Source organism: Cervus canadensis, chromosome 5 (assembly GCF_019320065.1).
Source record: "Cervus canadensis isolate Bull #8, Minnesota chromosome 5, ASM1932006v1, whole genome shotgun sequence".
In the NCBI taxonomy this organism is placed as follows: Eukaryota; Metazoa; Chordata; class Mammalia; order Artiodactyla; family Cervidae; genus Cervus; species Cervus canadensis.
The window spans coordinates 92,649,881-92,721,969 of NC_057390.1; the positions used below are offsets into that span (position 1 = coordinate 92,649,881).

Below are 72,089 nucleotides of genomic sequence, written 5' to 3' on the forward strand. Positions count from 1 at the left end.
TGGCAGGGGCAGGGTTTATATGGGAAGCAGATGGTTTGGGGCAACTCCCTACACCTCTGGGAGCCCTGTTGCAAAATGGTCATTGGCAATATCTCAAGGGGAGGCTCTGAGGATAGAGCGAGATAACCGCATAACACACCGAGAACCAGCCTGGTGCCCAGCAAGAGCCCAGTGACCAATTCTGTTATAAGGTTGGATGAGAAGCTTGTTGAAGCTTCTCAGGTGGCTCAGTGGTGAAGAACCTGCCTACCAATGCAGAAGATGCAGGTTCGATCCCTGGGTCTGGAAGATCCCCTGGAGAAGGGAATGGCAACCCATTCCAGTATTCTTGCCTGGGAATCCCATGGACAGAGGAGCCTGGGCTACAGTCCAAAGGGCTGCAAAAGAGTTGGACACTACTGAGGGACTGAGCATGCACATATAACATGCTTGTTGGCCTCATTTGGAAAATCCCTAAACAACCAACAGTCTCTAGGTTTTATTTGAAAAAAAAAACAACAACACAGAAGTCCTTGACTCCTTTTTCTTTGATTCTTTGCTTTCTTTGCTTTGGACCACAAAGGCACAGCATTCAATTGCTCACAACTGTCAGTTCAACTCAGTGATTATCAGTCACACATGGGTCCTCTTGTATCTTTGTTTGCTTTGCTTTTGTCTCTTCCATCCTCTTTCTTGAACTCCCTGCCTTCCCTCGCTCCTCTCCCATGGGCAAATATTCTTATGTTGTCGATCTGTGAGCGTGTTAGCCTTGAGAATATATATTGCAGCATATATAAGCAGTACCTGTCAGACACGACCTGCCCATGTTAATACACGTCATTCTAATTCATTCCATTGAACCCTGCCTGGTGTTCGTCATTTGCATATGCCTCCTGTGATTTATCTACTTCTTTTTGAGTAGACATCTTAGGTGTTTCCAGCCCTTGGCTATTACCAGCAAATGCTTAGAGGAATATCGCTGGGGAAGCCTCTTTGTCTGCCTGTGTGAGAGATGTTCTGGAGGACGTGATCAGAAGTGGAATTGCTGGGATATATGCCCTTCACACCGGCCCCATCGCTCACTCTTCTCCCATCGCTCACTCTTCTGCTAGGACAAGGATTCCTAGGTCCCCACATCTCCACCAACACCTGCTCATCGGATGGTTATAAAGTGGAGCTCAGGACTTCCCTGGCTGTCCAGTGGTTGGGACTCTGTGCTTCCACTGCAGGGTGCTCACGTTCAATCCCTGATAGTGGAACTAGAATCCTGCACACCATGAAGATTGGCCAAAAAAAAATAAAATAAACTGGAGCTCATTGTGACCCACTTCTCTTTGTCCAACCTGTCTGTCCCTCCTGCATGTGCTGGAGAAGGAACGGATGAGGTCTCCTAGATGCCACGTATTCTGTTACCTTTGAAGATAAGTGGCTTCAGCTGCTAGATGTCCTCAAACCCCATCACTTTTTATCATCCACGCACAAGGAACCAGTCGAACAGGCAAACATGCATGAGCCTAAAGATGTACCAAGGTGTGTGGCCAGCCCCAAGATGGCCCTGAAAACTCCATCCATTCCAAGAGTGTCAGATCAGCCCATCAAATGTAGCTTGCCTGCCCACCTCCACTTTCTCAGAAGTAGACATTCGGGGCAAACAACAGTGGCGTGGGTTGTCCATGAGGTGTAAGGGACCATGCAACCTAGGATAAGCTAGGGTCTAGGACCAAGTAGCTGTGTTCCCTTCAAGCTCAAATTCCTCCAAGTCTCCGCAGTGTGTTTGCTTAGAGGATTTTGGAGTCAGCCTCTGGAGTCAGAATGTCCTGGGTTCCAGTCCCAACTTACCTCACAGGACTACTGCAGATGACAAAGGCACAGTACATGTGAAGTGCTGAGCTGGTTTCCAGGCATGTGCTAAGCCTCAGATGGCCATATGTTATCCAGAACAATCCACAATACAAGAAATACGTTCTCCACTTTACAAATTATAAAATTTGTAATTTTATATACCCAGAGAAGCTGAGCTACTTTTTTGGAGAGCAGAATTCAAACTCAGGTCTGTCTGTCCCTGTTTGTTTCCATCTTCGAAGGAAACTTCACTGATTCCCGTCCTCTGCCAGGACCTTGGGCTGAGGCTGGCATTAGATGCCTCCATGGGACTCCAGGTCCTGGATTCAGTGGGGACCAGGCCCCCTGGGCCATCTTGGCAGGAGTCCCGCAGGGAGTGGGAGGCTCAGGGCAGGCCTGGGCCCTGGCCGGGCGACAGGAGGCCTCCAGGTATTGGGGAAGGCAGCAGCCTGGCCGATCTCCAAGCACATTCAGAGCCAACCCAAGGGAAACCCCAATTCTGTCCGTGCCGGCACGCCTGGGGCAGAAGCATTGGAGACATTAAATATTAAACGTGTCGGCTGGCTTCCAAGCTTGGTAATTAAAACTCTTATTTCATATTTTACACAGGATGGACGCGGAGGTCATGGGGCTGCTCTGAGAAGGCTCATAGCTCCCTTGTTCACAGATGAAGTGGCTCTTCCAAGGAAAACCTCACTCTCATTCGGGACCCACATTGCCCTATTTATAAAGTGATTTCCTGGGAGGGCAGGCAGTGGAGGTCGGGAGGTCTTCCAGGGAGGGTAGGGCCCATTCAGGGCTCCCAGCTGGGTCTCAGGCTTTCTTTCTACTTCTCCGAAATGGGCCTGCATTCCCAGGAGTCTGCAGAGGGTCTAGCATCAAGCCCCTGAAGTTTGCTGCAAGGGCAGCCCAGGGAGCTGGGGTTGGCTCTGAAAATGGGGAAGGAGAAGGAGTAGCCAAGAGAGGGCTGGAGGGAGGGGCAGAGGGAGGGGGACCCGTCCCTTAGCCTCTAGTGCCATCTGCTGACCATGCGCTGAACTGCAGCACCCTGGATGCCACCTAGAGACCTTACCGGAGCTCTGGGCTGGGTTGAGAACAGGGGATCAATGAAAATCAGGGCTGATGCTTTAGGGAACAATTTTTAAGCACAATTTAGTTTTGTGAATTTTTCACTCAGTCATTCTCTGAGGTCAAGATCTAAATAAGACTCAGGCTTGGATCTCTGGGGACCCAACCCTGCTTGATAACCAGGATGTGCATGGAAATCAGCAGGTAGTGGGCACAGGCCCCCACGATTTACATTAGTTATCTCACTATGGGGGTTGCTCTCATGCTGCATGCCCATTTGACAGAGTAAAACACTCAGCTGGCAGAAGACCCCAAAGCCAGATTACTCCCCTGCGCCCACCCCCATCGTCAGTCTTTCTGCAAGGCCTTACCCTTTCCACCTCCAAAACATACCATGAGTTTTCTTCTTTTCCCCATCATCATTCTTACCTCCTCGGTCCAAGCCATTCTCACCTCTTCCCTGGACAAAAACTTTCCCCCAGGACCTTCGCAGGAGGATTTTAGCAGCTCCAGCCTCGCCCTCCACCAACTATGCTTCACAAACAGCCAGTGGGGTCTTAGAACACGAACTCACACCCATCCTTTGCTCAAAAACTTTGATGGCTCCCACTGCCTTTAATAGAAAATCTAGGACTTCCCTAGTGGTCCAGTGGTTAAGAATCTGCCTGCCAATGCAGGAGACATGAGTGCAGCCCCGCTCCAGGAAGATCCACACGCTGAGGGGGAACTAAGCCCGTGGACCACAACTACTGAGGCCCACGTGCTCTAGAACCCACAAGCCACAACAAGAGAAGCCCCCACGACGAGAAGCCTGAGTGGCGTAACTAGAGAGTAGACCCACTCACCACAACTAGAGAAAGCCTGCATGCAGCAACAGAGACCCAGCATGGCCAAAAATAATCAATTAATTTTAAAAAAAAACTCCCAGCTCCTTGCAGACTCAGAAATGATGTTCTCACTAGCCTCATTTCATGCCCCTCTCCACCTTCCACTCACTCCACTGCAGTCATGTGGGCCTCCTCAAACATGCCAAATTCTTCCTGGGCTCAGTTCTTTTGCAGATGCTGTTCACTCCACCTGGAATGCTGTTCCCTTCACTTCTTCTCTCCAAATTAAAAGCTCTCCATGTCAAGGAACACCCCAGGCCTTTCCTGACCACCCTCTCTAAAGAACACCTGCCAGATTGCCCAGTTATTTTCTAACCCAGTCTTTTGTTTTTTCTTTATAGAACTTCTTGGCACTGGCAACAACTTTTTTATTTGCTCATTAATTTTAAAAGTTGTTCCCCCAACTGGAATGAAAATTGTGAACAGGCAGGGAGCAGATGAACCTTGTTCATCATAGCACAAGGCCTCCCAAATAGTAGGAACCAAATAAATACCTGGCACTAAATGCAGGTGTAGAGCATCAGAGAAGGTTTCTTGAGGAAGGGACAGCTACACTGAGATCTGAAAAATGGATAGGAGTAGCTCAGGAGAAAGTCAAGTGGCAGAGGAGCCTGGAGGGCTACAGTCCACAAGGTCGCAAAGAGTCAGACACGACTGAAGCGACTTACCACGCACACGGCTAGGGAGGAAGGGGAGCAACAAGGAAGAGCTGGGAAATGGAATATTTCTTGCTACATCAATGGCTTCCCTGGTGACTCGGATGATTAAGAATCTCCTGCAACGCAGGAGACCCTGGTTTGATCCCTGGGTCAGAAAGATCATCCAGGGAAGAGACTGGCTACCCACTCCAGTATTCTTGCTTGAAAAATCATATGGACACAGGAGCCTGGTGGGTTACAGTCCATGGGGTCACAAACAGTTGGACATGATTGAGCAACTAACACTTTTCACCTTCAGTAAACAAAGATGTCACAGTCATCAGCAATTGCAGCCACCAGGATGGTGAGCTGGTGCACCCTGAGGGAATTCCAGAAGGAAAGAACACCTGCCATCTAACAATCACCAAACTGCAGCCACTCCCTATGGTGAGCCCTGAGGAAACGGGATGTGAAAACAGGATACTGGCCTCAGATAGCTGAAGTGCATATCAAAGGAATGAGTTCAGAGAGCCCAGACTCTTGCACCTTTCTGTACATAGAAAAAAAAAAACTAAGTTCCTTAACTTGAGATATCTAGTTTCCTTTCATTCACAATAATCTTTTGATTATTAATCCTTGGAAGAAAAGTTATGACCAGCCTTGACAGCATATTAAAAAGCAGAGACGTTACTTTGCCAACAAAGGTTTGTCTAGTCAAATCTATGGTTTTTCCAGTAGTAATATATAGATGTGATAGTTGGACTATAAAGAAAGCTGAACACTGAAGAACTGATGCTTTTGAACTGTGGCACTGGAGAAGACTCTTGAGAGTCCCTTGGACTGCAAGGAGATCCAACCAGTCAATCCTAAAGGAAATCAGTCCTGAATATTCATTGGAAAGACTGACACTGAAGCTGAAACTCCAATACTTTGGCCACCTGATGCAAAGAACTGACTCATTAGAAAAGACCCTGATGCTGGGAGGGATTGGGGGCAGGAGGAGAAGGGGATGACAGAGGATGAGATGGCTGGATGGCATCACCGACTCAATGGACATGAGTTTGTGCAAGCTCCAGGAGTTGGTGATGAACAGGGAGGCCTGTTTCTATGTGCTGCGATTCATGGGGTCGCAAAGAGTCAGACACAACTGAGCGACTGAACTGAACTGAACTGAATCTTTTGATGTCCAGGCCACCTGCCCTTTGTTTCAAAAATTCTATATAACTCCCTTGCCCCCAACCTCGTTTGAGCAGTTCTCTCAGAGTTACTTGAGATGCTGCCTCCTGGGCTTGAAGTTCTAAAAATTCCTGCTGAATAAAACTTTACTCTCAACTTTTAAGATGTGAATATTTTTTAAGTTTACAAGCACTCCAGGCAGAGGGGAGAACAGGTGGAAGTGTCATAAGGCAAGAAGATTCTTAGCACTTTTCAGAAATTAAAAATAGAAAGAGGGATTTCCCTGGGGGTCTAGTGGTTAAGACTCCATGATTCCACTGCAGGGAGCACAGGTTCAATCCCTGATTGGGGAACTAAGATCCCACGTGCCACACAGAGAGGCAAAAAAAAAAAAGGAAAAAGAAATGGAAAGAAAACTGGCATCACTGGAGAGGAGTGAGAATAAGGAGAGACTGAGAGTAAGTTATAGCAGAAGGATGAGTCTTCCTCCTCAGAGCCTGGAACACCATTGAGAAATGAGAGGCAAGAGGGGAAGTGAGAAGATTCATTCATTTTTACAAAGCTATGATAAACCTAGACAACATAGTAAAAAGCAGAGACATTACTTTGCCAAAAAAGGTCCATAGAGTCAAAGCTATGGTTTTTCCAGTAGTCACGTATGGATGTGAGAGTTGGACCATAAAGAAGACTGAGCCCCGAAGAATTGATGCTTTTGAACTGTGGTGTTGGAGAAGTCTTGAGAGTCCCTTGGACTGCAAGGAGACCCAACCAGTCAATCCTAAAGGAAATTAGTCCTGAATATTCATTGGATAGTCTGATGCTGAAGCTGAAGCTCCAATACTTTGGCCACCTGATGTGAAGAACTGACTCATTGGAAAAGACCCTGATGCTGGAAAGATTTGAAGACAGGAGGAGAAGAGGATGACAGAGAACGAAATGGTTGGATGACATCATTGACTCAATGGACATGAATTTGAGCAAGCTGTGGGAGATGGTGAAGTACAGAAAAGCCTGGCATGCTGCAGTCCATGGGGTCGCAAAGAGTCAGACATGACTCGGCGACTGAACAACAATCAGGTTGTACTGTGATGCATGCAGGGCAGATGCTGGAAGCAGGAAGATCAATTGGGAGGCCATTGCTCTAGTCAGGTGAGGCTGGAGGGAGATGTGTCATGGGGGATGGGGGAAGGTGTGTCCCAAACTAGGGCAGAGGAGACAGGATGGAGGTGAGTGGATAAGTCCAGAGGCCTTCAGAACATATCAGATAGGGAGTTGTAAAAAAAAAAAAGAAATGTTTACTGACCTACATGTTTCCACAAAACTGGACATAAGGAAGTAGCATTCACTGAGATAAGGCACAGGCTGATGTGTGGGGAGATAAACCAGCTGTGATTCTTTGTGTTGCAGGTCATAGAAAGCCCAACTTAAATTGACTTAAATTGCTGGAAAGTCCAGAGATAAAGTGAGCTTCAGGGTTTGTTTTGTTCAGAGACCAGTGATGTCATCGAGTACCCTATTTCTTTTTTTCTTCTGGTTTTGCCTTCCACAGTGTCAGTGTCTCCTGCAGACTGCTCGCCTCATGCTGACAGAATGGCTGCAGGAGCTCCGGTCTTCACATTTGCACCTACCCAGCTGAGAAGATGAGAAAGGACCAGCTGTGGTTCCCTTGGGGGAGTAGAAATACTCTTTTCCTAAAGTGCCAGTAACTTACCCTCATGTCTCACTGGTCTAAAGTGGGCTTTATGCCTGTTTCTGTACTAACGGCTGTGGCCTGGGGAAGCTTTATTGCTTTAGACGTGGCTACTTGAACTAATTATGGCCAAGGAGAAATGACTTCTTGAGTGGGTTAAACCAGGTTTTCAAACCCAGTTGCACATTTGAGTCCCTTGGGCTAAAGCCTAGGCCAGGGCATTTGAAGAGTTCCCCTAGGTGATTATAATGTGCAGACAAGGTTGAAATCCATCAGGGCCTATTCCTAGAGTTCGGAGTGGTGTCAACCCCATCTCCTCCAAATTTATGCAGTGAAAGAAGGCTGGAAGGAAGAATAAAAAGAAGCCCCCACAATCAGCCCATTTTGGCCATGTTGAATCTGAGTTGCCGTGGGTACCCATGGAAAATGTTATGTTGGGCACAGGATTCTGGGCTGAGATACTTAGCCCATGATTTGACACCTCGTAATCATAGCACAATCATTAGTTATTAATACTTTACCTCTTTTTCAATGGCTATAACCTCATTTTATACTTGAATCAATGCTGTGTTTGTATGTCCTCACCCACCTGCACTCATAGTGTAATATTTTGGTTCTGACAGTTGATGTGTGCATGTTTGCTAAATCACTTCAGTAGTGTCTGGCTCTTTGCGACCCTATGGAGTGTAACCTACCGGGCTCCTCTGTCCATAGGATTCTCCAGCAAGAATACTGAATTGGGTTGCCATGCCCTCCTCCAGGGGATCTTCCCAACCCAGAATGGAACCCATGTCTTTTATGTCTCCTGCATTGGCAAGCAGGTTCTTTACCACTAGTGCCACCTGGGAAACCCCTGATGGTTGATAGAAGGAGACAATTTTGATTTTGTTTGAATGGCTCTTTGGGGATCAAGGCATCACAGAGCCCGGAACATTAACTTCACTTGTGGCCCCAGGCTGGTGATGAACTTTCCCACGATGCAGATTGAACCTGCATCAGTCTGCATCAATCTGCATCAATCTCTGGTGACATCCTCCCATATCCAGTCCATCGAAAATACTGTACCAGTTTGTCACTACTCCTTAATAGACCATCCTAAAATCCTGTGGCTTTTAACAACAGTTGTTTGTAATCACACACACCTCCACAGGTTGGCTGGGTTTGGCTGAGCGAGTCTGGGGTCCCCTGGACTGCTCTGCTTGAGACTTTAGGGGCCTCTGTGGTCATTCCACATGTCTCTCATTCTCCTTGGGCCAGCAGGCTACGACCGCCAAGCACAAGAGGGTCAGGCAAAAACACAAGGCCTCTTTCACCCATGTATCACGTAGCAAAGACCAAGGAAGGATGGGGAGTAAGTATTGATGGGGAGTAAGTGGGAATGACCATGAGTTACACGGCAAAAGGTATGGATACAAGAGGAGTGCAGGCTTAGGGCCAATGAAGCATGGCTTGATTTATTCTAAGTAATGGACAATGTGCTGGGATAAAACATTGATGTTTAAGAAGCCAATCCCTCCCCCCAACCCCCCACCCCCCCGCCACACACACCCCTCTCAAGGAGGGAGTCGTCCTGCTTGTGGGGTTGGCTCCTGGCGGCCCTTTTCTTGTGGAGGTTCTAGATAATCAGCAAATCTCACAGAAAGTAGCCAGAGGGTGACGTTGATCTCTATAATAAAGACATGAAAGAGAGCCCAAGCTGCAGAGAGGCAAGCTGCTTGGGTCTGGAGAAAGAATGCTGTCTGGGTTCCAGCAGTGCCTCGGGCCCTGTTCCCATTCCTTCCTGACACCTGGCTCGATCCTCGGCGTCAGTTCCTTTTAAGAAGCCACTGAAGGAATCGAGACTGCAAAGTGACAAGATTTGACCTGCATCTTCTGAAAACCACTCTGACCAAGAAAAGCTAGGACACTCAAGAACAGCAGGCATCAGGAGTCAGGACTTACAAGAAAGCTTTTATTAATAGTTATTATTATTTGTTATATTATTATTACTATACTATTACTAATTTTATTTAATTATTTTATTAATTAATCAGGACGGCATGGTTTCAGCACAAGGACAGATACAAAGACCGGTGCAGAAGAAGGTAGGCTCAGAAACAGATCTTCCTACACATATAGCACGTGATAAATGACAAGGTAGCCCTGCAGAGCAGTGGGGAAAGGAGAGAGTTTTCAATAAGTGAGTTCTGAGATAATTGGATCTCCACAGGGAAAAAAATGAAACAGGACCTCTAATTCCACCATCTGCAACCATACAAAGGGTGTGCAGGCTTCAGGAGGAGCTGGATCCAGGAACTGGAAGACTTTGGGGAACCATGGAGGCTCCCCTACTTCAACTCCCTCCCCTCCTCCCCTGATGTTTCTTGAACATGTTTTCAGCATCAGGCACTGAGGGTTTTAGGGACACTCTCATTGTGTCCCTGTAACATTGCCCTGAGGCCAGTGTTAATATCCCCATTTTATAGCTAAGGAAACTGAGGCTGGGGAATCAAGACCTTTGTTCAAGTTTACATGATGCACACACGGCAGGACTGGGATTTGAACCCAGTAGGGCAGCTCCAGATCCCACTGTTCATTCTTCCTCCTAAATAGCCCTTGAACTGCCCCTTCCTCTGAAGCTCCACAGCCATCCCTTAAACCTCTCATGTGGACAACTGCAGTAAGTAGAGACCACATAGGTCTCTCCCTCTCAGTCTTAAAATATACAATAAGTGTGTAATTCCTTCAGTTACTGGCACACAAACAGACATATGGTTCAATGGAATGGAATTCAGAACCCAGAAATAAATGCATATACTTACGGTCAGTTAATTCTCAAAAAAAAGAAAGGGTGTCAAGATATTTTTTGACTGCACCAAATGGCGTACGGGATCTTGGTTCCCTCTCTGGGCTTGAAAGCAACAAGTCCTAACCAGTGGACCGCCAGAGAATTCCCTACCTCGATTTTTTAATAAAGCAAACACATCAATGACCCCAAGACTTTTCACCATCTAACTAATGCCTGCCTACCCTTCCAGCCCTATCTCTTACTAGTCCTTCCATTGATCACTTTGCTCAGAGAAGCAGAGCTTCTAGGAATGATTTTATTTTAAGGGTTTCAACTTAGCGATTTGACCTTGACTATAGGAGCTGGGCAAGCTTCCCTGGTGGTTCATAGGGTAAACAATCCAACCTCAACGCAGAAGGCCTGGGTTTGATCCCTGGGTTGGGAAGATTCCCTGGAGGAGGGCATGGCAAAACACTCCAGTATTCTTACCTGGAGAATCCCCATAGACAGAGGAACCTGGTGGTCTGTGTAGTCCACGGGGTTGCACAGAGTCAAACACGACGGAGCGGCTAAGCACAGCCCAGCCCAGAGGAGCCAGGCAATCAGCCCTTCTAAGTCTGTTGCCCCTGGTCTACGTGTGTGAGCTGCAACAGCTCCTGACTAACCAAGCTACTGCTTCATCTCTGTCTTCCTGCTGCTGTTGCTAAGTCACTTCAGTCGTGTCTGACTCTGTGTGACCCCGTGGACAGCAGCCCACCAGGCTCCTCTGTCCACGGGATTCTCTAGGCAAGAATATCTGTCTTCCCAAGCTCACCCAAAGTTCCCCTGAAGCCCAGCCCATCCCAGAGCTCGCGGGGAAAGGCATTCTGGGAAATGTAGTTCTAGCCTCGCTAGGTGGACACAGCACCAAGCCACCCGCGGCTCTTCTCACATGCCCTTCCCTCCGCCTGGAGTGTGGTCCCTGCTCTTCACCCCCTTATTCCTGCTCCACCTTTGAATCTCAGCCTCCAGCAGGAAGTCTCTCTGGCACTTCCCCCAGCCTCTGGCCCACCACCTGCAGCCATGAAGGTCGTGCACAACTCCAAGAGCACAGATCGCGTTCACAGTCATCCTAGATGCGTGTCTTTATTATTTATTTGTTTATTTGGCGGTGCTGGGTCTTACTTGCAGCATGCGGGAGCTTTAGTTGCAGCATGTGGGATATAGTTCCCCAACCAGGGATCGAACCCAGGCCCCCAGCTTTGGGAGAGCTGGCAGAGTCTTAGCCACCAGAGCACCAAGGAAGTCCCAGACGCTCATCTTTCTATGACTGTCCTCCCACAGGTGGCAGTAAAGTGACTAGAGCAAGGAGCATCATTTTCTAACAATGATGCTCACGGGCTATTGTGGGACGGGGTGCACTTCCTTTATCTCAAGGGATACGTGGCTGCCAGGCTGTGCCCCTTTTTACACTGTGAGCCCCACATGGCAGGGGCCATAAGGGGACAACTCATTGTGGGGTCCCCAACACTTAGTACAGAACCTGACACAAAGCAGACTCTCAGTATCCATAAAATAACATAATAGGAAGCAACCTAGATGTCCATCGACAGAAAGATGGATAAAGAAGCTGCAGTATATGTATACAATGGAATACTACTCAGCCACAGAAAGGAATGCATTTGAGTCAGTTCTAATGAGGCGGATGAACCCAGAGCCTATTATACAGAGTGAAGTAAGTCAGAAAGAGAAAAACAAGTATTGCATATTTACACATATGTATATGGAATCTAGAAAGATGGCACTGATGAACCTATTTGCAGGGCAGCAGTGGAGATGTAGACATAGAGAACAGACTTATGGACAAGGGGGTGGGGGAGGAAGGAGAGACTGAGATGAATGGAGAGAGTAGCATGAAAGCATATATACTACCTTATGTGAAAAAAGACAGCCAATGGAAGTTTGTTGTATGACTCAGGGACCTCAAATTGGGGCTCTGTGACAACCTAGAGGGGTGGGAAAGAGTGGGAGGTGGGAGGGAGATTCGAGAGGGAGGGGACATATGTACACCTACGGCTAATATATGTTGATGTATGGCAGAAACCAAACCAATATGGTAAAGCAATCATCCTTCCACTAAAAATAAATAAATTATAAAAGAATAACTGAATGTCTAGGCGATGAGAGAGGGGCAACAGGAGAAAGCAGAAAGATGAATGAGCTGGGGGCTTTGGGAGCAGGCTGGTCAGAAGAGGTAGCACAGAGCATGACTCAGGAGTCAGGCTCCACCTTCATCACTTACCAGCTGGGTGACCTCTCTCAGTTACTCCGCCTGTCTGTGCCTCAACTTGCTCATCTGTAAAAATCAAGATAACAACAGCACTTTCTTCAAGGAGTTGGTAGGAGAATGCATCAGACTGAGGTTTGCAAAGCACTAAAACAGCAATATATAACCGTTTGTTTAAAAAAATAAATTGATAGACAGATAGATGATAGATAAAATGAGGGAAGGATGAATCATTTTGTTTCTGTCTCAAAGCCAGGGTGAAAGGCAATCCCTATGGATAAGCTGCTGTCAGGGTTCCCCATCTGAGTGACTGGAAGGTGGTGGAATGCTTCTACTCTGAAAATATATAGGTTTAAGAGCATCGAGACAAATACCCTGGCTGGTAAGAACATCTAGACTAGAGGGTATTACATTATCATATGGTTAGTTAAGGAATTATAGCTCTTAGGGTACCAGCTTCTGCACAATAAAATGATTTTTAAAACAACATTTAAAAAAACCGATTAAAACATAATGCCCTGTTTAGTTACTGCCACAAAATGTTTCATTTGCAGATTACAGCCTAGCAGATTTAATTTACTTTCCGCTGACACCCATATTAGACGCGATGGGCCAGAGAGGCACTCAAGGCTGTAAGCTGCAGAACTCAGAAGCTCATGGGTGCCACCACTAAGCCTTTTTAGAGGACGTGACATGGCCAGGCTTCCTTCCCACCCCGGGGGCCCCGAGGGTTTCCTGATGGTCGGCACACAGAGCTCCTCCCTGCAGGCTCTTCTGATCAAGTAAGGTTTGGGACTCTGCAGGATGCTATATGCTGAGAGCACAGACTGAAAACTGGTGCTTCGAGGGCCAAGTTCGGCCTATTGATCATCTGCCTCACAGCATGATTTCTAAGTAGTCAAGCCAACATTTGAAAAATCAAGAGATCTCACTTTAAACCTGTACATTTTACTACTTTTGAAAAATGGGAAGAATTGACAACGCTGAACTGTCACTGTTATGGCGACGACAGACTGGACTGGGAGAGGTCATGTGCTTTCCAGTTGGTCACAATCCCCACCATTCCTTACCGTCTCCCTCACGGTCAAGAGTTTGAGAGTTAACTCAAATCCTGTTTGCTATTGCACGTGAGGCGCTCTTTTGTGTTGTTTTCAGTAGAGAAACATTCCATCTTTTGAGGTACCAGCAGGAAACAGACAACACGTTCAAAGCTGGGGAGGTGAGGAGAGTTTAGCAGTGGGATTATTTACAAAGGTATGGATAGAGTTTAAGAAAAGCAACAGAGGATGATACAGCCCCCAGTGCCACAAACACTGGGGAGTGTTACCATCCTGAGTCTGAAGGGATGCAGGGAGGGAGCCGGCCTAGAGAGAAAGCGCTGCTAATGGAGCTGAGGCTGAGTGAAGGGCGGCAGTCAGCCCACGGTGACTCCAAGTGGACAGAGCTTGGAAAAGACTCCTCCAAGTTCCCGTCCTCGTGCCTCCAGTCTCCTCCGTGACCCCCATGGGCCACACCAACTGGAAGCCAGAAGACAAAGGGATCCTCCCAGGCTCCCCATATAGCTTAGATTCCAGGACGCAGAGCTGGGGAGCATGGGGGACAAAGAGAGGACCTGGAGAAGGACCAAATAAAAGAGAGCCAGCACGCCATGCGTCCAGCAAAAGTGGCAAAACAGAAAGAGGGTGTATATATCTTGTACTTCCCTGGTGGTGCAGTGGATAAGAACCTGCCTGCCAATGCAAGGGACAAGGGTTCAATCTCTGGTCCAGGAAGATTCCACACGCCTTGGAGCAGATAAGCCTGTGCAACACAACTTCTAAAGCCCGCACACCTACAGCCTGTGCTCCACAACCAGAGAAGCCACTGCAATGAGAAGCACACGCACCACAGTGAAGAGTAGCCCCACTCACCACAACCAGCGAAAGCCCGTGTAAAGCAACTAAGACTCAGTGCATTCAAAACTAAAATAATTTTTTTTTAAAGAATATATATTCTTTATAAATATATATATATTTAATGTGCCAATGCTTGGTCCACTTCTCTCATCTGCATCGTCTTCCTGGTCCTCTAAGCATCTGACTATGCATCACTGGCCCTGGGAGAGTTATCTCCACCCCTGCCCCCCACCCCCATCCCACCACACTCTCTTTTGACTTTGTCTCCTCTTGGAGAAGAGATTCCCATCCATTCTCCAAAGAGGAAACAGCAGTAGAAACAAGAGCCTTCCCATCCTCCTCTGCACGCCCTCATCTGTGTGGCAAGGTGGGGCTCAGGTCAAGTTCAGATATGGCCCTCCCCCTGGACCTGCCCTCAAAAACAGCTCATCCTTGTTTCTGCTCCTGTTGCAGGCAGTAATTCAGCAAGACAAAGCATCCCTGCCCTCGGGAGAGGACTGCCTGGTCTAAAGGCTCCCCCACAACTGGGAGAGAAACTCAATCCCTTTAGGGAAGGAGGAGTCAGAAGCCCCAGGTTCCAGCTACATTCTCTAACTCAGATTTCCACTAACATTGCTAAAGCTATTGTCCCCATTTGATCTCCGTTCCTATGCCCTGTATTGAACATTTGCCCTATTTTTTTTTACTATCCAGCAAGGACTCCCGTCCTGTTTTCAAGGAATTCCTCATTTTACGAGGCTTGGAAGGAAACAGAATTCATTTCCACTCTGTGTGCTTTGTCGCTCAGTTGTGTCCAACTCTTTGATGCCCTTTGGACCCTTTGGACAGCCTCTGTTCGTAGGATTTTCCAGGAAGAATACTGGAGTGGGTTGCCATTTCCTCCTCCAGGGGATCTTCCTGACTGGGGGATTGAACCTGAATCTCCTGTGTCTCCTGCATTGCAGGCCGATTCTTTACCCACACACAGGAAGCCCTGAAGGCTGGGTGTCATTTTCCTGGCCTCCTTTGCAGCTAGGAAGCAGCCACAGGACCAGGCTCTGAGTTGGTCACGTGGCTCAGGGAGGCAGCAGCAGCAGTTGCAGTAAGACCAGATTCCAAGGCAGCGAGGGCAGCAACAGCACAGCTTGGGGCATCGGTCAGCAGTGGTCATGGCGGTGGCCTTGGGGGTGGCAGCAGCATTCTGGCCACTCCAGTTCTGTGACCTGATTGTGGGCACAGCTGTGTAGTCACCAAGCCTGCTTTTCCAGCCTCCTAGGGAATGTGTGAGCCACCCATACCTTTCTGGTGAATTCCTTTACTGCCGAAATCAGCCAGACTCCATTTCTGTTCCTTGAATCTTTTTTTTTTTATTATTATTAATTTGTCTGTGCCAGGTCTTCATTGTGGCACATGGGATCTTTAGTTGCAGCATGCAGGCTCTTAGTGGCAGCATGTGGGATCTAGTTCCCTGACCAGGGATCAAACCCGAGCCCCCTGCATTGGGAGCTCGGAGTCTCAGCCACTGGACCACCAGGGAAGTCCCTGTTCCTTGGGAATTGGAACTCCTACTGATACATGTGAACACAGAATCCTAGAGAGAAGAAAAGATGAATGGCACCCCTAGCTACACCCCCAGCAACTCCCTCCAGATTATGTGTCCATTAAGACTATCTCAATTATTTAAAAAATGCAAATCAAAATAAAAGCAAAGCCTCAAATTGACAAAGAATAAAGAGAAAGTGTTAGTTCACAGGAGCCTGGTGGGGCAAGGCTAGAAGTAGACTCTCACTGAGAAACTGATCCATCTCTGGCTCTCTTGTACGTCCTTCTGGCTGTCAAGTTCATCTTCAGCCCCACACAGGGGCCCCTGCAATTGCAAGTCTCCTCTCCTTGCAATAAAACAGCTACACTAGTTCTCGACCTCACCTCCTCCCACACCACCCCACAAAAGAGAGTCTCTTCTGGGAGCTCTCCCACAAGTCCAGGGGTGTCCAAATGAGGTCACAGGCTTGTCCTTGCACACATCACGGTGGCAGGAAAATGGGATAAGCTGATTGGCTTAATCAAATCAAGGCTCATCTGAAATTGAATTCTCTCAAACCATCAGGTGAGAATGGGGCAGGGTGGTGAAGTCCCCAAGGAAAGTCAGCTTCCTGTTGGTGGGAAGCGGGGGCATGGATGCTGGGGACCTCTGGGGGACTCAGACATCTGGGTCAAGTCTCAGCTCTGCTCCAGCCTACCAGTGTGAACCTGGCCAGCCTCTTTTCCTCTTCACATCTCAGTGGCCAGGTCTATACCACGGTGGAGAGTGGAGTACATTCTACAGGTCTATGGGGCTTGGAGGAAAGGCAGCACCACCTTGAGTCAGTGGCTAGATGACCTGAATTGTGTCCGTGACAAATTCACATGTTGAAGCCATAACCATCAGGACCTCAGGATGTGACTATATTTGCAGAACAGGGCTTTCGAGGGATGATAAAGCTAATTGAGACCCTGAGAGTAGGCTTTTCATATAATGTCCTTATAAGAAGAGGACATTAGGATATTCAGAAACACCAGTTCTCTTGCCCATGAGAACATAGCCAGAAGGTGGCCCTTGGCAAAGTCGAGGAGAGCGGCCTCAGGTAAAACCAAATCTGGTGACACCTTGATCTTGGACTTCCAGCCTCCAGACTGTGGGAAAATCAGTCTTTGTTGTTTCAGTCACCAGTCTGTGGTACTTTGTTATGACAGCCCAAGCTGACTAAAACAGAGCTCATGAATTTGAAAGAGGAGGTTCGTCTGGCCAAGTTTCCATACCCTACCCTGTCTCGTACCAGTTGTATACCTGGGCAAGGCACTTCACTTCTCTGAGCCTAGCAGCTTAGCTGGGGGAACACATTCTCCAAAAGTGCCTGCTGTTTCAATGTTTCTGTTGGACACCTGCAGACATGGTAACTGTTAAGAACATGATGAAAAGATATTAGAGGGAGCAGAGGGAGGGCTGGGGCCAGTCTGTTCATCAGGCAACTGAAGCATCAGTGATCAGAGCTTGAGCCTCACAAGGAGTCATCAAAGGAGAATGTGCCCCCAGCCAACCAGTGCCAGGGATCCCCTCTCAGCCCCCACATACCCCACCTCCAGGCCCTGACGTCAGCATCTAAGGGCAGAACTTTTGGGGGCTCCCACTCCCAGAAGAGAACATCTGGCTTGCACATCTGCCAGCGCTCCAGATTCCTCATGCATAGAGTGAGGACAATAGCATCACCTGCTGCGCGGAGTTGCAAATATTTAATAGGATAATGAATGTGAAGCGCTCAGCACAGCACCTCCTACAGAGTAAATGCCTGAAGGATGAGTGTGAAGAGTACTGCAGGTGCCCTTCAACTTCCCTTGAACCAGATACTGATCCTCCCCCAGTGATAACCCAGATTTCAGCAAGACTCCTGGGTCTAAAAGAAAAAGACGATCATGGGGCTTCTCTGGTCGTCCAGTGGTTAAGACTCCATGCTTCCACTGCAGGAGACATGGGTTCAATCCCTGGTCAGGGAACTAAGATCCTGCATTACATGCAGTGCACCCACCCCCCCCCAAAAAAAAAGGACAAGGATGATCAGCTAAAACCACCACATCTTCTCCTGTGGAGATCTCAGTGTGTTTCCAAGATGTCTGCAGGTACCCCAGGTGCACCTGTACTTGTTACTCCTGGATCTAAGTGCCAGTTTATGTTGAATTTGTTCTATTTCTGTCATTGTCTCCAAAGGAACTTGACCCTTCCTTCGATGTACACACACACACACACACACACACACACACACACACACCACTCCTGCAGGGCTTTTCGTGGGTCTAACAGCCTTTACTGAAAGTCTAGGATGACAGAGGGGAGGTTAACATCACGAGCACTCAAGCCAAAAGAAAAAAAAAAACACCTTAAATCCACATATGAAATATCTTTTATTGTAAATGAACGTTCATGCTTTCTGTGCCAGAGATTTCTCACTGGCCACACCATAAAGATCCCTGGACTCTTACCAACCTGCACACCTCTCTGTTCCTTTCATCCTTCCTCTTTACCTACACTTTCCTATTAATAGATGGCCCCTCTGAATTCTTCTCATTCCAGTATCAGAGTAATGATGATATATTGAGATATGGATCGGAATTCCTCACTGTCCCCTGTGTCCTTTTCCCATGGGACTTTGCACATTCCCCCTCGCTGGAAGTGGACTGCACTTTCTGACCCCTTGCCTGTGGGCTCAGCCATATGACTTGCTATGGCCAGTGTGATGTTAACAGAAATGACAAAAATATTCTTGCACAGTGAGGCTTCATCTCTTAACATCTCTGCATTCCATGAGAAGAGTTTCCCCTGGGTAGCTACCATTCCTTTAGCTGGATCCCAGAATGAAAACACATGGGCAGACCTGAGCCTAACCTGCCGTGAGGAGCCAGGCTCACGTGGACCCACAGCCTGAAGCACAGCTGCTCATTTGAGTCCAACTTCACTGACCTGCAGACACATAAGTGAAAAAATAAATCAGTGTTGTCTTAAGCCACCGAATTTGGGGGTGAATTGTTTTGTAGTAATGGCAGACTGAGGGACTTCCCTGGAAGTCCAGTAGTTAAGACTTTGCCTTCCACTGCAAGGGGTACAGGTTCCATCCCTGGTCAGAGAGCTAAGATTCCACATGCCCTGGCCACCAAAAAACCAAAACATACAGTCCCAACCCTGTGTTTTTATCTCTGGTCAGCTTAGGGATCTCCCACCTGCTATTTTCACTCTAGGACTCTTGATGGAGCAGGCACTTTCTGGAACATTGCTGGTCTCCATGGCAGAGAGAAAGTGAGGAGGGGGAATTACACACTGACTCTCAAAGCTTTCACCTGAAAGTGACACAGGTCATTTCAATTCCTTTTTCATGGGTCAAAGAAAGCCACAAGGCCACATCTATGTTCAGGCGCAGGCCTATCCTCTCCAGGAGAAAGAAAGAAAATATTTAGTGGCAATACTCATGAATGCCACAATCTCCACTCTGATGGTGAATCTGTGGATTTCTATCAATTTTTACTCTGTATCATCATTCGAGGCTATGATATCATATGGCTATAACTTAGAATTATCATGTACTTCTGGTGAGTTGAACCTTTCTCATTATAAAATAGCCTATATTTATTAGTCATCTTTTGCTAAGTCAGGCATGAATCATGCACTCATTCATAAAGTATCCACTTGGAACTGACATATTTCATATTACATTAGTCAAAGAAAGCCACATGACCACACCTAACTTCAAAATCTCAGTGGCCTATAAAGACGATGGTGAATTTCTCACTCATGTTATACATCCTTTGGGTCATTTGTGGGGCTTCCCAGGTGGTACCATGGTAAAGAATCTGCCTGCCAATGCAGGAGGTGCAAGAGATGTAGCTTCAACCCCTGGGTCAGGAAGATCCCCTGGAGAAGGAAATGGCAATCCACTCCAGTATTCTTGCCTAGAAAATTCCATGGACAGAGGAGCCTGGTGGGCTGCAATCCATGGGGTGGCAAAAGTTGGACATGACTGAGCATGCACACAGGGGTCACTGTGGCACTACCCACTCTTCATTCTAGCTTATTTTCATTCAAGGACCCAGTGGAAGGAGCAGCCCCATCTTGGATGTGACCTGCCTGTGGCAGAAGGAAAGAATAGATGGGTCATCATTTCTATTCATGTTTCAGTGACCAAGCCTGAAGTCCACAGGTTGGGAAGTACAGGCCTCTTACAGGAGTAGCAAATTATCAAGAACGATGACAAAATTCACCACACTACTTCTAGCAATGCTATTGCCTCAAATTCTACCTTGTCCAATGTTGATACAGTTAAAACAGACCCAGCATGGAATCTCTTACCATTCTTTGACTTTAAAATTTGTCTTTGTGCGTAGCTAAATTTTATCAAAAGTTGGTGTCACAATCTATCTTTTAACTAGACGGTTTAGGTTTTTAAATATATATGCTGTGCTGTGCTTAGTCACTTAGTTACATCCGATTCTTTGGACTGTTACCTGCTAGACTCCTCTGTCCATGGGATTTTCCAGGCAATACTGGAGTGGGTTGTCATTTCCTTCTCCAGGGGATCTTCCCAACTCAGGGATCAAACTAGCATCTCCTGTGTCTCCTGCATTACAAGTGGATTCTTTACCCACTAAGCCACCAGGGAAGCCTTATTGTGATTACTGAAATATTTAAATTTATTTTTCCGCTTTATTTTGTGCTTTGTATTTTTTCACTGTTTATGTTCTTTCATTCCTGCCTTTGTTTCCTTCATTTCTCCCCCTTTCCTTTTTTTTTTTTTTCTTTCTTTTTTCAACAGATTTTTTTAAAGTATGATTTATTTGGCTATGCCAGGTCTCAGCTGAGGCATGCAGGGTCTTCCATTGCAGCACACAGGGCATGTGGGATCTAGTTACCTGATCAGGGATCAAACCCAGACCCCCTGCACTGAGAGACACTGGGCCACTAGGGAAGTCCCCTTCTCCTTTTTACATTTTGTTGATTTATTTTTGGCTGCACTGAGTCTTCATTGCTGTGTGCTGACTTTCTCGAGTTGCAGTGAGCCAGGGCTTCCCATTGCGTGTGGAATCTTCCCCACGCACAACTGTGTCTCCTGTGTCTCCTGCATTGACATGTGGATTCTTAACCACTGGACCACCAGGAAAGTACTTTCCTTCTTTTAAAAATATTCTTCTTCTTCCTCTGGTTTGGTCTTTATTCTTTAAATAGTAAGCTTTGAAATTTTAACATTCGTATTTCATTAGAAGTCTAATGCTAACCAATACTTTTATAGACAGTGGAATCGGTTCAATCTAACTGGCTGATACAACTAATGACTCCAATTCTTTGCTTTCTTATGCATACTCTTTGCCATAATCCTTCATAGCTCCCTCCTACTATAGCCTTGGGCTTCCCTAATAGCTCGGTATTCAGAAAACTAAGATCATGGCATCCAGTCCCATCACTTCATGGCAAATAGATGGGGAAACAGTGGAAACAGTGGCTGACTTTATTTTTTGGGGCTCCAAAAACACTGCAGGTGGTGAGTGCAGCCATGAAATTAAAAGACGCTTACTCCTTGGAAGGAAGTTATGACCATGACCAACCTAGACAGCATATTAAAAAGCAGAGACATTATTTTGTCAACAAAGGTCTGTCTAGTCAAGGCTATGGTTTTTCAGGTAGTCATGTATGGATGTGAGAGTTGGACTATAAAGAAAGCTGAGCGCCGAAGAATTGATGCTTTTGAACTGTGGTGTTGGAGAAGAGTCTTGGGAGTCCCTTGGACTGCAAGGAGATCCAACCAGTCCATCCTAAAGGAGATCAGTCCTGAACATTCATTGGAAGGACTGATGTTGAAGCTGAAACTCCAATCCTTTGGCGACCTGATGTGAAGAGCTGACTCATTTGAAAAGACCCTGATGCTGGGAAAGATTGAAGGTGGGAGGAGAAGGGGATGACAGAGGATGAGATAGTTGGATGGCATCACCGACTCAATGGGCATGGGTTTGGGTAGACTCCGGCAGTTGGTAATGGACAAGGAGGCCTGGCGTGCTGCGGTTCATGGGGTTGCAAAGAGTCAGACATGACTGAGCGACTGAACTGAACTGAATAGCTCAGTTGGTAAAGAATCCACCTGCAATGCAGAAGATCCCAGTTCTATTCCTGGGTTGGGTAGATCCACTGGAGAAAGGATAGGCTACCCATTCCAGTATTTTTGGACTTCCCCGGTGGCTCAGCTGGTAAAGAATCTGCCTGCAATGCTGGAGACCTGGGTTCAATCCCTGGGTTGGGAAGATCCCCTGGAGAAGGGAAAGGCTACGCACTCCAGTATTCTAGCCTGGAGAATTCCATGGACTGTGTAGTCCATGGGGTCCCAAAGAGTTGGACACGACTGAGCAACTTTCACTACCACTACTACTACTACTACAACAGCCTTGAGCTCAGTCATGTGACCTGCTTTAGCCAATAGAATATTTTTTAAAGTCTTGGAAAATGTGCTTATACATTTCCATTGCTCTTTTGTGTACCTACCGTTGCCATGAGAATTTATCCCCATTGCCTGGCTGGTGAGTAAGAGACACATGGAACAGAGTCAGGGCTCCCAGCCAAAACCACCCTAGATCAGCTGACCCTAGACATGTAGACAAGCCAAGCAAAGCTGAGCAAAGCTTTCTAACCAACCCCAAGCAGACACTAGACATATGAGCCAGAAACAAATAAAGCTGTATCCCTCTGAGGTTTTGAGACTGTTTGTTACGCAATAGTTAACTAACACACAGTTTTATAATGCATTCGGTTCAGTAATCCTTTTATACTATCATTTCATTATTTTGGTTTTACATTTTTTGATCCTACAAATTATGTTGTTCTTTGTTTGTCCCTAATGTTTGTTTATATTTACCTATGTTTGCCATTTTATCTGCTCACTAATCCTACTGTTCCTCAGTTTTTCCTCTTGGGATCATTTTATTTCTTCCTGAAATAATCTTCTAAGAGATGCTTCAGTTAAGTTCTGTTGGAAGTAACTCTTAGTTTTTGTTGATCTGAAAAGTATTATGTTTTCATTTTTTGAAAGATTATTTGCTAAGTACACAATTTAGGTATAAGATTATTTTCTCTCATCTTGTTAAGGCTATTATTCCATTAATGATATTATTTCATGCTATTATTATTATCATTGCTCCCATTATTGCTGTTGAGTAGCCAGGAGTTGGTATCACCATCATTCTATGGTAGATAATCTGACTTTCTTCTCTCTCTACTTTTAATCTCATGCTTTGGTGTTCTGCAGTTTCACCAGATCTAGGTTTTCTTTTCCCCAGTCCTACTTGGGATTCCTGGTGTTTCCTGAGGCTGCTTCTCTTTCTTCAATTCTGGAAAATTCTCAGCCATCAACATTTGACAACTACTTTGTTCATATTCACTTTATTATCTTCTAACATAAAAGCGAGTCGGACATGACTGATGCAGCTTAGCAGCAGCAGCAGACCTCACTCTTTTTCATTTCCTTATCTCTCTGGGATGGCTTTTGGATTATTTTCTTCAAATCTATTTTTTAGCTCAGGAATTTCTCTTCAGTTGTACCTCATTAGTTTTTTTAACCCTTCCAATGAGCTAGACACTTAAAGTGTATCTGACACTGCTGATTGTCTTCTCTGCCCACGGGTTTTGTTTCTTGATTGTGAGTTCATATTTTCGATATCTCTCCTAGCAATTTTATCTATTTTGTTGCTGTTATACTTGGAGATATGTAGTCTATTAATGGGCTTCCCAGGTGGTGCAGTGGTAAAGAATCTGCCTGCCAATGCAGGAGATGCAAGAGACTTGGGTTTGATCCCTTGGTCAGGAAGATCACCTGGAGTAGGAAATGGCAACCCACTCCAGTATTCCTGCCTGAAAAATTCCATGGACTGAGGAGCCTGGCAGGCTACAGTCCATGGGGTTGCAGAGTCAGACACACCTGAGCAACTGAGCAGTCTGTAATATTGCCAAAGAAAGCCCAAGACCAAAGCAGTCCTACAGAGCTGAGAGCTTGGGTCTGGAGCCAGACTGTAGGGCTTAACTGAAGTTGTGCCACTTACTAGTAGCAAAGCTCATAGAACAAACATCCAGGGATACACGGTCCAAACCTGGGACTGTAGCTTAACCTCATCTGAGAACTAGGCTCTCTCAATCTTTCTGCTTCGTTGGCCTCAGCATTTGTCATATCACAGGCACATGCCAGTGACTGAATTTTCAACCTTTATGTCTGCTTAGAGACAGGAAGAAAGTAAAAGCTGCAAAACACTTGAGCATATTCAACTAGAAGTCTTGGTGGACTTTGAAAACAGAACAGAATAGACAAAAGCTTTTACAGAAGCCCCAATAGATGGCTTCTATAAGTATTATGGGCCAGAAATTGGTCACATGACTATTCCTAGTCCAACTATTGGCTAATAAGAATGAGTTTATCACGAATAGTCCGGACCAGTTATTAGTCATTCAATTGGGGTGAGGCTTTTCCTAGGGGAACCCGGCACAATGCTTGAGAGGGCATTGGTCCCTTCACTGAACTCTTACTGAGCATCCGCTACAAACTAAAGGCGCTATGGAGCCAGTAAAGGATTTGACATAATCTCTATTAGACAAGCTGAGATAGGCCAAAGTGTTTAGCACTCCTCTCCGCAAAAGTCGGCGGAGGTCCTAGAGTACCTACAGGAGACTAACCTGCTCCGGGCTGTACTGCGCAGCCGCGGGTTCTCTCGGAGCACGCTCCTGACGCCCCGCCCCTAACGCGAGTCCCGCATGCGCACATCGCTTTCTTTCAGCCGCACCCCCGGAAGCACTGGCAGTTTTAGGGGGCGGGACCGGAAAGCGTTTCCGGGGGCGTGAGGCGCAGGCTGAGGCGGTCGCGGCAGCGACGGCTTGAGCGGGCCCGGCGCCGGCGGCGGCGGAAAGTATCCCACCGGCGGGCTATGTGAGCGCCGAGCCCTTGGCAGGTATGGCAGAGTCAGGACAACGCGTAGCAAGGGGGCAGGAATGGAAACCGGAGAGGTTTAAGGGGTTCTCTGCAGGTTCCGGCGCGCTCACCGCTGACACGGCCAGGCCCATTACGCCGACCGGGATGCTGAAGCCGCGCGCGGAACCGTTGGAGTCCCGGCGCCCCTGGTCCGACTCTTGCGGTCTCTGGCCAGCCCGGAGTTCGTGCAGCGACACCGAGGCCCCCGAGGCAGCGTCTCGTCCAAGGTCAACCTCCGGTGACGGACCTCGGCGGACCAGAGCGCTTAGAGATCCCGCCACCCCGCTTCCCCCGATCAGACCGCCCCTCCGGCCTTTCGGGGGCGCGGAGTGGGCGCGGCTTTGCGACCTCTCGATTGAGTCGAAGAGAAAGACTGCGCTTAGGACTTCGCTGATACTGGTCTCTGTTTACCTCTGCGTTTCTCCTCTTTTGCTGTCTGTGTCACCTGTCATCACCTGCCCTTTATGCCTATTACCTCGGCCTCTGTCAGCTTTGTTTCTCTCGAACCCATCTCCGAGTATCTGGATCCTGTCTTCATTTCTGTTTCCACCTTCTGTGTCTCTTGACCCCGTGTTTCCCTCTTAGTCCTTACTCTTATTCAGGGCCTGCCTGTCGGTCCAGCTCTTTACTCATTCTGTGCTTCTCTGCCAGTCGTGTGTCTTTCTCTCTTGTTTCTGCCTCTCCTCACTGGGTTTCTCTGGGTGGGGCAGGCCTGCCCGGACCTCTGAGCCATGGAAGGTGACTCATGACCCTGTGAAGCTTCCTACACTGGTGACATGATCAGCGGCTGGACTGCAGTCTGACCTCAGCTCTGACAGGTGTCGCCCAAATGATCAGGGTGTAGGCGCTCCTGGAGGACAGAGAGAAGGCCATCTGCAGGCCAAAGTAGCTGATGAATCCTTGCTTTTTCTTAGACATGGTTTTTCAGGACTGCCGACTCTACTTCCCTTTACTCCTTTCCTGTGGCTTCCAGGGTTCTAAGGAGCCTGCTCTCTGAGTTACCACCGCTTAACCAGTCCTGTTTACCAGCTGAGGAAGGGTCTGTCAGAAATCCTCTGCCCGTTGGGGCTCGTGGGGCAGTAGCAGGATTTCTGCGAGAGCTGTATGCTTAATTCGAAGATCGTGTCACTATGTACTGTTAAATTGTGAGAAGTCTAGTCACTTGGGGTTCATTCTTTGCTCTACAAAAGTATTCGCTGGAGAAGTAAGCTGGACCCAAAAGAATAAATATTGAATGAGTCCACTTATGTGAGGTATTTAGAATAGGCAAATTCATGGAGACAGAAAGTGGAGTATAGTTTTGCCAGGGGCTGAGGGTGTTGGCACAATCTTGGCTCTCTGTGCACCAGTGCCCAACAGAAATACAGAGAGTCACGGAAGAGAAGGAAAGAGTGGCTTTACTGCTTTGCCAGGCAAATGGGGAACACAGCTGGACCTCAATAGCTGTGCCCCACTCCCAGGTGAATAGGGAGAGGTTAGATAGTCAGACTGGGATGTGTGATAGGATTAAGGCAGTAACAGTCTGGCGTTCTGCAAAGTTTCAAAAGGGTGGGATTGCTGACAAGATTAGGATGTGTGCAGGGTCTTAGGTGGGCTTCCCAAATGGCACAGTGGTAAAGAATCCACCTGCCAATGCAGGAGACCCAAGAGACTTGGGTTCAGTCCCTCGGTTGGGAAAATTCCCCTGGGCTATAAATAGCAACCCTCTTGAGTATTCTTGCCTGGAAAATCCCATGGACAGAGGAACCTGGTAGGCTGTATTCTGCGGGGTCACTGAGCACGCAGTTGCAAGCAGGGTCTTAGGTCCATTCTCCTAATCTTGATGAGCCTCTCTGGTCCCTTTAATCTTACCTCAGGTGATTTCTTGGCTGCTTCTCCCTTGATTAGCAACTGTTCTGCCCTTTGGAACTAAGAGAACGTTGTGGAGGCTGGAGTCTTGCCTATGAGAAATGGGGGACAAAAAGACCTCAGTGTCCTGGAGCCCCACAGGGCCCTGCTCAACATCAAGGGGGAGGAGAGGATGGAAAATTATTATTTAATGGATACAGGGTTTTAGTTTGGGATGATGAAAAAGTTCTCCAAACAGATAATGGTGATGGCTGCACAACTGCATAAATGTACTTAATGCCACTAACTGTAAACTTTAAATGGTTACGATGGTAAATTTTATGTTAAGTATATTTTACCACAGGACCAAAAAAGAAAGTTGTTGAATGTAGATTCTTGGAACTAACAAGCTCTTTGAAAATGTGATTTAAAAAATTCCATCCTATAGCTTTTAAGAACATTTAGTTGAACTGACATTTCTTGATGCCTGGTCTCAACAGCCAAGGTCCTTAGAAAAGGCGTTTGGTTAAAAGAATTTAGTTAAAATTTTCTACTTTTAGCACCCTGACTCTCCCTCTGTATTCATTGGATTCAGTGCAGAAACCTGCTACATAAGCAGGAAACTAGAGGATGGTTTTACTTTTCACATGAAGAAAAATAGTCCTTATATTATAATAATGAAAAAGTATGTGTTATTGTGTGTTTTCTGGTGGAAGAGGCCTTTGTTTTATGTGTTCTTATCTAAGCTGTCAGTTTGTAAGCTAGTTTATCAAGCTTTCTTATAAGATGTAGCAGCCAGATTACTGCCATATTGAATCCCTTGATATCATTGATTATTTTATGTACCACCAAAGGAAGAGAAAGCTCTGGCAATTAAGCTACTGCTGTGTGCATGCTAAGTCACTACAGTCATGTCTCACTGACCCCATGGACTGTAACCTGCCTGGCTTCTCAGTCCATGGGATTTCCCAGGCAAGAATACTGGAGTGGGTAGCCTTTTCCTCCTCCAGGGGATCTTCCCCACCCAGGAATTGAACCTCCGATTACTGAGTCTCCTGCGTTGGCAGGCATATTCTTTACCAACTACACCACCTGGGAAGCCCAATTAAGCTATTAAATATGCTTTTTTACATGTTTAAACTTATTTAGATATTTTAAAGTTATATTCTAGTACATTTGTAAAAAGAAGAAAAGTGAAACAAACTGATTAAAATGTTCATTAACCTTCTTACTATTCCTACTCTTTTGAATACTTTTCAGTTCAGAGTTGCACCTGTGCTTTTCCACAGTTTGTCCTGTGTGCTGTCAGAAACATCGGTGAGGCTCTCAGGAAAGCTCTAGTACAGTTTAAGGCAGAGACACCTATTATAACTTCCACCTGGCCATCACATCCTGATTTCAGAAATTTGAAAATGTACCTCTTATAATCAATTGACTATAGCTCTATATTATTTTCAGGAACTTTTCCATTTTACCTTATTTATGTTTGCAATAAAAATACAAAGAGATTTTTGTCTTATTTGTAACATATTGAAGGGAAAAAAAAACTTTTGTTATGTTGTAGAACATATAAAACAGCAAGTACTATTTCTTCCTATTTCTTCCTTCTGCTTTCTTGATTCAGCTTCTAATCCTGAATTCTAATGAATATGAGAATGCAGTTAAAACACATTTCCTTGGCATTATTGTAACGTTTATGGCAGGATGAGGTGGTGGATGGCATCACCAACTCAGTGGACATGAGTTTGAGCAAACTCCAGGAGATGGTGAAGGACAGGGAAGCCTGGTGTGCTGCAGTCCATGGGGTCGAAAGAGACACAACTGAGCTGAGCCACTGAACAACAACAATAGCAGGATGACTGATAAGTGGAGAGTTAATGGTTAGAACAATAACTTCTCTTTTGAATCGCACAGAGTTTTCCACAGTGGATCATTTGCCCTGAAGTTTTAAATAAAACATTCAGCTGTGGCGGGAATCAAACTTCATAAAGTACGTAGCTTGTTTTTTAAAAATCCTAGGATAGGTTTTACCAAATTCTCTGACTGTGTACGCTCAGTCGCTCAGTTGTGTCTGACTTTGTGACCCTTTGGACTGGAGCCTGCCAGGTTCCTGTCTGTGGGATTTTTCAGGCAGGAATACAGGAATGGGTTGCCGTTTACTTCTCCGGGGGATCTTCCTGACCCAAGGACTGAACCTGCGTCTCCTACGTTGCAGGCAGATTCTTTACGTACTGAGCCATTGGGTTGCGGTAGCTGGGTGGGGGAATGGGGAGTGTGTTTCAGTTAGAAAATATAGGTGTATTGATTGATAATGGTCTAGAGGCCAAAAAATACTTTTGCACAGGGTAGTTTAATTCTGCAGAATTACATAGGTATTGACTAGTGAGAGTTCCAGAAAAACATCTACTTCTGCTTTATTGACTATGCCAAAGCCTTTGACTATGTGGATCACAGAAAACTGGAAAATTCTTCAAGAGATGGGAATACCAGACCACCTGACCTGCCTCCTGAGAAATCTGTATGCAAGTCAAGAAGCAACAGTTAGAACTGGATGTGGAACAAGAGACTGGTTCCAAATAGGAAAAGGAATACATCAAGGCTGTATGTTGTCACCCTGCGTATTTAACTTATATGCAGAGTACATCATGAGAAATGCTGGACTGGGTGAAGCACAAGCTGGAATCAAGATTGCCGGGAGAAATATCAATAACCTCAGATAGGCAGATGACACCACCCTTATGGCAGAAAGCAAAGAATAACTAAAGAGGCTCTTGATGAAAGTGAAAGAGGAGAGTGAAAAAGTTGACTTAAAACTCAGCTTCCAGAAAACTAAGATCATGGCATCTGGTCCTTTTACTTCATGGCAAATAGATGGGGAACAGTAGAAACAGTGATAGACTTTACTTTGGGGGTCTCTCAAATCACTGCAGATGGTGACTGCAGCCATGAAATTAAAAGACACTTGCTCCTTGGAAGAAAAGTTATGACCAACCTAGACAGCTTATTAAAAAACAGAGATATTACTTTGCCAACAAAGGTCCATCTAGTCAAAGCTATGGTTTTTGCAGTAGTCATGGTATGGATGTGAGAGTTGGACTATAAAGAAAGCTGAGTGCCGAAGAATTGATGCTTTTGAACTGTGGTGTTGGAGAAAACTCTTGAGAGTCCCTTGGACTGCAAGGAGATCAAACCAGTCCATCCTAAAGGAAATTAGTCTTGGATATTCATTGGAAGGTCTGATGCTGAAGCTGAAACTCCAGTAGTTTGGCCACTTGATGCTCAGAGCTGACTCATTGGAAAAGACCCTGATGCTGGGAGGGATTGAAGGCGGGAAGAGAAGGGGATGACAGAGGATGAGATAGTTAGATGGCATCACAGGCTCAAGGGACATGAGTTTGAGTATACTACAGGAGTTGTTGATGGACAGGGAGGCTTGGCATGCTGCAGTCCATGGGGTTGCAAAGAGTCAGACACAACTGAGCGACTGAACTGAACTGAACCATGGTGATACAAGATGTTAACATTTAAAGAAAGCTGAGTGACAGTCATGCAGGACCTCAACACTTTTTGTAACTTTTCCGTAAATCTAAACTTACTCCAAAATTAAAACTTTATTTAAAAAATACAAAGGTAGCAGCTCAGAATGTAGAGAGAGAAGCTGAAAATATCAGTCATGATTACTTTTCTTTGCCAGTTACCCACAGATACAGTATTTATTAGCAAGACACTGGTACACAGTGAATGACACCAGCATCTCTCACATTTTCAATGTGATTTTTCTTTTCAGAAAGCACTATGATTTTAGTTTGAAACAAAACTAAGAAATGGGTTCCTCTTCTTCATTCATTCATACTGTCTTTTGATGGTCATGGCATAAAGAATTTTATCCCAGGAATACAACTTTGCATTAGGTAAGCTATAAACTTGCTAAAAATACAATTTTTAAAATTATTTACTAAAATGGTTTCTTTTTCAGTAAAAAAAATAATGTAATTGTATTTACTCTAGACCAGAAGGTTCTTTTACTTCTGAGGAGTAGATACTGCACATTTTAACGCCAATCATTGCCATACTTTGTATTGTTAGAGCATTTAACTTCCAAGAAACTTTTCTGTGACTTTTTTTTTTAACTTAGAAAAATATTCAATTTGGAATTGCATTTCTGTTTGAATCCTGACATACCACTTCTGAGATATGTGACCTTGGACAGATCTTTTAACCTTTCTGAGTTTCAGTTTAACTCATGAGTGTGATGGTATAACGGCTATTGCCAGCCCCAAGTTTACATAGTCTGCTTAGTGGACTGTAAAGCATTTGCCTGAAGTCTTTGAGTAGGCATGGGGTGTTGGTATTTTTGTACATTTGTGCCAGACTAGAGATTTACTAAAGTAACATTTACTGTGTTTAAATGTGCTCTCTACATTGAGCATGCAAATTACCACGCACTCTGATTAAGAAATCTCTGGAGGGCTTGAAGAAAAGTCACTAGTGGGTCACCTTCCCTATTATACTGTTGTCGTGTGTTTTTAGGATATGTGATTGGTGTTTAAACAATATATAAAGCTTGACATACAATTCCTCAGCTAAATAATAAATGTAGGCTACAATTAAACTCATCAGAGTTGGAAAAGATTTTGGAGGTCATCTAGTTTAATGATTCTTTAATATTTACCATTTGTCCTCTTCTCTTAATGAAAAAAAAGCCAGATTAGAGCTTCCCTAGTGGTCCAGTGGTTAAGACTCGGAGCCTCCACTGCAGAGGCCTCAGGTTTGATTCCTGGTCATACCTCTCGCATGCCACGGGGTATGGTCAAAAAAAAAGTTTTATTTTTAAAAAACCAGATTATCTTAGGGCACGATGGAGGGAGTTAGCTGGGATTGGTGTGTTTGTTTTAGAACTGTTGGATTAAAAAAAAAAGAACTATACAAGGTGACATAAAATTGCTAGTACTTCATTAAGTCTGAAGATGGTGAATAATTTGCTCTGATTGCATTGCACATTGTAGATGTTTCAGTTATTTGTGAAAATATTCATCTTTACCTTCCGTACTGCCTCATCTCTCAGGCTATTGGGTCTGAGCCAGTGTTTTGAATTTAAGTTCCAGCTTCATCACTTACTGGTTATATGACCTTAGGTACATAGTTTAGCCTCTTTTGTGTATTTTTTATTCTTTACAATAACAGTAAGAAATATCTTACCAAGTGGTTTTTTTATGAAGATTAATTTATGAGAATACATAACATGCTTTGCATAGAATCTGTTACAATACATTCATTAAATAAATGGTCCATGTGATTACCTCTCCTACTAATTATGACATTGTCCTAGTTACCCAATGTGATTGGTAACTAGTTTACCTTGCATGCATGCTAAGTCACTTCAGTTGTGTCCAACTCTTTTCAACCGTATGAACTGTAGCCCACCAGGCCCCTCTGTCCATTGGATTCTCCAGGCAAGAATACTGGAGTGGGTTGCCATGCCCTCCTCCAGGGAATCTTCCCAATAAAGGGATTGAACCCATACTCTATGTCTCCTGCTCTGGCAGGTGGGTTCTCTACAACTAGCACCACCTGGGAAGCCCAACTAGTTTATCTTGCATGACTCTGTTTTTAAAAACTGCTTTATCATGACATAATTCATATGCAATTAAGAGTTTTTTTAGTATATTCAATGAGTCAAATACCCATCAAAGATTGAGGGCAGTAGGAGAAGAGGGCAACAAAGGATGAGGTGGTCGGATGGCATCACCAACTCAATGGACATGAGTTTGAGCGAACTCAGGGAGATAGTGAAGGACAGGGAAGCCTGGCGTGCTGTAGTCCATGGGGTCTCAAAGAGTCGGATACAACTTAGTGACTGAACACCACCACCACAATTTAATTTTAGAATTTTTGTCTCCCCTTTTAAACAAACCAGTTCGCAGTCACTCCTCATTTCCTTGCCCTGTAGTTTTCTTGCAACTGCTGACTGACTTTTTGCCTCTGAAATTTCCTATTCTGGACATTTCATGTCAATGGGATCATACAAGATTTAGCCTTTTGTGTCTGACTTCTTTCACTTGGCATATTGTTTCAAGGTTTAGACTTCTGGTATATATCAATACTTCATTTTTATCGCCAAAAGGATGTTATAATACATGTAGTCTGTAATAAAATGGAATGATATTCCATTGTATAGATAGGCCATGTTCTATTCAGTCATCAGTTGAGGACATTTGGGTTATTTCCAGTTTTGGGCCATCATGAATAATGCTGTTATAGACATTCATGTATGTTTTCTGTGGACATCATGTTTTCATTTTGGGTAGATACCAAAGAGTGGAATTGTTGAGTTACATGATAACCCTGTTTAACTTTTTGCAGAGCTGCAAAACCATTTTCTAAAGTGGATGCACCATTTTACATTCCCACTAGCAGTGTTGTTGTTGTTCAGGTGCCCAGTCGTGTCTGACTCTCTGCGACCCCACGGACTGCAGCACGTCAGGCCACCCTGCCCTCACCGTCTCTCAGAGTTTGCTCAGGTTCATGTTCATTGCATTGGTAATGCCGTCCCGCCATCTCATCCCCTGACACCCTCTTTTGCTTCTGTCCTCCATCTTTCCCAGCATTAGGGACTTTTCCAGTGAGTCATCTGTTTGCATCAGATGACCAAAATACTGGAGCTTCAGCTTCAGCATCAGTCCTTCCAGTGAAAATTCAGGGTTGATCTCACTTAAGATTGACCCGTTTGATCTCCTTGCTTTCCAAGGGACTTTCAGGAGTTTTCTCCAGCACCACAGTTTGAAGCCATCAATTCTTTGGTGTTTTGCCTTTACGGTCCAGCTCTTACAACCATACTTGACCACTGGGAAGGCCATAGCCCTGACTGTACAGACCTTTGTCAGCAGAGTAATGTCTCTGCTTTTCAATACAGTGTCTAGGTTTGTCATCGCTTTCCTGCCAAGAAGCAATCATCTTCTGATTTCATGGCTGCAGTCACCATCTGCAGTGATCTTGGAGCCCAAGAAGAGGAAATCTGTCACTACTTTCACCTTTTCCCCTTCTATTTGCCATGCAGTAATTGGGTTGGATGCCATGGTCTTAGCTTTTTTTATGTTTAGTCTTAACTCGGCTCTTTCACTCTCCTCTTCCACCCTCATCAAGAGGCTCTTTAGTTCCTCTTTGCTTTCTGCCATTAGTGCGGTGTCATCCACATATCTGAGGTTGTTGATATTGATGTTTCTCCCGCCTGTCTTGATTCTATCTTGATTCTGTCTTGATTCTGGCTCATCCAGCCAGGCATTTCTCTTGGTGGACTCAGCATATAGGTTAAACAAACAGGGTGACAGCAGATAGCTGTACCAGCAGTGTATAAGGGTCCTAATCCTTCCATATCCTCTCCAACTCTTGTTAGTGTCTGTCTTATCATAGCCATCCAAGTGGGTAAGAAGTGATAGCTCATTATAGTTTCAATTTGCATTTCCCTAATGAATAATGATACTAGGCATCTTTTGTATGTCTTACTTGGAGAAATGGCTGTTCAAATCCTTGACCCATTTTTCGGTGTGTAGTCTTTTTATTATTGAATTTTAAGAATTCTTTATGTATTCTGGAGTAGGAAGTGGCAACCCAGTCCAGTATTCTTGCCTGGAAATTTTTGTGGACAGAAAAGCCTGGTGGGCTACAGTCTATGGGGTTGTGAAGAGTCAGATACCATACCACTTACCACCACTGTATGTATTCTGGATACAAGTTACTTATAAGTTACATGATTTGGGTATATTTTCTCCCATGTTGTAAGTTATGTTTTCACTTTCTTGATAGTATTATGTGTACTTTGGCCTACTCTTGTATCTTCCTGCCTACTGATTCAGTAGGTCCCATTGATTCTGTTTTCCATATTCATTGTTACTTTCATTGCCTCAAACCTAGACCATATTTACTGAAATCTTAGAGTTGGGCTTTACTTTAGGCTTGCTCCTGCTTTGAAAGTGAAAGTGAAATTGCTCAGTCGTGTCCGACTCTTTGTGACCCCGTGGACTGTAGAGTACTAGGCTTCTCAGTCCATGGGATTCTCTAGGCAAGAGTACTGGAGAGGGTTGCAATTTCCTTCTCCAGGGAATCTTCCCAACCCAGGGATCAAACCCTGGTCTCCTGCATTGCAGGCAGACACTTTAACCTCTGAGCCACCAGGAAAGCCCACTCCTGCTTTAAGTCCATCCATAAATTATCCTTTCCTAACATTTTTCACAGCATGTCACACAGAAGTTTTCAGTGCTGACCCCAGTGCCCCCATTTAAAGCTAAGACTCAGCCTTCAGCAGGGTAGTACCAGTCATTCTTTTCAGATTCATCTCTCACTACCCCTGTCACTTGTAGAAGGAAGCACAGGCAGTGATGCCCATGCCACCAGAGGTGGTCGTGAATGGAAGAAAGCTTTTGAGAGGGTCTTCTGGTGGTAATTTTACCATAAAATAGGACCTTGCCCTCAGGGTGATGGTACCAGTGACTCAGCTGCTTCAGGGTGCCGCACTCATAGTACACTCAGCCTACGGAAATTAAAGCAAAATGCTGTGTACTTTATAATTTTTCTTTTCTGTGTTGATACGTGAGTTATGTTTTTTCTTTGTCCATTTCTGATACTGTGGTTTTATAAAAAATAATTAGCAAGTTTTCTTTTATCTCTGTTCCCTTTCCCCTTTCTTCCTCCTCTGAAACAGTTTATATAACATAGGAATTAGTTTTAAAGAATTTTCCCATAAAACACACTGGGCCTGGTGAGCTGTGGGCGGTCATTTGCGTTTGCTTTGTCGTTTCTCCACAGTTACTTAGCTCTTCAGGTGTGTCTGTTCTTCTGTGAAGTTTTTTTTTTTTAGTCAATGTGACATTGAAATATATTAGTGGAAAAATGTCTTCTGTTTTAAAAAGTTTCTGTCATGTGATTATATTTTGTTTCATATTCCTAATTTTCTGAATTTGACATTGCTAATTTTACATTATTTGTTTGTTGTTCAGTCGCTTTTGTTGCTTAGTCGCTAATCTTTTCTTCTCCGTTGTTAATCCCATTGTTATTCCCAGCCAGTGTTTGTCTTTTAATTTATAGTCCAATTTTGGAGTTCCTGTGTGTTAGTTTTCCTGTGTACATACCATGCTTAATTTTTGTGAACATATGAAATGTAGATTTTTCTACCAATTATAGATGTCTGTCATTTCTGGGTCTGTTTCTGTTGATCAATTTTTTCTCTCTCTCTCTCTCCTTATTATGAATTTTATTTTCCTTCTTTGCATGCAAGGTGATTTTTTTTTTTTTTTTATTGGATGCCATACATGAACTTTACCTTAGTGGGTTCTGGATTTTTTGTGTTGTATAAATATCCTTAAGCTTTGTTCTGGAACACATTTAAGTTACTAGGAAATATTTTTATCCTTTTGAGACTTGTTTTTAAACTTTATTTAATGGAACCAGAATTACATTTTGTCTGAAGCTAATTTGTTCCCACTGTTGAGGCAAGACTCTCCTAAATACTCAAGGTTTTTACACTCAGGGAAGTTTTCTTCTATTAGATACTTTGATTATTCCTTCTGCTCCATTCATTTTGTTCTTTCAAGGACGCTAACTAGCCATATGTTGGATCTATATTCTCTGTCCTCCTGTTATCTTCTACCTTGCTGTTATCCTATTTTTATCCTCCTGCGTAAACATTCCTCAGAGTGCTTCCACATTATTGATTCCGTTTTCTACTCCTTAGCGCCTGTTTAAATTTCTGCTCTCTTTTAGTTTCCTTATGTCTTGTTCTTTTTGCATCATTCTACTGCTTTATCTTCCTTAAATTTCCATTCACAGAAATTGTGTTTTCATGCTTGTGGAAAACATCAGTTTAAAAAGACTATCTAAACTGTACTCTTTGTTTACACTTTACTATTTTCTTCTTTTTGGTTATTGTAGAATCTATTTACAGAATAAAACAGTGTTGGGAAACGTTTTGTTCAGGTCTGAAAGTTTCCCCCTTTTTGGGTAGATCATTTGAGGTTCTTTATGCCTGAATGCTGTTATAATCAACTGTTAGGTCTTTTGCTGGAGGATGGGCTGATGATATTGACATCAGTGTTATAACTTGAGTTAAAAAAAACACAACTGGGCCTGGAGGCTAGGTTGAGACATTGTTAGGTAAACTTGAGCATGCACTTTGTTCTGTGTTGGTAAAATTGTTTTACCAGGGGCCAACTTGTGTTTCTCTGGTCTAGCTGACAAAGGATGGGCTATGTCTTTGCTTCCTTCCTGGGACTGCTAATGAGCCCCCACCCTGTCATATCAAATCTTTAAAAATTTTCTGCTGAGGCAGTGTGCAACCTTTGGTACCCAGTGCAGCCATCTCTGAATGTTGCCAGTGTGCAGGACCTTTCCTGTGGTCTGCCCTCTTTAACTAAGGGCCTTCCTGATGACTGCTGCCAGAATTGCCTGGTGTAGCACGGGGAGTTGCCAGGGCCTGGTCTCCCTTTAGCCTGGCCCCATCTCCACTAGATCCTTAATTAAAATTTGTTGCATAAAGATAACTCTGATCCCTGCTTTTCAGGCTAATCTTTTTATTTCTTAGATTTTTTTTTGGTTTGGATGTAGTAGATGGAAAGAATTATATGCTGCTTTCAAGTCTTCCTCTTAGCCTGGTGACCACCAAAATTTATAGTGACACGATATATAACTTTAGAATACATCATGTTCCCTCCTCTGAATTCCTCATGATTTGTAATTCTCTTATGGTGCTTATATCAGGCTTTCCTTTGAATAACAGGGTTATATGCATGGGGTTTTTTTTTTATATTTTTTTTCATCCCCCTCAGTTCAGTTCAGTTGCTCGGTTATGTCCGACTCTATGACCCCATGAACTACAGCACACCAGGCCTCCCTGTCCATCACCAACTCCCGTAGTTCACCCAAACCCGTGCCCATTGAGTCGGTGATGCCATCCAACTATCTCATCTTCTGTTGTCCCCTTCTCTTCCTGCCTTCAATCTTTCCCAGCATCAGGATCTTTTCAAATGAGTTAGCTGTTTGCATCAGGTTGCCAAAGGATTGGAGTTTCAGCTTCAGCATCAGTCCTTCCAATGAATATTCAGGACTGATTTCCTTTAAGATGAACTGGTTGGATCTCCTTGCAGTCCAAGGGACTCTCAAGAGTCTTCTCCAACACCACGGTTCAAAAGCATCAATTCTTCAGTGCTCAACTTTCTTTGTAGTCCAACTCTCACATCCATACATGACCACTGGAAAAACCATAGTCTTGACCTTTGTTGACTAGTCTCTGCTTTTCAACATGCTATCTAGGTTGGTCATAACTTTCCTTCCAAGGAGTAAGCGTCTTTCAACTTCATGGCTGCACTCACCATCTGCAGTGATTTTCGAGCCCAGAAAAATAAACTTTAGAATAATCCCCCTACCGGATCATAAACTCTGGACAGTGACGTTCTTCATCGTCTTAGAAATCCCCCTAGTACTTTGCACATAGTATTTTATGTTGTGGGGCTTTTTAAAATGTTCTTTTGTGGTGAGTTAATTACTTCTGTGAAACTCTTAGCAATTGAAATAGCAACTACTATTATGTAGGCATCAGTTGCCTGTGAGTTTGTAAATATTGTTTTCTGCTTTGTTGTGCTGTCGTGTCAAACTCTTTGCGACCCCATGGACTGTAGCCTGCCAGGCTCCTCTGTCCATGAAATTTTCTAGGCAAGAATCCTGGAGCAGGTTGCTGTTTTGTACTCCAAGGGATCTTCCGTACCTGGTGATCAAACACCATATCTTTGGCGTCTCTTTCTTTAGTAGGTGGGTTCTTTACCACAGCGCTACCTGGAAAGCCTAATATTGCTTATATAACAGGGAAACCTGTAGGAGAGATTTAGACTTTACATGTTACAAGATAAGAGAATATGTCAAAGTGCCAAAATCATTCAAATTTAAGGGTAGAGGTCAAATGTTTATTAAATTACAAAGATTATTACCATCTTGACAGAATTAAAATAAAGTTACATGATCTTTTTCCAATTGTTTTTGTGAAAAATACATGTCATTCAATTTCTACTTTAACCATTTTCAGGTTACTTATATTCCAGTATTGTGCATGACATGACTTATATTCCAGTATATTACAGTCAGCACCACTTTCTAGTTCCAAAATATTTTCGTCACCCCAAATAGAAACTCTATCCATTAAGCAATAACTCCCCATTCCTTATTCACCCGAACCCGTGACAACCTCTAATCTACTTTCTCTGTATTTGTCTCTTCTAGATATTTCACAAAAGTAGAATTATACAACATTTGTACTTCGTTTCTGACTTACCTTAATGTTTAGCTTGTTTTAGTGTAGTGTTTTCAGTATTCACCCATATTGTAGTGCATATCAACTTCATTCCTTTCTGTTTATGTCCTCTGTGTGTCTTCTCAATATAATTGACTTATAATGTTGTTGAAGTCCTCTCTTTCCTTATAGAGCTTTTGTCCTGTTTTTCTAGAGGTGTTGAAGTCTCCACCTGTTAGTGTACATCTGTATGTTTCTCTCTTCAGTTCCTGTTCATTTCTGCTTCATATATATTTCTTTCGTTAGGTGCGTATATGTTTTTGTCATACATTCTTGTATCAGTATATAATATCCATCTTTGTTCTTGTAACCTTTTTGACTTAAAATCTATTTTGTCTGATAATAATATAGTCACCCCAACTCTCTTTTGGTTTCTCTTTGCATGAATCACCTTTTCCATTATTTTACTTTGAACATCCTTGTGCCTTTGTAATTAAAGTCTCTTATAAACAATGTATAGACTGTGTTTTTTAACCCATTTTCCAAGTCTCTTGCCTTTTAATTGGAGAGCTTAATCTACTTCATCACTGATAAAGAAGGATTTATTTCTACTGTTTATTTCTAGCTATTTTCTGTGTACCTTACATGTTTTTTGTTTCCCTTATTGCCTTTTAGGTTTTTGGTAAACATTTCTTTCATCGTCTCAGTCTTTGCCTCCTTTCTTTTTCCTAGATCCTGAATCATATTCACTGTCATTATTCTACATTCTTTTTCTGGAAGATTGCCTATCTCCACTTCTTTTACTTGTTTTTCTGGAATTTTATCTTGTCCCTTCATCTGGGACGTAACTTCCTGCTTTTTCATGCTGATTAACTTTCTGTAAAGTGGTTTTGTTTTAGTTGTGGGATTGTGGTTCTTGCTTCTGTCTGCCCTCTGATGGAGGAGAGTAAGAGGTTTGTGTAAGCTTCCTGATTGGAGGTTACTGGTGGTGGGAAAAACTAGGTCTTGCTTGGTGGGCAGGGCCTTGCTCAGTAAAGCTTTAATCCAGTTATCTGCCAATGGGTGGGGTTGCGCTCCCTCCCTGGTAGTTTTTGGGCCTAAGGCAACCCAGCCCACTGGTCTCTGGGCTCTATGGTCAGGGTGATGGCAACCTCCAAAAGAGTTAAAGAGAAGACCTTCCCAGACAGCTGCTGCCAGTTCCCCCATCCCTGTGGTCAGCCCCTGCTGATCCACACCTCCACTGGAGACCCTCCAACACGAGCAGGTAGTTTTATATCAGTTTCCTGTGGAGTCATTGCTGCTTTCCTCTGAAGCTTGGTGTACACAAGATTTTGTTTGTGCCCTCCAAGACTGAAGTGGAGTCTCTGTTTCCCCCAGTCCTGTGGAAGTCTTGTAATCAAATCCTACTTGCCTTCAAGGTCAGATTCCCTGGGGATTCCCAGTCCCTTATTGAGTCCCCAGGCTGGGCAGCCTGACATGGGATTTAGAACCTTCACAACAGTGGGAAAACTTATTTGGTATTATTGTTCTCCAGTTCGTGGATTACCCACCCAGCAGGTATGGGATTAGATTTTATTGTGATTGTGCCCCTCCTACGGTTTCACAGCATCTTCTTCTTTCTCTTTGGACGAGGGGTATCTTTTTTGGTAGGTTCCAGCGTCCTCTTGTCAATGGTTGTTCAACAGCTAGTTGTGATTTTGGTGCTCTCACAGGAGGACATGAGTGCACGTCCTTCTACTCCACCATCTTGAACCCCCCCTTATTGCCTTTTAGTTGAGATTTTTGTTTTATATATTGTTTTGATTTCCTTCTTTCCTTTTTATGTATATTTTTAGTTATTAGTAGTTATCTTGAGGTTTACAGTTAACATCTTAAAACTTATAACAAGCTATTATCAGTAGTATATTAAAAAGCAGAGGTAATACTTTGCCGACAAAGGACCGTCTAGTTAAAGCTATGGTTTTTCCAGTAGTCATATATGGATGTGAGCGTTGAACCATAAAGAAAGCTGAGCGCCAAAGCCTTGGACTGCAAACCAGTCAATCCTAAAGGAAATCAGTCCTGAATATTCATTGGAAGGACTGATGCTGAAGCGCCAGTACTTGGGCCACCTGATGCAAAGAACTGACTCATTGGAAAAGACCTTGATGCTGGAAAAGATTGAAGACAGGAGAAGGGGACGACAGAATAAGTTGGTTGGATGGCATCACCAACTCGATGGACATGAGTTTGAGCAAACTCTGGGAGTTGGTGATGGACAGGGAGGCCTGGCGTGCTGCAGTCCATGGGGTTGCAAAGAGTCTGATATGACTGAGCAGCTTAACTGACTGATGGGTAATGTGTGAAAACTCTACTCCTATACATCTTCATCCCTCCCTCTTCATATTGTTACTGCCACTGATTACATCTTCACCAGCAGTCACCAACGTTTTTAGCACCAGGGACCTTTTTCATGGAAGACAGTTTTTCCACGGAGCAGGGCTGGAGGGGGTGGTTTCAGGATGATTCAAGTGCATTACGTTTATTGTACACTTTATTTCTAATCCAGTGCCACCTCTGATCTAACAGGAGGTACTGATCTGCAGCCCGGAGGTTGGGGACCCCTGTCTTAATACATTGTGTGCCCAATAACATAGACTTATAGTTATTGTTTTATTCATTTGCCTTTTAAATCATTCAGGAAAACAGAGGAGTTGTAAAGCAAAAGTATAATAATATCGGCTCTTGTATTTACCTATGCCATTACTTTTACTGGTAGCCTATTCGTTCATATGCTTTGAAGTACTATCAAGTGTTCTTTTATCTCAGCCTGAAGGATACCTTTATCATTTATAGAGGAAACCTACTAGTAGCAAAACCATTAGCTTTTGTATATCTGGGAATGTCTTAATTTCTCCTTTTTTTTTTTAAATATTTACTCATTTGGCTCTGTCGGGTCTTAGGTGCGGTGTGCGAACTCAGTTGCAGTATGTGAACTCTTAGTTGTAGCCTGTGAAATCTAGTTTCCTGACCAAGGATCAAATTCAGGCTGCCTGTGTTGAGAGTGCCGTCTTAGCCGTTGGATCTCCTTCATTCCTGAAAGGATAGTTTTGCAGATATCAAATTCCTGGTTGATGGATCTTTCTTGTAGCACTTTAAATATGTCATGCGATGCCTTCTGAGCACCATGGTTTTTGATTAGCAATTAGCTGTTAGTCTTACTGAAAGTGAAAGTGTTAGTCACTCAGTCGTGTGTCTGACTCTGTGACCCCATAGGGTGTAGCCTGCCAGGCTCCTCTGCCCATTCAGTTCTCCAAGGCAAGAATACTGGAGTTGGTTGCCATTCCCTTCTCCAGGAGATCTTCCTGACCCAGGGTTGGAACCCAGGTCTCCTGCATTGCAGGCAGACTCTTTACTGTCTGAGCTACCAGGGAAGTCCAAGTCTTACTGAGGATCCCTTTTAGGTGATGAGTGGCTTCTTTCTTGCTGCTTTCACATTCTCCGTTGTCTCTTACTTTCCACTGAGAAATGGAATATTTCCCGCCATATCAGTAAACAAGGATGTCATAGTCAGTAGCAGTTTCAGCCACCAGGATGGTGAACTGGTGAGCCGTGAGGGAACTCAGGATGTGAAAATGCAGGATACTGGCCCCAGATAGATGGCGTACATATCAAAGGAATGATTTCAGTGAGCCCAGACTCTTGCATCTTCCCATACATAGAAAAATGCGAAATTCCTTAGCCTGACATATTTGGTTTTCTTTAATTATCAATACTTTTTTGACTTTCCCAAATACGTGTCCTTTGTTGGAAACCTCCTATATATCCTAGCTCCCTCTCTTGCCTCCTCAGAGCAGTTTCTCAGAGCTATCTGAAATACTGTCTCCCGGGCTGCAGTCCTCATTTTGCCCCAAATAAAACTTAACTTGCAGCTCTCACGTTGTGCACAGTTTTTTTTCCAGCCCCACTATTTGACTTACAATGTATCTTATGTGGATCTCTTTATCTACTTGGAGTTTGTTAAACTTCTTGGATGTGTACCGTTTATGTCTTATCAAATTCAGGAAAATATATCACTTCTATTCTTTTTTCTCCTTCTGAGACTGATTTGCATGTTGGTATATTTGGTTTTCCATAGTACCGCAGATTGTGTTTCTTTTTCTTTGTTCCTAATACTCCTCAGATTGGATATTTCATTGCTTTACATTTGAGTTTGATGAAGTTTTTTCCTTTTGCCTGCTTAAATCTGCCATTGAACTCCTCTTATGAATTTTTAATTTTAACTTGTATCTGTTTCCTTGGTCTTCCATAATAAAATACCACAGGCCAGGTGGCTTAAGCAACAAGAAGTTATTTTTTTCACAGTGTCAGAGGCTTGAAGTCTGAGATCAAAATGCTGGCAGGTTTGGCTTCTCCTGAGGCCCTTCTCTTTGGCTTGCAAGTGCCCCCTTTTCATTGTGTGTTCACATTGCACACATGCCTGATGTCTCTGTCCAAATTTCATTTCTTTTAAGAATACTAGTTGTCTTGGATTCGGTCCCACCCAAACAGCCTCCTTTTAACTTTACCTTTTTAAAGGCCCTAAATCCAAATATAGTCACATTCTGGAGTACTGAGGGCTAGGGCTTTAACATAGGGAAATTGGAAGGATGCAATTTAGCCCATAGTGCAGCTGTTAAAATTTCCAGCTCCAGAATTTCTATTTGATTACTTTTTACAATTTCGACCTCTTTATTGACATTGTTCTCCTGATTTTCTTGAACTCTTTGTCCATAGTTTTCTTTAACAGTTTGAGCAAGTCCATGGCAGTTGACTGTAACAGCTCTAACTAGCACTTAACAATGTCTGATATTCCTCAAGGATAGTTTCTAATTTTTTTTCCCCTGTGAATGTACCTTATTTTCCTTTTTCTTTGTGTATTTTGTGTATTTCTGTGTAATTTTTGGTTCAGAACTGGATATTTTTAGTATTCTAATGGGATAGCTCTTGAAATCAGATTCTTCCCTTCCTAGGGGATTTTTCTGTTTGTTTCGTGTTGATGGCTGCTATTGTCTGTATCGCTATTTTTTCCAGACTGTTTTGCAAAGTCTGTATTCCTTGTTGCATGTAGTCCCCAAAGTTTCTGTTGCTTTAGCTCTGTGGTAGGCTGTGTCTTGACAGAGATTTCCTTAAGTGCTTGGGCCCAGGAAATAGCGGGAGAGGTGTGTGTATTTTAAAATCTTATGATGGATGCTACTAGGGAAACCAAGCAGCCCAAGACACAGCTGCATGGATCCACCAGACTGGCCAAGATACAAAAACCCCAATTTTTGAAGAACACTGTTCTTCCACCCTGGCATCAGCTAGGCACTCTTGGAAACTGGGCCACTGTCTTGCAGATTGTGGCAGGAGGAAATGGCAACTCACTCCAGTATTCCTGCCTGGAAAATTCCATGGGCAGAGGGGCCGGGTGGACTATATACATGGGATCGCAAAGTTGGACACAGCTGAAGTGACTAAGCGTGGACACTCACTCTCTTAACAAGGTTTAACAGCCTCGTCTTTGATCAGGCATTGCTGTGGTTGCTGTTAAGTGTCTGATCAGATTCCAGAGTTCTGAAATGGTTGATTTTGATCAACTTAACAGTTTACTAATTGTTTTGGTGGAGGGACTGACACCTAGAGCTTCCTACTCCATTTTCTCTAACATCACTTATGGCATCTTTTTTGTAGAACTGTTTTTAAGTCTTATCTCAGTCACATAAAATTTCACAGCAAATATTTTAAATCTTGAGGAAAAGATGAGTTATTCAGTAAGTAGTGTAGGAAACACAGGCTTGCCATTTTGGAGGGAAAAGGAAAAATTGGATCCTAACCTTCTCCTTATGCCAATATTAATGCTTTATGTATTAAAGATTTAAATGCCTTTAAAAGAAAAATGGTGCCAGGAGTAAATTCTAAATAATTCTTTTTACTTTTTTAAAATAACTTTGCTGTCAGGAATGCCTTTGTGTGTCTAACACAAAACCCTGGAGCTATAAAAGCAAAGATTGGATAATTTGCACAAATTTCAAAAGTTAATGTCCTGATTTTACAAAAATTACAAATCAATGAGATGAATTGCTTAATTTATTTGAACACAGAATATTACTGATAATATAGAGGAAAAACAGATGACCAGTAAATGTAAGTAGAATATCAGTCTCGTTCATAATTAATTGAATGTTGATCAGTGAATCATGGATTATTCACTTGAGAAATTTGCAAACTTTTTTTGTCTTGCTTGATAAAGTTGAGGAATAGACACTGTCATTTACTGTTGGTAAGAATGTGACTTGGTGCAACCTTTCTGGAAATTAGTTTTATTGACCCAGCAATTCTACTGGTAGAGATTACCCTATAGATATTTACAAAGATAAACCAAGATAGTCATAATTTCAAAAACCAAAACAATTGAAATTCCATAAGAAGAGAGCTGATTAAATTATCGTTAAGTCCATATAGGAGAAAACTATATAGCCATTAAATAGAATGAAAGTGTTAGTCACTCAGCTATGTCCCATTCTTTGCGACCCCACAGACTGTAGCCAGCCAGGCTCCTCTGTCCATGGAATTCTCCAGGCAAGAATACTGGAGTGGGTAGTCATTCCCTTCTCCAAGGGATCTTCCCAGCTCAGTGATTGAACTGGGTCTCCTGCATTACAGGCAGATGATTTACCATCAGGGAAACCCAGACATAATGAATTCCCTCTTATGCTATTATGGTGTCCTAATCCCTTCAACCTACTGTAACAAAGTGCCATAGACTGGGTGACTTATAAACAACATAAATTTATTTCTCAGAGTTCTGGAGGCTGAGAAGACTAGGGTCAAGGTGCCAGCAGGTTTGGCTTCTGGTGAGGGCCTACTCACTAATTCGTAGACAGCCGTCTTTTCACTGTCTCTTCATATAGCCAGAGGGGACAAGGGAATTCTCTGTTGTCTCTTCATAAGGGCACTAATCCCATTCAGGAGGTCTCTGCCTTCGTGGCCTACTCATCCCCCAAAGCAAACACAATCACACTGGGGGAGGGGTTCAGCATGCATTTGGGGGACATAGTCAGTTTATAGGATGTCAGATATTCTGCCAGATACATTGACAGAGCTAGGACAGAGTAGAATGTAGGTAATGAGCCCATTTGGGTGGAGTTTTTAAAGAATATAGATCATTGATTCTGATATATGCACAGAGAAGTTTCTAGAAATATATACAGGAGTTTGTAAATCATGGTTTCTTTTGTTGGGGATGGGAACTAGGAATAAATGGTGGAGAGATTTTTTTTTTAACAGCTTATTGTGTTTTATGCTCTCCCGATTTTTTTCCAAATAGCTAAAACCAAAATTCTGTGGTGATAAGAGCTTACATACCTGTAATCTGTATGCATTTATGTAGTTAACTTTTCCTTTTGAAATTATAAATAGCTAAGTTTATTTCCTGGTCTTCTTCTTGTTGTTTTTAATCATTATGAAATATTTTGTTTGTGCTCAGTTGTGGCTCTTTACGACCCCACAGATGGTAGCACCCCACAGATGGTAGGGTCCTCTGTCTGTGGGACTTCCCAGGCAAAAATAGTGGAGTAGATTGCCATTTCCCTCTCCAGGGGGTCTTCCCGACCCAGGGATCAAACACATGTCTCCTGCATTGGCAGGTGGATTTTTTACTGCTATGCCACCTGGGAAGCCACTATGAAATGTTCTGAGAGCTCTAAATAATAAATTAATACTAAATTCTAAAAACACTTCCTTACCTCTTAAAATTATTAATGACTAATCTGGTATTTTCACATCTCCTTAGAAGACGCAGTGATGTGATAGGAAAAATAGCATAGGCTTTGGAGTCGTAGAAACTTAGATTTCAAATTCCAACATAATAAAAACTAGCTTCTATTTTAGCCTTAGGAAATTTCCTTGAAATAGTGAACTTAAGATAACAGCCCTCTACATTTGTAGATTAGGTGAGAAGGTGTATAGTCCCTCAGTTCAGTTCAGTCGCTCAGTCGTATCGGACTCTTTGTTGCCCCATGGACTGCAGCTTGCCAGGCCTCCCTGTCCATCACCAGCTCCCGTACGTGCTCAAACTCATGTCCATCGAGTTGGTGATGCCATCCAACCATCTCATCTTCTGTTGTCCCCTTTTCCTCTCATCTTCAATCTTTCACAACATCAGGGTCTTTTCCAATGAGTCAGTTTTTCGCATCAGGTGGCCACAGTATTGGAGTTCCAGCTGTATAGTCCCTGGTGTATAGTAATTACTCAAAAAACTTTGATAGTTTCTTCTCTTGGCATTTCTCCATGTCTCTGAAAGGTAACTTTCAACCTTTGTTGGGTTATCTGCTTCTTTTTTCTGGTACTTAGAAAATCTGCTATTTAGCAATGTTTAGATATGGTATCAGACCCAAGTGACAAATAGCACCAATAAATCTGTTGAGGGACTCCCCTGGTGGTCCAGTGGCTAAGACTCCAGGCTCCCAGTGAGGAGGGCCTGAATTTGATCCCTGGGGTTGCAGCCATGAAATTAAAAGACACTTAGTCCTTGGAAGGAAAGATATGACCAACCTAGATAGCATATTAAAAAGCAGAGACATTACTTTGCCAACAAAGGTCCACCTAGTCAAGGCTATGGTTTTTCCAGTGGTCATGTATGGATGTGAGAGTTGGACTGTGAAGAAAGCTGAGCCCCAAAGAATTGATGCTTTTGAACTGTGGTGTTGGAGAAGACTCTTGAGAGTCCCTTGGACTGCAAGGAGATCCAACCAGTCCATCCTAAAGGAGATCAGTCCTGGGTGTTCATTGGAAGGACTGATGCTGAAGCTGAAACTCCAATACTTTGGCCACCTCATGCGAAGAGTTGACTCATTGGAAAAGACCCTGATGCTGGGAGGGATTGGGGGCAGGAGGAGGAGGGGACGACAGAGGATGAGATGGTTGGATGGCATCACTGACTCGATGGACATGAATTTGGGTGAATTCCGGGAGTTGGTGATGGACAGGGAGGCCTAGCGTGCTGCGATTCATAGGGTCGCAAAGAGTCCGACACAACTGAGCGACTGAACTGAACTGAACTGAGGGAACTAGATCCCACATGTTACAGCTGAGAGTTTGCAGGCTGCATCTGGAGAGCCGGCCTGCCGCAACTGAGACCTGGTGCAGCTAAATAAATACAAATTAAACAGATAAATCTGTTGGGTTTTCTGGTTTGTTTTAATTTTCTCTGGAATTGCAGAGCCTGAGCAGCATCTCTAGCAGAGTTCATGTCACTGATCACTCTTGTTGTGAATTGTCTGTAAAGCTTGACTCACCCCACAAAATATATTTATGATAATGCAACGAGCAATCCCTTCTTTTCTCTTATAAGTATTGTCAGATTGAGTTCACTCAGTAACAGGGACAGTGTTTACTGTACTCTTTGTTCTATAGCTTTTAAAACAATTTGGAGATTACCAGAGAGAAAGAATACCTTGCCTTGCCACCTTGCCTTGCCATTTTGTTCTGTTTCACATTATCAGAAGCTCTTAAAGGGCTAGAATTCTGACAGCAGCTAGAGCAACCCATGTTGTTTGGGACCTCAGTGAGTTAGCCCCTATGGTGCTAAAGAATCAAAGGCCTGACTGAACTGATCACACCTCTTCAGCCCCTTGTCCCCTCCCTGGATTCTAGCACAATGGTCTTCTTTCAGTTCCTTGCAGTTACTGAGATCATTTCTGCCTAAGGGACTTTACATGTGCTTTAAGAATCTGCCTGCAATGCGGGAGACCCGGCTTTGATCCCTGGGTCAGGAAGATCCCCTGGAGAAGAAAATGGCAACCCACTCCAGTATTCTTGCCTGGGAAATCCCATGGACAGAGGAGCCTGACGGGCTGCAGTCCATGGGATTGCAGAGTCGGAGACGACTAAGCAACTAACACCCCTTCTTTCCACAATTCTTCCTCGTGTGAATTGAATCTGAGGCCTCTTAAAAATTCTGTCAGGAACAGGTATTGTATTTGTTCTGACTAGAAATATTTGTTTTGTTTTACTTGCTATTTGTATAGTTTACAAATATCTCTGGATTCTGTTTTCTCTCAGACACAGGCAATGTCAAGAGTTAATACCATAAGTAATGGTGGGAGGTTCTTGCTTTTGGCACACTCAACACCTGCAAGCCTTGCTCTGGGGGATCAAGGCTCCACCCACCATCCCTACAGGCCAGGGGGTTTTTTGAAACTATGGAACCTTAGTTTTCTTAGTGATCTGTAAGTTTCTCTTTGGGCTGGAATTAGTACTAATTTTTCTTTCTCTTTTAGCACCAAACAAGATTTGTGATGAAATGGAGCCTGGAACAAACTCTTTTCGAGTAGAATTTCCTGATTTTTCCAGCACCATTCTGCAAAAACTGAACCAGCAGCGCCAGCAGGGACAATTATGTGATGTGTCCATTGTTGTCCAAGGCCACATTTTCCGAGCACACAAAGCTGTTCTTGCTGCCAGTTCCCCCTACTTTTGTGACCAGGTACTCCTGAAAAACAGCAGGAGGATTGTTTTGCCTGATGTGATGAATCCCAGAGTGTTTGAGAACATTCTCCTGTCAAGTTATACGGGACGTCTAGTAATGCCTGCTCCAGAAATTGTCAGTTACTTAACAGCAGCGAGCTTCCTCCAGATGTGGCATGTGGTCGACAAATGCACTGAGGTTTTAGAAGGAAACCCTACAGTCCTTTGTCAGAAGCTAAATCACGGCAGTGACCACCAGTCTCCAAGCAGCAGCAATTATAATGGCCTGGTAGAGAGCTTTGAGCTGGGCTCCGGGGGCCACACGGATTTCCCCAAAACCCAGGAACTGAGGGATGGAGAGAACGAAGAGGAGAGCACCAAAGACGAGCTGTCATCTCAGCTCACCGAGCACGAATACCTTCCCAGTAACTCGTCCACAGAGCACGACCGGCTGAGCACAGAGATGGCGAGCCAGGACGGGGAGGAGGGGGCCAGCGACAGCGCCGAGTTCCACTACACCCGGCCCATGTACAGCAAGCCCAGCATAATGGCTCACAAACGCTGGATCCACGTGAAGCCCGAGCGCTTTGAGCAGGCGTGCGAGGGCATGGATGTGCACGCACCCTACGATGAGCACCAGGTCACAGAGTCCATCAACACCATGCAGACAGAGTACTCAGTCCAGCCCTCGGGGGTAGAGGAAGACTTTCACATTGGGGAAAAAAAAGTGGAAGCAGAGTTTGACGAACAGGCTGATGAAAGCAATTATGATGAGCAGGTGGATTTCTATGGCTCCTCCATGGAAGAGTTTTCTGGAGAGCGGTCAGATGGGAATCTCATCTGGCACAAACAGGAGGCAGCCCTAGCGTCAGGCTACAGTGAGAATATTGAGATGGTGACAGGGATTAAAGAGGAGGCTCCCCACCTAGGATTCTCGGCCACCGACAAGCTGTATCTTTGTCAGTGCGGCAAGAGCTTCACTCACAAGAGTCAGAGAGATCGGCACATGAGCATGCACCTCGGGCTCCGGCCTTACGGCTGTGGGGTCTGTGGTAAGAAATTCAAAATGAAGCATCATCTCGTGGGTCACATGAAAATTCACACAGGCATAAAGCCATATGAGTGTAATATCTGTGCAAAGAGATTCATGTGGAGGGACAGTTTCCACAGGCATGTGACTTCTTGTACCAAGTCCTATGAAGCTGCAAAGGCTGAGCAGAATACAACTGAAGCTTGTACCAAGTCCTACGAAGCTGCAAAGGCTGAGCAGAATATGACTGAGGCTTGTACCAAGTCCTACGAAGCTGCAAAGGCTGAGCAGAATACGACTTGAGTGGCAGGCACAAAAATAAACTGTGGTAATTATGCAAATCTGGGCACAGATGATGCGTGCTACTTGCTATTATGAGAGAAGCTTAAAAAAAAGGAAGATATTTCTGCAAGACCAGTTCTAAGTAGGCCAATTAAAAAATCTGATTCTTCAAATTTGTATGCTCCCGGCCTGGAGTGGGAAAAGGGGATAAGTTCGCCCACCTCACACCTGGCAAGGTGAACCTTCAGGCCTCTTGTGAATGAAGCTGGTGGACTAGGGGGTAGAGATCCCTGCACTTGGAATTGGACTCCGATCCCCCCAGTTCCGTTTCAGGTGGCAGCGGTTTTTGATCAGTCATTATTACAAGGTCATATTGGAATTTTATTTTGCTCTTTCTATAGATACTTAGGTAATGTGGGTTTGTTTTGGTAGCTGCTTCACTGAATGAAATGCTACTTATGTAATAGCTACAAATAATGTGATTCCTAGGATACTAAGTTGATTAACAGAGCTCTCTTATCTGGTTTTGTTCTTTCTAAAGAGTATTGTAACCAAAACTGTGGAGATACTAAGAGGGTGACATTCTGAGTAAGAAAAAAAAGTAGCTCATGATACAAGCCCGATTCTCTGTAAGATGCCACTGTCACGAAGGGTTTCAGACTCTTGATAAGTCAGAGTTTTATATTTTAGTACTAACATTTAGTTTGAACAGTTGTTTCTAATTGTAATTCTCTAGGGTGCCAGAGATAGGTATTTCTAACTGGTTTGCTGTTCCAAATCCTGTTTGTTTAATTGTAGCATCCACACAGTGGGATCTGCTCTGGCTAGTAGACTTCTAGCCTGCTTTGACTCTGACCACGGTACCATTGGCTGTTCTAGCCCATTCACTCTGTCTTAGATTATGGTGCTTCCTGAAGTGGTCAGTCAATGACCAGTTACTGGGAAGGAGCTGGAAGCCACGACTGAGAGTTACCTGTGAACTTCAGGAGCCGATAGAGTGCCACAGCGACACTCCAACTGTCAGAATGAGAGCCGCCGAGTAGCAGAATTTTGAGTGTCAGGTTGTGCTTGTGGGGGACAGGGGAAACCAATTGCTCAAGAAAAGGGGAGTTTTGAAAATACACTGGTAGGAGAGATACTCACAGAGGGGTACGTTGAGCTGGTCCTCCCAGCTCTTTAGGAGTGCGGGAATGTGTTTTAAAAGAGGGAAAGAAAGAGTCCTAATTTTAGAAAGTTGTCTGCAAATTCCTGCTCTCATTTAATAGATAAAGCTGCATAAATTTACAAGTCCGTATAGCTATACCTACCAAAAAAAACACCAAGAAAAGTAGCTATTCTGAGACCTTTTCTGGGGATCAGTCAGAAGTTTGGGATTAAAAAAGAAGCTTGTTCAGGATGTTTTAGACTGTAACAGACCTGAAGTTGTCACCAGGGTTGGGACAGGGTGCTACTGTTATGTTAACTTTTCCGTAAACTTCCTGGTTTATTATTTCTTAGTGGAAACTTTTTTTCCTGAAAACAAAAATAACTTCTTGGATTTGGAGTGAAGTTTTTGTTTTAAAAGTTGGACTTTAAAAAATAAATAAATAAAAATAAATAAAAGTTGGGCTTTGCTCTGAAATGAGAGACTTTGCTGGCAATGGCCTCTGATCCTCAAACTCCTACCATCAAGGCATTTAGTTGTATGGAAAGGGGAAAGATTTACGTACCAGTTAATGCTTGTAATCAAGGTTACAAAACAGGGATCTATTCATTAACACTGTATCATTCTCGATATATAAAAAGCACTTTGTATTTAAAACTTTATTATAAATATATATATATATATTGATTTTTTTAACATAGAAACTAGATATTACCTCTTGGTTGTTTACCACGTTAATACCCTCTTCTCTTAGTGTTGAAACTTCACCAGTTAACAGTCATTTCTGTGTGTACCTGACAGAGTGTGTAGAGGTGACTTACAGCCAAGCTCAGTTGCTTCTCTTTTTCTCATGTTAGAAGCATTAGGTTTTAGGTATGATCCCAGCCAGTGTATGTGAGGAAAAATTGTTGTATTATTTCTACTAATTTCATTACTAAGGCAGTGAAACCATTTTGTTCAGCCAAAAGCCAGTCACCCTCTCTAATAGTATCAGCAGACCATTTTTGCCTGTTTGGAAGGTTTGATGTGCTGGTTTCTATTAAAGATTGTACTCAAATGAGTGTTGGAACACTTGGGAAGAAGAGTCTTGAGAGGTAAAATAAAAATATTCTGGAAAAATCTCATGGTCCTTCAGTTACGTTGAGATCAGCACGGCAGCCGTCGTGAGTAATGAGGAGGAGGACAGGACTAGTGGGCAGCTCTCTGGTGGTAGTTGTGGAAGCTGTCGGTTGTACTGGGACTTCATGTGTTATGAAGAGAAGCAGATCTTCTATTGAAATCCTTATGTGTACATCTGCTACTAAATGTAGAATATAAAATATAAGTTCCTCACACCTGCCATTTGAAGCTTTTTATGGTAGTGGGGCTTTTGTAAAAGTTAGAGTTGCTGATCACTCAACCAGACCCTGTGAGATGATTGGGCATCTGAAATGCTGGCCATGTCTAGAGAGCCAGGGCAAGGGGATTGCCTTAGTTTGGATATTGAAAGTGAATCTTTATAAACTTTGCTTTTAGGCTTAAGAGATCATACTGTATTACTACTTTTTTTTTTCCCTCCTACCCACCCTGGGTTGGACAGATAGTCTGTCTTTACCCTCAGTACAGCTTTAGAAAATCTTTCTCCTTCCTGTTGAGTTTGGAGAGCAGTGGGTAACGTTTCCAAACGGTCTTTCAGGGATCTCGTCAGTGGCCCACAGCCAAGGTGTTTGTCCCTTACTTTGAGTCTTAACTGTGGTTTCTCTCCAGTCCCAATGGGAAAGGGCTTGCAGGCACCACCAGTGGTCTTTAGTATTCATACTGATGCTGTGCCTTTCATTTTAGATCCACATGTTACAGTGACCCACCTGGTTAAGTAGGTCTGACCGCCTGAGAACAGATTGCCGTAACCTTTCCTCGGCTGTTGCGGGCTACCCTCCAGCCCCTTCTCTTGGCCGTTGGTCTCAGAGTCTGCCCGAAAGGGTCTCCTCCGCTCTAGTGGGCATTTGCCGAACTGAACTGACCCTGTGCTGACTTCTGACTGACTGACTGGGAAAGCTGCTTAGTCTCAGCGGCATCTTCCCATGGAGGCACACGCCGCCTCCTGAGGCTGCTGCGGACATGAAGTTGGGGCTGAGCAGAAGCAGCAACACTGGCTTTCCCTGGGGAGGGGGGATTTGCTGTACCACCCCCCCCCCCCGCCCCCAGCCCCGGGGCGGGAGGCCAGGGGTGGGTAGAGAGGACGCCATCACACCAACTTCAGGGGTTTGCTTTCATAAGGTCTCTGGATAATTTAGGAATGCTGAAAACCAAGCAACATAGACGCCACCCCTCCACCCCTTCTGTGCCACACTAATTTTGTGATTTAGGTTGCTTTCATGTGACTCACTTTGTTCAGTGAAACCAGGGTGTTTGTTTGGATTTTTGTCTTTGCTAACTTATGTGTTCAAAGGTACATGTTTCTTATTTCAGATTTCTACTGATAGTGCCCTATGGGAAGATGCTGGAACACATTTTGCAAATGTGACTTTTTTTTTTTTAGTTTTGCTTGAAGCCTGTGTCATAATGTCAATTGCTGCTGCCTTCTTTCCTTTTATGAGGTTCCCAATGTTTCTTCTAGAAAATTATTTATGCAAGTCAGGTGACTCTTAGACCACAAAACCATTTGACAATAAACAGAGTATCATTAGGTGCATATCTTATTGATATTTTGTGAAATGTTATGCCTGTGTTGCAAAAGTTGAATAGTTTTGTCTTTATATACTGCTGTCTTCAGTGTACAGCATGGTTTTACTTAATTGAATGTTACTGTTTAATATTTTCTTCTTATAGAAGAGACCATGCCCTTTTGTATGACATGTTTTAATAAATGTTATCTGTCAACTTTGTAAAAGTTCTGTTTTTCACTCTGGATATTTGACGACAAGTCTTTGTTTTCATTCTGGCCTTTGCCACCTGAGAATAAAAGTTATATTGTGGCCTTTTGATAAGTAAATGCCAGCTAGCCTGCTCAGATGGGTAGTGAGTTGATCATTTGCTGTATCAGGCATTTATGAAGATTATCTCGTTTAGCCCCCTGGCCCCTCTAGCCCCATCAGGTGTTTGGGTGTCCTGGTTATTCTCTTTGCTCCTCCAGATCCCCTCCCCACCCTGAGCTTAGCTTTGGAGGCTCACCCCTGTGGACCTGTCCCGGCTTCTGGTCCGGGTCTACCGGAGACACTGCTGGGAGGAGCGTGGCGGGTGGGAGGAGAGAGAAGTCAGGGCATTCAGTGCCCCCAGCTCCTTTCCGCCAGGCGTGGCTGGACAGCAGCTGGGCGGGCTGCCTCCGCCGCAGCTCCTGTCGGGCAACTTCAGCGTCTGGTGACTACACCCTCCTCTTGTGCTTTCAAGCCGAGACCCAGTCCTGACTCCCGGTTTTCCTGGCCCTCAGAGACTGAAGTGTCCCCGTAGGAGTTCTGGAGCCTGCCCACACCCTTTGTAAATAGTCCCTTATGAAGCGCCCCTCAGTCTCCCCGCTGAGTTACGCCTGTGTCCTGGGCCTGCACCCCAGCTGATGCCTTGGGTGCACTCGCCTCAACATGTGAGCCTGCTGTGATTCACAGGAGGCGAGTCTTACCAAAGGTGGGGCCGCAGCTTCCCCGCAGAGCTGAGGCTCAGAGGCAGGACTTGGGGCTGCAGCGCTCAGAAGGTGGTTTTTTCCAGTCTCTGTAATGCCGCCATGCTCTTTAGTCGGGTCTCCGCTTCACCTCACTTTCCCCTCCCCGGCTCCCCCACCCCCAGGAAAACCCGCCAGAAGCAGCAACAGTGCTCTTTAAAAGTGCCGCAGGCGCTGAGGGCCACACGTATTTCCTAACAACAGCTCATTACCAGAGACACTGCTTGTTTTAGACCAAACTTAACCATCTTCCCACACAAACCTTCTGTTACCACTGTTTGTTGTGAGGTTTTCCCCCCACCCTCCCCACTGCTGATTTTGAAGCCAGCTACAGATTGCCTCAGCTAGCTTAGCCATTCTCTGTATGGGAAGAAGTCCAAAAGAACCATTTCTAGCCTTCTTGTGTGTGTGTTTTTTTTTTTTTTGAGGCGAGGCTGTCCATTTTGACCAAGGGCCAAGGGTTCAGGTCCTGCACATGGTGACCCTGCTGACCCCTACTCTTGCCCTTCCTGGGTACCCTGCCGACGCCCCTGGTTACCCCCAGTCCAGTCCACCTAGAAAGTAGATTTTCCCACACGGCTCCCACAGGGGCAGAGACCTCTGTGGGGTGAAGAGGCAGGCCCTGTTTCTTATCAGGGGAAAAGAAAAGGATGAAGTGGCTCATTTGTATTTGGGAACAGAAGGGTGGGATGTGAGGGGTGTTATCCAGACAGAGCATATAACACCTGTGCAGTTTATTTAGATTGCCTCATAATCAGTTCAGGGACTGCCTCCCACCAAGCCACCAGAGCACTTCTTGAGAACAGTCTCCATGCCTGGGCGCCCTGGAGGGAGTTCAGCTCTAGGATTTGCCCACTGTCAGTGGGCCAGTTTGAAGGTGAGCGACAGGAAATGAGGTAAGCTTGTTGAGCTCAATGTAACTAACAGTCATTTACTGTTTGGCAAGCGATCTTAAATTTCTTCTTTCTCAGCACAGAACATGAAAGATAAGAGCTCTATACCCTTCCATCTCTGTCTTGCATTCTCTTTAAGAAAAGAATGAATGAGTGGTAAATAAAGATAGGCACAAATGGTATTTTTTTCCCCCACTTAATGAGAAGCCAAAACAGGAGCAGAGGTGGAGAGAAAAGTCTCATGGTCTTTTTCTGAACTGGTTTGACTAGTTTGAATCAAAACCAAACCATTTGATTTTATAATCTTCTGTCACTTTCTTGTCCCATTGCAAGTAGCTTGATGCCATCATAGGAGAGGCACAGCTGTCCTTCAAGGGAGTATGTGGGCACTATAAAAATAAGCAATATTGTAGGTAAGTAGATGTTTTTTAAAAAATAGCAAAAAAAAAAAAATATAGTGGCTTTTAAAGTCTAGAAATTGTGAGTTCTATTTTTTCTTCTGCATATTTCAAAATAAGAAAACAGTACCAAAGCCATTAAATGTATTTATAACTTAATAAAATACTTGTTACCCCCCAGAGTAAAATGGTCTGTCTAACGTAATAGCTAACTTTTATGGATAGAAGCGAAAGGCTGCCTCTAGAACTGCTCCTATCTTGTTAATTTGGGGTCAAGCACACTGCGATAAAATCTCACTTGTTAGGGTTCTCGGAAAGGCTCCTGAGCTGCACAACGCTCCACTCGCAGGGGACGTAATCCACACGTGGTGGACTCGTGGTGGCCAAATCCTTTACCAGCTGCTGGAATTCCTGCAGGATCTGGCTGAGTAGAAATTGTAGGCTTTAAAATGACAGCAGTGACTTTGAACCAGACTGTAAAGGATTAATTTTTAACCTCATTTATAGAGTGTGTCATAATGTGTGAGGTATCTTTTGTCTACTCCCAGTGTGAAGATACAGAGAATCTTTCTTGGATAGATTTTTTTTTTTTAATGCAGTTCTATATCTTTATTGGACTCTGAACACCCACTCAACCCACTAAACACCATACCTACTTTAATAGGTGTAAGAAGAATTGGGATTGCAGACTATAAATAACAGCCCTAGGAGAAGGTTCATCTCAGGCTTAACCATGTGCTAAGTATCTAACTTGCATTAGCTCACTTATTCCTTATAAGAGGCTGGTGAGGCAGAATTTTCTCCCAGGCCACCTTAGATAGCAAGAAAGGATGACAGTTTCCTAGTCTGCAGCGATTTTTTTTTCCTTCCTCAGAGAAGCCCCTCTCTGAGCCCTTACTCGTGGGCTAGGAAGGATGTCTGCATCTGAGTTTTGCACTCTTGTCCCTCACCACCTGCAGGGCACGAGCATGGCTTCTAACGCAGAGTGGCAAGGACCTAGGACAGATTAACCTTCCAGTGCCTTTAGGTGCTGGGTGACTCACCGGGTGTCCCTTGGGTTCACACACTGCTTTCTTTGGAGAAACAGATTCCGTCCAGGGACAATTCCAGGCCTGGCATCAGTAGCTCCCTGCTTGAATGCCTTAGGTTCAGGAAATATATGAAGAAATTAACCCCAGGAGTGGAGAGTCCAGTGATTTTCAAACTGGTAGAAAAGTCACATCAGGGCCTACTCCAAGAAAAGGGCAAGGAAAAGGAGCATGACCCACCCACCACCACCCTCTTGCCATCAGAGCAGCTTTATTTTCACATTGTACAATCAACCAATTGCTTGCTCCTTGGTAGAGTTTACATTTATGTGGGCCTACTGTGTTCTGCACCATTCTAAGCACTTCTCTTGGACTGACCCTTCACCCTCACACCCACTGTGCAAGGCAGGTGCTCATGCCGTCACCGTCTAGCAGGAGAACACCGACAACAGAGCCAGCATTCCAACCCAGCCAGCCCTACTCCTGGGCTCCACTAAGCTACACGTGTTCTGTCGGGCTCAGCATGTCCAGAGTAAACCCCGCCCTGCCTGCTGGTGCCCTGGATGTTAAAATTTGAATGTAAATCGTCTAGAGAGGGGTTCCAAAGGCCATGGGCTTATCTCGGCCCCTTGACCACTGCTCTAGTGTCTTATCTCTAGGAGACCGGGTCTTGGCACCAGCAGCACCTGCTTATCTCTGGGTCGGTGGGCCCCAAGCAGGCCCACCCTGTTCCCATCAGCCTCTGGGGCAAGGCACTCCCTCCCAGCATCCCCCACTCCTCGCTTGACTGCTCCAGGCCCTCCCCCCTCCCAAGCAGATCTAGTCCTGTCACCTCCCATGATCCTCCGCAGAGGATCTTAACCCCTTAGCTTGCCATCCAGGGTCCCCCTGTCACAGTAGCTGGCTGGTCTGGTCTTAACTGCCCATCTGCACTTAGGCCCTGGCTGCTCTCCTTGGACTTTTCTCTGTCCTTCGACGGATGCTTTTCCCTGCCTTGAACACTCATCCTTCTCTTTTCCGTCTCCACTTCCTAACTTTCTTCCTCCTGGAACACTTTGTATCATTCCAGGCTCTGCAAAAATAACTCCTGTGATGACTTCCCTGAGTGCCCCTGAAAATTATTACCACCAACTCTTAGTGATTCCATTTTCATTTTAAAGGTAACTTTGCTGTAGCATTTGTCACTATCTTGGAATTTTACGTATACCATCCATTCTTCACACAAACCCATGTCCCCTGCTAGACAGTGAGCTCCTCAGAAACAGAAACTATACCTTAATCGCCTCTGAGTGACCGTTGCTGGCACAGTCCTGATCCACAGTCAGCAAATACTGCTGAATTTTAAAAATTTTATAATAATTGCCAATCCACTGCTGAATCTTTATCCACCAGATACAGCCATGCACTTTTTGCTTTGTCAGAGACCTTTCTTAGGAAGTATGCATACCCAACGATCTTACAAAGGCCCTCTTCCCACTGAATGTCATCTAAGTGATGCTGAAATTGCCTGTTAGCCAAGAATTTTAAGATAAGTATAGATCCTCTTTCCTAACCCAAGTGAAAGGTTTTGTATCTGAGCAAGTACTGAGCTGTAATATTTGATGCTGTTTATTTAAGTAAAGTCAGGCAGAAGGGGGCAATGGGATTTATCAAAAAATGATTTCTGGTAGAGAAAAGTCAGTGTCTGGCTCACACCAGAATGTCAGTAGAGTAACTTAAAACAGTTGACAACTTGCTTTGGAAGCAGAATAAACTGAATTGCCAGACTCCTTATTAAATACACCAGCCCTGTAGTGAAGGAAAGTGATGAATATTTTTTGTTAACTTCTGCTAAGAAGCTTGTTCTAGAAGAGGGCATATTTTCAGTGAATTTTGGCACAGTCTAAAACAGATGGTTACATGTTATTTGGTGCTTCGTCTAATACTAAAACTTGTGGCAATTGATTAAGGACCAAAAGTTGCTTTTCTACAACACTCAAAACATGATTGTAGTGACCTGAGCTTTAAGTATTATTAATAATAGCAGTAGGATGTTGCAGTTGGGAAACACAGGATCTGGACTAGACAATCGGGCCGGTTATAAGAAATAAAGGCAGCTTGTTTTGTGTGTATCGGCTCTGAGAGAGCGTGGCGTGAGGCTCTTCTGACCATCTGAAAGCAGAAAGGGCAGCAGTGAGCTTGTGACTCACACAGGAGTTCTGTCTAACAGGTACTAAGCAGTTCTGCTAGAAACTGTTTCAGAAACATCTTGGGGCAAATTTCTCAATCTTTTCAATTAGAAGGATTTTTTTTTTTAACATTTACTTTATTCTTTTTTTGGCTGTGCCATGAGGCGCGCAGGATCTTAGTTCCCCAACCAGGGGTGGAACCTGTGACTCCTGCAGTCGAAGTGCAGAGCCCTAACCACTGGACCATCAGGGAATTCCCAAGATCATTTTTTTAATATTAGAAAGATTTGCAGAGCCCCCTCCCACCATGACAGTAGTTTATCAAGGAAAATTCAAAATTGCAAAACACTATTATGAATTCTATTGTATGTAAATGTATTTATATTTATTCTTTGAAAAATATGTGTAATTGAAAAGTATTAATGCAAATGTGGGATATCTCGAAAGTAGCTTTATATCCTTCCAGGGTCTATTATTTGGTTCATTCATTTGCTCATTTATTTACTAAGTATTTATCAACCACCAGCTCTGGCCCTAGGCTGAGCCTCCAGATGGTGATTCCCTGCCTTCAGTTCAGTTCAGTCACTCAGTCATGTCCAACTCTTTGCGAACCCATGGACTGCAGCACTCTAGGCCTCCTGTCCATCACCAACTCCCAGAGTTTACTCAAACTCATGTCCATTGAGTCGGTGATGCCATCCAACCATCTTATCCTCTGTCGTCCCCTTCTCCCACCTTCAATCTTTCCCAGCATCAGGGTCTTTTCAAATGAGTCAGTTCTTTGCATCAGGTGGCCAAAGTATTGGAGTTTCAGCTCCAGCATCAGTCCTTCCAATGAATATTCAGGACTGATTTCCCTGTCTTCAGAGGTTGTGAAAAAACACTCTGGGAGATGAGGAAATAAACATTTCAGGAGAGGTCCTTTGCTGTCTCTGTCATTAGAATTGGTTAAATCTTAATGAAGCCAGGCCTGTAAATAAGATGTAACCATCAACTTCAAGAGAATACCTCTCAAACAAACCTAGCTGTGGATGTGGTCAAAACCACTGACCTTAATTCATCTGTAAGACAAGACCCAAGTTACAGCCATTTCCTGTAATAGCTACCCTCAAAATCAGCTGCTTTTCTGGGTTTTCTGGGTTTTCATCCTGAGGGTAAAGAGGGCAAATCTTCCTCATCAGTGATTCCTATTTCTGCCTCCCAGGATTTTCCCATTCCCCACTTTTGAACAGAATCCTTTTCTCCTAGTTTGTCTGCCACGGTTCAGCACATTGAATTCACAAGGATAACATGGACGCTATAGAATAAATCATATCACAGGTTCCCAAACAGCACACTCTAGTGAGAAGAGTCATGCTTAAGAGAATAAACCAACACTATGTGTTGTTCTGGATGCTGGGGATAGAGCAATAAACAAAACAGAAAATTATTGCAGCCCTCCTGGAGTTCACATTCTAGAGGCAGGTAAGACTAGTACCTCAACACTAATGAGAAATACCACAAACTCCACACAGGAACAGGATACCGAGGGACATGCACAAAGCCTTCCTAGTGCCATCAGCATCTGAGCAGGGCCTGAAAGGATGGGTGGGATTCTGTCATGCAGATCCATGAATAAGAGTGAAGAAGAGGCCAACCTACCCAGAGTGAAAATATAAAGAAAGGCAGAGGTGGGACGTGAGAAAGGAGCTGTAGAAATACAGTAGGAAAGGTAGGTTTGGGGGCCAAGTTGTTATATGGTAATGGATGTCAACCACCCAGCAGTCACTATATGCCAGGCTCTGTGCTACATTCTTTACGTGCTATATCTCTTTAGATCTTTACTACAACCCGGCTTCAAAGGTAAGGGGAAACCAAGGCTCAGAGAGGTTAAGTAAGAGGCAGAGCCAGAACTCTGAACTAGGTCATCTGACTCTGGAACCCAAGTTCGCAGCAGTTACACCATATTGGTCCCCAAAGTCATGAAGGACCGTGGATCCCAGGCTGAGGAGTGTGGATCTGATTTCATGGGCGATGATCAGAGCTGTTAGGAAAATGAACCCAATGGAATGACGTGACCCAGGACGTGGTATTTGTGCTGTATTCCCTGCGTGGGTTGAGTGACAAATAATAGGTTTGCCAGTGTGGCCTCCTGGGTGTGGAGCAGGTGCCTGGTGGGAGGAGCCAACATGAGCCCGGGTAGGTCAGGTTCAAAGTCAGTGATAAAATGGGGCAGGCTGGACTCCTAGCAGCCTACTGGGGGGCTGTTGTTAACCAAGGTAGGGCCATCTGAGAACAAGAATTGCAGAGGCTCCCTCTACACTTGCTTTTCTTCCATTGGATTCTGGCTCCTGGCACTGAGCGTGCACCCTCCTGCCTTGCGTGCCAGTGAAATTCCAATGAGCAATTCCTTTAATGTAATTCAAGAATTGCTCCACCAATATCCTCAAGAATGGGCAACACCTTCTTCCTTACATGAAGGTCACGAGGGGAAGGATAGTTGGCAGGGAGTCTCAAGAACGCCATCCACACACAAATTCAATAAAGTTCAATTCTTTGAAGGGACTTCCCTGGAGGTCCAGTGGTTGGGACTCGGTGCTTTCATTGCCGTGGCCCCAGGTGCAATGGCTGGTCAGGGAATGAAGATCCCACAAGCCAAGCAGCAAAAAAAAAAAAAAAGTCCTATTCATTTAAGATTTGGAAGGTGACTGTCCCCATCATTGTCCTCCTTGTCTCTCACCTAGATGACTGAGCCAGCCCCCTGTCCCCACTCCACTTCCTACACACCCCTGTCAACCTCACTGTTCCCTCAGGTCACCACGCTGCTCTGAAGCCCTTTGGGGGTCCCCAGTTCCTACCCGAGTTGGCGCATCCTCTCCAGACCATAGGCTTCGTCCTCCTTTCTGGTTTGTTTCCACTGTTTCTCCTACCTATTTTACTCTCAAGCCAAATCCCACATTCCCTTGAAATTGCTCTCAGCTTCCCTATGACCATGAGCATTACTGAGATTCCCTCTGCCACCAATGTCCATTATGTCCTCTGCTTTTGACAGAATCCTGCCCATTACTCCTGCCCCAAATAAAGCCCACTTCTGATGCCACCCCCTGGACTTCCTTGGTGGTCCAGTGACTAAGACCCTGCGCTCCCAATGTAGGGGGTCTGGGTTAGATCCCTGGTCAGGGAACTAGATCCCACATGACATGACGAAGAGTTTGCAGGCTGCAATTAAAGATCCCACAGGCTGCAGCTAACTAAGACCAAGCACAAACAAATAAAAAATAAATATAATGCCACCTCCTCTAAGAAGCTTTCATTTTTCCCATCTCAGTATCGTCTCTTCTTCCTTAGAGCCCCCCAAAAACTTAGGAGGTGTCACCCCTGCAGATATCATTTATATGCACGTTGCTAAGCTCTGTGAGGCCCAGAAGGGTGTAGAGACCTGCTTGTGTTTGTTGATTACATGTCTATGTGACAGCAGAGGGCCTGGCACCCAACCAGTTTGTTCGGTTGAAGTCAGAGCTGCCTCCTACAGTCTTTAGCAAGTCTTGAGTGTCAGTAGCAAGATGAGCGACTGGAGAGACCAGAATATTCACTTGAGGTAGATACCAAATACCAAATGAGAATGTATGAAACTGCCAATATTGGTTGAATTTCCTCTTGTAAATTCAGTCATCGTATAAGGCAGATTTTTTATTATACAATCAGCCACCCCCAAGCCAGGAACTGCCTCAGAAATCACTGGCAATTGAAGGTTGGCTTGGCCACATTCAGGTTGCTCCCTTCTTGGCGCCTGTGGTATGCCGACTCAATGAGAAGACCCTGCTGACCTGCAGCACCCATGGGCAGCTATCACAGCTTACTGCCCAGGACAGGAGCTGAGCAGCCCAGGAACCACGGTCACACCTGCAGCTGAGCTGCTTCTGCTCCTTGGGGTGTCTCTCAACCCTCTTTACAAATGGAGGCTGATAATAATTCAGCTGTATTCTCTTTTTGAACTTAGGTAAATGACTAGCTTATCTGACTTTAAGCACAGTCTCTTCCTTGTTGTATGAGTAACCTTACCAGAATCACAAACTGCTCCTTTCAGAAGTCCAGACCCCAAAGAATCACCCTGCCTTGGGCAAGATGAAAGTCAGCTTATTGTTTTGCAGAATGCCTGGGAGGCAGCTTGTCCTGTGATCAGAGTGGCACCTGAGGGAAATTCTTCAAGGTGGCAGGGCAGCCTCAGACTCTGTGGTTGGAAGCCCCTCCCCACATATGACCCTTATCTGCTCCAGGGGAAAGTGTTACATGTCTTAAAGATCTTTTCCAGACAACAGCCACACTTTCTAGCAGCTGCTGACCCCTGCCCTCCATCGGAACTCTTGATGACACAGAACTTATACAGAGAGTGATGGAGGAAGACAGCCTGGGTGAGGGGTTCTCCCCTGTTCACTAGGAAAGGAGAATTTCCTCTTGGTAGAGTTTAATGACCCTGGTGTTCACAAGAAACCTGGGCAGGGTGTGCTAGTCTTTTCACCACTCCGTAAGTTAGTTTAAACTTAAATTTACCCCAAGGTTTTGCATTATCATTGTGTGGTTCAGTCCTGGACCTCAGGATTTCCTGCTGGCCATGTGCACTTTTTATTTTATTTTATTTTATTTTTGGTAACTAAAGTATGATCAAGCATTAAAAAAAAAAAGCACAAATCATAAATATACAACTCAGTGAATTTTCACAAAATGAATGTACCCATGTCATCAAAAAACATGAGGCTGAAAACTCCCCTCATTACCTTTCCTGGTGGCCCAGTGGGTCACTCTGAGCTCCCAATACAGGGGGTCTGGGTTCAATTCCTGCTCAGGGAGCTAGGTCCTACACGCTGCAACTAAAGATCGCATGCTACAACGAAGACTGAGGATTCCACATGCCACAGCTAAGAGCTGGCATAGCCAAAATAAATACATAGATAAATAAATGTGGTTTAAAAAAAAAAAAAACAAAAAAAACCCTCCCTCATTCCTCTTCCCACTTCCTGACTAGTAGCACTGTGGATTAATTTTGCCTGTCTTTGAAATTTATATGAATGGGTCGTATATCAGTCACACTCTTGTGACTAGCTTCTTTGGCTCAACATTATGTTTCTGAGCTTTATCCACTTGTCTATGATCGTAGTTCCCCATATTCATTTTTTTTTCATCTGTTCTGTAAATGGGATGGGCTCCAAAACTGCAACTCAAACTCCATCAAAGTACCATACCCTCCAGCAGACCATTTCAGCTATGAGCTAGATTGTTGTACAGAATCCTCTCCTCCTAGAAACAAGCAAATGATGGGTATATGGAGGGACTCCTGGGCCAACAGTATAGCTTGAATTTGACTGAGCAAAGGGCCATGCTTACATTTTTTTCCCTCCAGTTCTGAGTTCCTGGGTCTCCTGATAGAGGGCTAAAGTCAGACTGTCTTTGGAATGTGCTTTAGAATTCAAGAGGGCCTTTCTGCTGAGAGCATTTAACTGGGAGAGGGATCTAGAGGCTGAAGTTATCAATAACCCTTAAAGAAGAAGCACTCTGCACCATTCATTAAAAGGAATGGCTGTCTAATGGGTGGGTTTCTGAAACACACTGTTGGTACCAGATTGTTGAAGGAAAAAGGTTGTTTTACGTGACCATGGAATCTCCCACTGGGAGAGGGAATGCATCAGCTACACACTTTGGTTAGCACCTGGAGCTTGCTGTTGCTCACTTCTTAGAGGTAAGCTCTGCCTGTCTCTCAGCTCTGTGGTCAGGCAGGGTGAGCAGCACTTTTGAGAGGAGGCTGAAGTGAGGACCAAAGAGGGCTGGCATGATAGGGGATGATCGCTGGGGGCTGCCAATCTGTGTTCCTCGTCCTGAACCATCTCATCCTTGTGGGAGCCAGCTAGAGCCTGACCTCTTTTGATCCTTCTTTTGTTCCTGGTTTTAAAACAGCTTGGTGCTAGGCGCAGGGATCACAGTGGGAAAGAAGACAGTGTCCTTGCTCTCAAGTCACAGGAAGTCCCTGACAACAGGAAATGCTGGTAACTTCTAAGAATTGTGTGAGAGCCAGACAAGGTCCTTGTCGTTAAGCTGCTTATGACTGACGGGCGAATCAGTAGATGCCCAGGGCTCAGCATGTGATAGCTCCCAGGTAGCCAGACATGATAGAGAAGCCTCAGCAGGAAAATAAGACTTTTTCCTCACAGACCCCACCGTGGACATAGGTGCTTCTGACTCTTGCTTGCTTATCACACATGAAGCACTTTGCAAAGTGCATTACAATGTTTATCTCATTGTACTGCTCCCCACCACCCTTTCGGATCAGAACACTTATCTCCATTTCACAGATGGGGAAACAAGTTCAGAGAGGTTAAGCATCTTCACTTTGTTCAGTGAGCCTTTTTTTTTTTTAAATGAGCTAGCTACTCATCACCCAATAAATTTATCTTTATTCTTAACTTTCTATGTCCCTGGTTTCTGCAGTAAGCTTTCTTTTTTTTTTGCCTTGAGGCATGTGGAATCTTAGTTCCCCAACCAATCAGCTCGAATCTTAACCACGGACCACCAGGGAAGTCTTTGTTCAGAGAGTTTTGACCATAGAAACTGTGTTCTTAATTTATCACTTGACCAGAAGTTGAGCCACCCCTAACAAGCCTTCAGGCCCCAAATTTCTGCCAAGGAATCCAAACAGATGAGCGTGTCCAATTTTGTCAAAAACTCAGGGAGCTCAAGGAAAAAGAAATGAGAAGCTTATTAAAGGAAGAGGAGAATGGATAGAGGTTACTCGCTTATCTGAATGTCTTGTGAACATGGGGAGCAGGTTAAAAAATAGGCATTGTTACAGTGTAAACTGTAACTGTCAGCTGGGCCAGGCTTCCATGGTGGGAGATAACAAAGGGGCTTTGATTCTCATCGGGCAGAGATCCTCTCCGCAGAGGAGGACCCCGAACAAACGTAACCCACTGACTAGTTTGGCCGTAAGTGCATTCAAAAATAAAGAAAGGTCTAAGATAACCCCCATCTTCTTGAGTCTTGACTGACAAGGAAGGCATCATCCCCTTTGAACAGAGACTGTTCTTCAGGCGATGACAGTGGGAGGGAGGGAGCTGATCAGTGGAAAAGTCTTTCTCATTAAATGGCCAGAGGCAAAGATTCCATGGAGCTAAACTCCGTGATGAAAGGGGAGCCGAGAATGACAGAATGTCAGGGGTTGGGGGAGGACAGGGGAGATGCAGAGGAGGCCAGGAAGGAGTGCAGAGAACAAAGCCAGGGTGCACCCCCACGCTGCACTGCCCGCTGCCATTAGCTCAGTCCCTCCTGTGTGAACAACTCCTGCTGATTTGGCACCCACTAAATACAAGCCTCTGAAAACCACTTTGCATCTACTGTCTCATGAGATTCCCGTAACAACCATCTGGGACAGGTGCACTATGACCATGCCCATCTTTCAGATGAGAAGACTGAGGTTCGGAGAGTGATTAACTGGCCCAGGGTCTCATGGTCTTTACTATGGCATCCACTCTTAGATGGTGAAAAGAGGCAAGTGTCTAGTAACAGTGGATGCTCTGAATCCGAAAGCAAAGCCGGCCCTGTTCTGGGCCAGGGAGAGTGGGCAGGGCTACAGAGAAGAGACCAGGGGACAGAGGAGACACAGGAGCTGCTGAGGAACAGATCCTCAAGGAGTGCAGCAAAAGAGAATTGATCAGAGCAGGGCAGGTACAACAGGCAAACCCCAGCTCAGGGTCAGCAGGGGGAAAAGATTAAGGTCAGGAAGGCAGGTAGAGATGCCATCAGCCCCTGCTCACCAGGGGATTCAAACCAGAGGATTGATACACAAGTCAGGCAAGAATTTCGAACTTGTATAAAGCTCTGTCATCGAGCCCTTTTTACCACCTAACATGCTATGTATTTTGTTAGTTTATACCTCTCTTTCCCTGAAAGCATGTATGTTCCTGAAGAGCAGGGATATTTTTTTCCCCCTGTTCACTGCTACATCCCCAGGGCCTAGAGTAATGTTGGCACTTAATTAGCACTCAAAAAAAACTTGTTGAATGAATAAATAGATACACAAAAGTCGTGTCATGACAGGGTCTCCCAGGCATTGTGTACCTCCACAGCCCAGCTGATCTGGCCTGAGTATGGTGAATTCACCTCCTCCTAATAATTCACCTCTTCCTATTAGAGTTCCATTCCAGTCACTGATTTCTGCAGTGTGAACCGAGCAGGGTGAGAATGCATGGGGACTCTGGGAAGCAGGATTAACACCCAGATGCTGAGTCCCTTGTTTGTGCTGAGTAAAAGCCAAAAAAACAAAAGCCGTGGTGGCAGTTAACAGATGTATTTGTTGTTGTTTAGTTGCTAAGTTATGTCTGATTCTTTCTGACCCCTGTAGTCCACCAGGCTCCTCTGTCCATGGGATTTCCCAGGCAAGAATACTGGAGTGGGTTGCCATTTCCTTCACCAGGGGATCTTCCTGACCCAGGGATCAAACCCAGATCTCCTGGATTGGCAGGCGAATTCTTTACCACCGAGCCACAAGGGAAGCCCCTTAACAGATGTATACTTTGACCAAAACTCAATTTATCTCATTAACATTGATTAAAAGAAACACAGACTCTCTTCCTCGCTCTGCAGTGCCTAGAACCATCCCAGGGAGTGATTCCCAAAGGGCTCCCCTCCGTTCTGATTCTGTTGTAAGAAGGGAAAAAGAGAGATTAAAGAGACACCCTGTCTCCAAATCCTTGTATTTGAAATCTTTAGTGAAGCCATCAAACAATCAGATGGCCTGGCTTTTATTTTTAAACAGCTTTCAACTCTAGAAAGTGCCAAACTCATGTCTAAGGTCAGGGGAACTATTTTTTCTGGGGAATTTTACTGAGGGGAAAAGGTTCCATCTCCTCGGGCATCCTTTTTTAAAGAGTCTTGGTCATCAAAGTCGTCTTGCAAAGCCCTCTGACTTCTGAGGGAAGGCAAGCAAAGCTTCTGGTCTAGAGTTTGATGGACAGGATGTTGGCTTTACATTAAACACATGTGGCCGCAAGAATGCTCTTCACATGCAGCTTGCTCACTTCATTGAAATCCAGGGCGTGCCCAGCGGGTTTGAGCCTGGTTTAGAACACTTAGAGCTCAGTCACCTTTTGAAACCAGCATACATCTTTACAGATGTCTTCATTCTACCGAGTTTAATCAGATATCTGCCTGTGAGAAAATGTGATGTGAGTTGCCTCAGTGCAACTCAAGACATAGCTTTCAAGAAATGCCACTGATTCTGAGATATACTCTGGATCTACTGACTGAGTCTGAGGCAAGAAACCCAACCAGATTAAATATACTTATTGATTGTAAGGTATCTTCTGATTCCAGGAATGTCTAAATGTGAACAAGAGTGTTTATTAAAAGAGGAAATTCAGGAATGTTAGGCCCCATTGTCCTATGAAAAAGTGAAAAAAAAGGTTAAGTAATTCACCCAAAGCAACTTCTTGACTTCTTTCCTGCTCTTGACCAAGTCTCCTCCATTTTCTTGACCAGAAGTCAACACTGCCCACCACAGTTTGCATGAGTGTGAGTGTGCATGAGCCATTAATAGCAAAGTAAGAAACTTTGCTATTAATGGCTTTGATGAAAATTGAGAGATAAATGCACTGGGCCAATAAGTGGTGTAGATCTGTATAACCTCTCCTGGAGGGTAGCCACCCTTTTTGATGAGGTAGATGTGTTCTCCACAGGAACTGGGGTGGGTTTCCTGAAAACCTTATTTTTCAAATGAGAACTCCCTACAAATATTCTCTTCTCACCTGTTCTCCCTGTGGATCAAGGGATGCTACAAGACGAGCTGTCCAGCACCATTCACACAGACATGGGTGTTACTGAGTCCAGGCTCGCTCTGCTCACCACACGACAGGTCAGTGGATCAGAGGGATCAGAGAAGAGGTATTGAAGCAAGGAATGCGACTTTATTCAGAGAGCTGACTGATCAAGATGGCAGACTCATGTCTTGAAATAACCGTTGTTGTGGTCTGTGCTTGGGTTGGAAAAGAATTTCCAGGCAAGAGGCAGAATGAGAGGAGAATAAAATTTATTAGAGAGGGAGAGGCTATTAGAACAATGGGCCCACTCAAGGAAGAGCTGACCCCTTTAGTGGGCTAACTGCCAATTTTTATAGCCTCAAGACAAAGAAAATTCCTACTGGAATGGTGGCATTAGGTGATTGGTTAGGATGATACAGGGTGGGTAATAGGGTGGGTATTTTACCTAATATGGATTCAATGAACATGAGTTTGAGCAAACTCCAGGAGATACTGAAGGACAGGGAAGCCTGACAGGCTGCCGTCCATGGGGTCACAAAGAGCTGGACACGATTGAGCAACTGAAGAATAACAATATGCCATCAGGGAACTGGCTGGTTTAGATCTGTAGGCTCATGGCAACAAGTTGCTGTGGGGCTTGGTCAGTTCCAGAGATTCTTGTTCTGTGGCCTTGGTATATATAGGATTCCACTACCATCTTATCAGTGTCTGGCTGCCAGGTTCTTTTATGGGTCAGAGATGGGGTACTGTGAAGAAACAAAGTCAAAAGGATGTTAATCTTGCAAATAGCTCCTAAAATGGCAAGCCTCCGGCAGGGGATATGCTAATTTCTTCCTTCCTGCCACCTACAGTTGGACAGGGTTCCGAACAAAGGCACTTTTGACACTTCAGGTAGAGGGGCAGGATTCTCTGAGGTAGGCCATTATGATTATACTAACGAAAGCAATGGAAAGAAAGTCAAAGAAACAATTCCAACGCGGAGTCGGAATTGACTTTTCCCTGCAACAGGGGAACTTGGCCATGATACAGGGAAAAGAGGAAGAGAAACAGGGGTTCATTCTCTCACTTCATCCACTCACTTCTCATGCTTTGTTTCCCTCGGTAAATCTTCACTGCTGCTCATTTAGTACCAGGTTCTCTGCAGGGAGCAGAGGAAATGGATCAACTAAAAACAGCCCATACCCTCGAAGAACGCAAGCAGAAACTGGTAACTGCTTGTTATCTATTAATTCAATAGATAATTATTGAGTCCCAAGCACTGGGGAAAGAGCAGGAAAGAAGTCAAACAGTCTCATCCTCATGGAGTTTACAGGTAGCAGTGAGGGACACAGATATTACTCATCATTGTACACATTATTAATTAATTGTCATCGTGGCTACTACACAGGAGAAGTAGAGAGTGCCAGGGGAGTCCGTTACTAGGGGTGGTGTTGGGATAGTCAGCAGGAAAAGGAGAGAGCAGATGAGGAAGAAAGAGACAGGAAGGAAGGACTCCAGAGGCAGCTCCTGGACCCAGTGGGCGTCATGATGCACAGCTCAGGTTGGGCCCACCCAGAGACTGGACAGGGGAGACGGACAGGAGAGAGCAAGCACTCTCTCCAGGAAGTGAGAAAAGGCTCGAGGAAATGGGTGGGGTCTCCTGAAGTCATCCTTTCTCCGTTGCTTTCTTGCCGACCAAGAATAATAACTGAGGGTGCCATGTTAGAAGCACTCTATGATCATATTTACCACTGAGGTCGCCGTCATCACTCTCTATACAGCTGAAGAGGCCAGAGCTCAGCAGGGTGAGTGACGGGCGTCCCCTCAGATCACGGTGCCCTGTGTGGCTGAGTGAGGACCAGGACCAGATCTGCCTCACTGCTCAGCCACAGCGCTCTGCTGCCCGCTCTTGGCTGTGGGAGGGGAGACTACAGCCGAATCGCCATTTAACAGATGAAGAAGAGAGGCTCCTGTCACACAGGCAGTGAGGACCAGAGGAGTCTGCCAGGAGGAGTGGCCTTCCTGCACTGGGTGTAACACCCGCTCTACCCTGCAGGGTCGGCTGGGTGCAATCCTGACCCTCCAGGGTGCTCTAGAAGTCAGTGGACACCTAGGGACTGTTTGGAGATGCGGACGCCCCCTGCTGGCCCAGAATGATTCAGGTGGTGAGACAGGTGGAAGGAGCACACCAGTGGGTCCTGGTGATGGAAGCAAGAGTGAGAAAATTCTGAAGAATTCATCTAACTTTTGTTGTTGTTGTTGTTGTTTAAGGGATATTCATGACTTATGTGTGTCCTGGAAAGACTCTGACAGGTGAAAACAGACAATAAGCTTTGCCAAACTCTGGGGATTTCGGAGTGGGCCTGAGCTTTGGCAGAAAGGGTCCCCTTGTGGAGCCGGAAGTAGAGGCTGGGATCAGAGAACCTGGCTAACTTGTCTAAGTGCTCAGGAATGGCACAGATGAAGAGTGGAGATCTGGGCCCTA

At 44.6% G+C, this 72,089-nt stretch overlaps 1 protein-coding gene across 3 annotated transcripts; it reads left to right on the plus strand.

The window, feature by feature from the left end:
* Positions 1–24,553: 24,553 nt before the first annotated feature.
* ZBTB43 (zinc finger and BTB domain containing 43) lies at positions 24,554–54,594 on the plus strand. 3 transcript variants are annotated; one of them, XM_043469584.1, is made up of 3 exons: positions 24,574–24,684; positions 30,319–30,442; positions 49,083–54,594. In XM_043469584.1, exon 3 carries the CDS (start codon positions 49,106–49,108, stop codon positions 50,600–50,602), a length of 1,497 nt encoding a protein of 498 aa, XP_043325519.1. In that variant the 5' UTR covers positions 24,574–24,684; positions 30,319–30,442; positions 49,083–49,105; the 3' UTR covers positions 50,603–54,594. The 3 variants fall into 3 exon arrangements, with proteins under 3 accessions (XP_043325518.1, XP_043325519.1, XP_043325520.1); XM_043469585.1 differs by lacking the exon at positions 24,574–24,684 and adding an exon at positions 27,676–28,521; XM_043469583.1 differs by lacking the exon at positions 30,319–30,442 and having other exon boundaries at positions 24,554–24,684.
* Positions 54,595–72,089: the final 17,495 nt, after the last annotated feature.

Bases quoted from the DNA above. Each gene is read 5' to 3' on its own strand.
- ZBTB43 (XM_043469583.1), top strand. From the start codon at position 49,106: ATGGAGCCTGGAACAAACTCTTTTCGAGTAGAATTTCCTGATTTTTCC.